The sequence below is a fragment of the Pogonomyrmex barbatus genome, unplaced genomic scaffold, assembly GCF_055798465.1.
Source record: "Pogonomyrmex barbatus isolate J1 unplaced genomic scaffold, ASM5579846v1 scaffold13, whole genome shotgun sequence".
Taxonomy (NCBI): Eukaryota; Metazoa; Arthropoda; class Insecta; order Hymenoptera; family Formicidae; genus Pogonomyrmex; species Pogonomyrmex barbatus.
Window position 1 is genome coordinate 845,230 of NW_028297109.1, and position 72,089 is coordinate 917,318.

At 38.3% G+C, this 72,089-nt stretch overlaps 5 protein-coding genes, 2 long non-coding RNA genes and 3 pseudogenes across 10 annotated transcripts; 7 read left to right on the top strand and 3 right to left on the bottom strand.

Annotated features, from left to right (window-relative positions):
- Positions 1-17,967: 17,967 nt before the first annotated feature.
- Positions 17,968-18,896, top strand: LOC148937516 (uncharacterized). The gene has a single exon (XM_089072096.1). The coding sequence runs from the start codon at positions 18,278-18,280 to the stop codon at positions 18,839-18,841; it is 564 nt and encodes a 187-aa protein (XP_088928222.1). The 5' UTR covers positions 17,968-18,277; the 3' UTR covers positions 18,842-18,896.
- Positions 18,897-19,619: 723 nt separating this feature from the next.
- On the top strand, positions 19,620-21,205 carry LOC148937517 (uncharacterized). Its single transcript, XM_089072092.1, has one exon. The coding sequence runs from the start codon at positions 19,635-19,637 to the stop codon at positions 20,910-20,912; it is 1,278 nt and encodes a 425-aa protein (XP_088928218.1). The 5' UTR covers positions 19,620-19,634; the 3' UTR covers positions 20,913-21,205.
- Positions 21,206-30,395: 9,190 nt separating this feature from the next.
- Positions 30,396-31,381, top strand: LOC148937518 (uncharacterized; annotated as a pseudogene).
- A 7-nt stretch (positions 31,382-31,388) lies between these two features.
- LOC148937519 (uncharacterized) lies at positions 31,389-35,024 on the bottom strand (annotated as a pseudogene). The gene is made up of 5 exons (XR_016138256.1): positions 35,021-35,024; positions 34,774-34,825; positions 33,771-34,115; positions 32,076-33,691; positions 31,389-31,992 (listed from the first exon to the last, which is right to left on the bottom strand). The product of XR_016138256.1 is annotated as an uncharacterized LOC148937519 (transcript).
- LOC105431884 (uncharacterized) lies at positions 31,966-32,682 on the top strand (annotated as a pseudogene).
- A 53-nt stretch (positions 35,025-35,077) lies between the features above and the next one.
- On the top strand, positions 35,078-36,460 carry mRpL54 (mitochondrial ribosomal protein L54). 2 transcript variants are annotated; one of them, XM_011646359.2, is made up of 2 exons: positions 35,078-35,438; positions 35,997-36,460. In XM_011646359.2, exons 1-2 carry the CDS (start codon positions 35,336-35,338, stop codon positions 36,305-36,307), a joined length of 414 nt encoding a protein of 137 aa, XP_011644661.1. In that variant the 5' UTR covers positions 35,078-35,335; the 3' UTR covers positions 36,308-36,460. The 2 variants fall into 2 exon arrangements, with proteins under 2 accessions (XP_011644661.1, XP_011644662.1); XM_011646360.3 differs by lacking the exon at positions 35,078-35,438 and adding an exon at positions 35,565-35,765.
- A 1,480-nt stretch (positions 36,461-37,940) lies between these two features.
- Positions 37,941-40,522, top strand: LOC105431877 (chitinase-3-like protein 1). The gene is made up of 4 exons (XM_089072093.1): positions 37,941-38,546; positions 38,638-39,305; positions 39,421-39,713; positions 39,939-40,522. The coding sequence occupies exons 1-4, from the start codon at positions 38,483-38,485 to the stop codon at positions 40,351-40,353; spliced, it is 1,440 nt and encodes a 479-aa protein (XP_088928219.1). The 5' UTR covers positions 37,941-38,482; the 3' UTR covers positions 40,354-40,522.
- A 2,045-nt stretch (positions 40,523-42,567) lies between these two features.
- On the bottom strand, positions 42,568-44,415 carry LOC105431876 (Phosphatidylinositol glycan anchor biosynthesis class K). 2 transcript variants are annotated; one of them, XM_089072094.1, is made up of 5 exons: positions 44,326-44,415; positions 43,894-44,037; positions 43,223-43,828; positions 43,019-43,129; positions 42,568-42,942 (listed from the first exon to the last, which is right to left on the bottom strand). In XM_089072094.1, the coding sequence occupies exons 2-5, from the start codon at positions 43,957-43,959 to the stop codon at positions 42,706-42,708; spliced, it is 1,020 nt and encodes a 339-aa protein (XP_088928220.1). In that variant the 5' UTR covers positions 43,960-44,037; positions 44,326-44,415; the 3' UTR covers positions 42,568-42,705. The 2 variants fall into 2 exon arrangements, with proteins under 2 accessions (XP_088928220.1, XP_088928221.1); XM_089072095.1 differs by having other exon boundaries at positions 44,263-44,401.
- Positions 44,326-44,688, bottom strand: LOC148937520 (uncharacterized). The gene is made up of 2 exons (XR_016138215.1): positions 44,552-44,688; positions 44,326-44,464 (listed from the first exon to the last, which is right to left on the bottom strand). It is a non-coding gene; the product is annotated as an uncharacterized LOC148937520 (long non-coding RNA).
- LOC148937521 (uncharacterized) lies at positions 44,686-45,739 on the top strand. The gene is made up of 3 exons (XR_016138216.1): positions 44,686-44,891; positions 45,059-45,403; positions 45,474-45,739. It is a non-coding gene; the product is annotated as an uncharacterized LOC148937521 (long non-coding RNA).
- Positions 45,740-72,089: the final 26,350 nt, after the last annotated feature.

The following is a 72,089-nucleotide window of genomic DNA, read 5'->3' on the forward strand; positions in this document are numbered from 1 at the left end:
AAAAACAGAAGGTTAAATATATACTTTTCTTATTAACAACTGGAAGAGGGAAAAGACGAAAGGTTAAGTATTGACTTTTCTTACAAACAACTGAAAGGGAAAATAAGAAAATGAAAAGTTAAGTATTTACATTTCTTATAAACTGCAAGAAGGAAAAGATGGTCTTGGATGGGCCAAAAAGATGGTCAAATATTAAAAGAAACCAAAGTGTAAAATATATACTTTCTTAACAACAATTGGAAGGGAAAAAAATGGTTAGGTATTTTCGTTCTTTATAAATTAAAGCTTACCTGGTCGAGACGGATCCGTGCTGCCACTTTGTTTTCGGAGCGCTCCCGTATTCGTATCCAAAATGGAAAAGGGAATATAAGAAAGTGTGAGAATCTTTCGTCGATATTTCTAGTAATTTTCGTGCGATCTTAACAACTTTTTTTAAATTTCTTATCTCAGCACTATCGACTAGCATCGAGTGTAAACGTCCGTTTTTTCGCGTTTTCTTTGCACTTCCATTTCTTTCTTTTTCAATGAAAAGAGAGAAATGGAAACGACGGAGAGAAGGAGAAAATGGAAATTTACACCTGACGCCAACTGAAAACGCTTATGAAAGGAGATGATAAAGAAAGAGTCAATTGTATTAATTTTTTTTCCTTTTCAGAACTCACCGTCAAAGAGATGTTCCAAGTACGATGCCTCCTACGTAACGAAGAGAAGAGAAGAGTGACAACAAGAATCGTCGTCCTCGCGGGAGAAAATTCGGCGGGAGCCACGTACGTCGTTGTCGCGGGTCTATGCAACTCCTGCCAACAAAGGGAGGAGGAGAAGAACGGAGAAAGAACCGATGTCATGCCCGCCGTCGTCGGCCTCACAACGCTGCCAATTATCAAAAAGGACGGCAGATGCTACCATCATTAGCATCGGCCAGATGAGCTTGGATGAATCCGAGCTATTGGAGTCGGATTCCTCTAATCCGGTGAGGCCCGCGAAGGCAGAGTCCATGGAGACAGAGCCCGGTGAGGCAGAGCCCGATGAGGCAGAGCTCGGTGAGGCAGCGGCGAAAGAGGAGGAAGAAGAGGGAGTGCGGGAGAGGAGAGGGAGGAGGAGGAGAAGGAGCGAGGGAGTGGGAGAAGAACAGAGGGAGGATAACAGGTGGATGAGGGTTCAAGCGCCAAGAGGCACCGGATCTGAATCCTCTGTTGTTCCTCCTTGATACACTCCTACACGTCGACACGTATACCGATAGGGTGGATTTGGAGTCGGTAAATACCACTGGAACTGACGAGCCGCGGGGTCCCGATCTCTGTCGATGACACCTACGCATACATGCACGCGCACACGCACGCACGCACGCACTCACACTAACGCAAACACAGACACACGTACTTACATTCACAATGAAGTGCAAATATGACCGTGATATACATATACTTCCACGCGGTGCACCTCGAGTTATGCTAATACCGGCGGTAGCGTAACGCGAACATTAACACGTCTGTATACCGACGCAAACGCGGGAAGAGCTTCCAACACCAGTAGAAGTTGAAAAAATTCTATGTGTCGGAAGCAAAAATCTCCTTTCGCGTCAAGGTGCGAGGTCGTGTGTCGCTTCCACATCGTGTCGAAGATGAAAAGAAAAAAAAAGAAAAATAAACAATACATATAGGCCGAATACATGTTAACTATTAGGTGTACAAAAAAGTTCTGAGCTTTAGATTTCATACAACCGAAATAACAATTTAAATTTTATATATCTTCCCGCCCTTTTGCTGTTTTAAAGTGTTGACATTTGGCTTTCTAAAATGCCATACGGTTTGACATTTGAGCACATAACCTCAAAAATCAGTAGTGTTCACGATATATAAATAACAAAAGAGCATATTCGATTTTTCATCCACTTCGCGTTTCATCTGAAGAAAAATGCTGCTGAAGCCACTGCAATGATTTGTACTGCATATGGAGAGAACGCTGTAAGTCATACTACATGTAAAAGATGGTATCAAAAATTTCGCCAAGGAGATTTCAATCTTGAAGATGAACGTAGTCGCCCTCAAAAGATTGAAACGGACGAAAAGCAAGCACTGCTGGATATAAACTGCGTAAACTGAAAAAGAGCTTGCAGAACAGCTTGGCTTACGCAGCAAACCATTTCCGTATGTTTACGTACGATGGGAAAGGTTCAGAAGGAAGGCAGATTCCGCATGAATTGTCCGAAGACAACAAAAATCGTCGATATGACACTGCGCTCACTTTGCTTTCAAAGTTCCGGAAAAAAGATTTTCTGCACAAAATAATTACAGGCGATGAAAAGTGAATTCTTTATGATAACCTAAACATAAAAAATCATGGGTTGACCTTGGTCAACCTTCGACATCGACACCAAAGCCCAATATCCACGCCAAGAAGGTTTTGCTCTGATGAGATTGGAAAGGTGTATTACGAGTTGTTACAACCGGGTGAAACAATCACGGCAGACCGCTACCAACAACAATTGATCAATTTGAGCGATGCATTAGAAGAAAAGAGGCCATTTATTGGTCAAGGACGTCGTAAAATGATCTTGCTTCATGACAATGCTCGACTACATGTTACAAAAGCGACTCAGGACCATATCTTTGCGTTAGGCTGGGAACTTCTCTTGCACGCGGCATATAGCCCAGATATGGCGCCTTCCGATTACTACTTATTACTACGGTCGCTGCAGCATCATTTGGCTAATACACATTTCGTGAGATTTGAAGAGATACGAAAATGCATTGATGACTTTATCGCTTCGAAACCGGTGAGCTTCTATCGTCAAGGAATTCGCAAGCTACCCGAAAGATGATAAAAGGTCATTGATGCAAACGGGGAATATTTTGCTGATTAATATTTTTTTATTTGTTTTTGAATAAAGATTGAATTTTACAAAAAAAGCTCAGAACTTTTTTGTATATCTAATAAACTACAACGAGAAACATGGTATTTCCTCGACAAGCAGGATCTTAGTTACTAAAGTCTTTTAATATAAAATAAATTTGTAACAGCAGGGCCGTTACTTGTAGAATATATATATATATATATATATATATATATATATATATATATATATACATCTAGCTTATTTATCCTGCGCTACCTATCCTGCTTGCACGCACATCGCTCGCGCTATTTCACTCGCTTGCATGTACACCGCACACGCCATCTCGCTCACGCTATCTCTCTCACGATGTCCCACGCGATATCGATTCCTCACCGCCGAACCGACGGCGCACAGTGGGGAACGCCGGCTGGGTATATAAGCTCGGCCGGCCGAGACATCGAGACTAGATCCTATCTTGCGATCCGACTCCTGACACCGACCTGATCAATACCTACTATCTCTCGGGGCCAAGGTTTCGCTTGACTCTGCCGGGTTTCACCGGTTTTCTCTACCTTCGGGCTGAGGTTTCGCTCAGTCCAGTCGAATTTCGTCGACTCCTGTCACCACTCCGCGGGTTGAAGTTTCGTTCAGCTCCATCGGATTTCGCCGGTTTCCGTTGCTAAGGCAGGGCTCGATGTGACACTTGGCCCTGCCCGCAATACCTAGCCATCCAACCTGACATTAGCTTGTAAGTACATGTAAATACCACACGATAGAGATTAAGTCCGCTAGTCATAAGTCGGTAGCTCTAAGTTCTTTAGTTATAATCGCGCCGTAGTCACGTGTAAATAAATCGTTGTCGACCGCACCTGTCTTGGGCTTCTCGCCATCTTACGCCAATCGCTTTGCGTCTCCGCTTTGCTACCAGCGACACTGCGACATTTCCCGGCTCTGCACTGCTTTGTATCTATCTTTCTGTAAATAAACGATCTTTTCGCTGCAACCTGTGTTCGCGTAAGCTTGAATCTCCCCTACTCTCGAACCCGGACACCGACGAGCCGATCCGAGCGTCGAGCGAGATGACCGCGTTACAAATTTAATTAATAATATTATTAACTACGTGCTGCTTTCGCAATATATATTTCCAGAGGATAATAAAAGGGATTTTAATCGATATCAATAATATTGATCATCGAATTATTATAGAGCCACTACGTTGAAAGTCCGGTAAATCAAAGCGGCACATAGTTGGTAATATAATTAATTGAATTTATTTTATATTAAAAGACTTTAGCAATCAAGATCTTGCTTGCCGAAGAAATGCCAAATGTTTCTCGTTGTAGTTTGTAAGAATGATAAAGAAAGACCAGTTCCGAACTGTAGGTCTAAAAAATGTTTCGCGCTCTGTCAATCAGTATAGGCGACCCATTTTACCACCCCTCCGGAAAATTTCAAAAAAAATGTGCCCGCTCAAGAGTACGAAGCTGAAACAAAGGATTGTAGGGGAACGGAATCAAGTTCGCGGAACGAAGCAATCGAAACACGACAAATTCAGTCTCGCGCCCTGACCTCCCTCGACTTCCTACCGTTCGACCGGTATGGTGATCTTTACGAAAACTACTCCTTCGTCCAAGAGAGCGGAGCTTGAATAGAGGATCACAGCGGAACGAAGACGGGTCGACAGGGTTGACAAAACGTAACAACTTTAGTCCTACGGTCCGACTTCCCCCGACGCACTCCTTCGAAGATAGAAAAAAGATGGCAATTGAAAACAAAATTTTTTTTCTGGTCGTGTCTCGTCGTATCTCTCGTCTTTCTACGTTCGTGCGCGCGGAAAAAAATTTTTATCTCCACGGGAATAAGCCGAAACCGCGAAATCGAAAGTCACTCCCTCGATTCCGAAACTATCCCCTTCGCGCGGGTCGACCGCGCGGTCCATTTTCCCGTCTATAACTCAATTCTGAAAAAAACAATTAAACCTGATCGAGGCGGATCCGCCACGCCGCCATTTTGTTTTCGGAGCGCTCCAGTGTTTGTATCTCAAAGAGACGAGAGAATATTTGAAAACGCGCGAATCTTTTTTCATAAAAACCGTAATTTTCGTTTCATTTTGACAATTTTTTTTTAAATTTCTTGTCTCGATGAGCGTCGTCAACTGGCGTCGACTGAAAATGTCAATTTCTTTGCGCTTATCTTCTTACTTCCGTTTCTCTCTTTTCCGTTGAAAAAAGAGCAATGGAAACGAAGGAAAGAGAAACGAGATTTTAAATTTGTTTTAGAAGCCGACCGACGACGCTCGACGAGACGAGAGGATAAAAGAAAGGAAATTACACAACGTAATGTAATTTTTTTTCAAAATAGCAAAAATCACGATGTCGTCGATTTTTATCAAACGCCTCCTGCACGACTGCAGCCGACTCGAGAAGGAGTGGAGGGTAGCGAACCGAGTCGCCGCCCCGGCGAGAGGCGGGCTAGAAGAAGGTGTCGCTGCACGTGCGCTGCTCTCGTTACGATTGTAAGGGTTATCCTGACATATTTATCAGAAGGCAATCGTAGGTAACAATTAATATTTATTCTAATACACTTAAGTACAAAGGTAAGTATGTAAAAAACTCAAATAACGTTGCGCGTACTACTTTTTGAAGAGATCGAGATGAGCGACTCAACTCGCATTGCGCACTCTAACTATCGGACAGTAGCGCCCTCAGATCTGGTGTCAATGCTTGTCTAGGACCGCTATATCACTCTCCTCCGCAGTGACGTGGCCTATATGATAGGTCATGGCACGAAAGTTATCCATTTTTGCACTGCCTTGGCTGCTTGGATAACTGCTGTATCTCCCTCAGCGGCGTCTTCCAAGTTTTTCATGGTCTTCTGGTTGAGCAAAAAAGCTGGCTTCAAGCACTTAGTTGAAAAGTTGATTTTCTTGCCGTTGATATAGATCGTATATAGATTATCAGACCTTCTGTGCAAGATCTGATACAGTCTTTTGTAGGGTTACTGTAAGGTTTTTTAACGGTGTTGTCTCGTAAGAACACATGAGTACACGTACCTAATTCTTTATGTGCAAACGGAATGCGTTTGCTATGATGTGTGTAGGTTCAACTCGTATTCGTCTCATCCGTTCTCTGAACCATTTTGCGAATACAGTGATATCTGTGGATGTGTCTCCGTTGTCGAAAAATTCACTTTGCAATCTCAACGTAGTTCCGAAAACTATTTCCACGACTGAACATTTCAAATCTTCTTTGTAGCACGTTTCTTAAACCCAGAAGTAGAAGTTAGATAGATAGGTGTTCTGTCCAGCTGCTTCCAGTGCCGTGAGTCATTAAGGCAAGAGTGTGCGATGCCAGCGTCCTACTAATCCGTTAGAAGCGACATAGTAAAGTGACACACGAATCCGTTTGCAGCCAATGAGTCTGGAGAACGATGAACAACTCAGACTCAAACTCTGCCCTGTTCTGAAGTAATGCTATTCGGTGCTCCGAAGCTTGCCACCCAATTGAGGTAGAAAGCTGCTACGGTTTCTGCTATGATGTCTGTAACTATAGTTCGGGCTACCGTGAAAATCTATCTACTACTGTGAGACACCTGTATTCCTGTGAAAGCGGGCCAATGAGATCAATATGCACGTGTTGAAAACGTCGTGTATTAGAATATGTTCATGTATATTTCTGGTGTGTCTTGATATCTTCGCCCTTTGGCATTGTAGGCACGTTCGCAACCAATGGCGAATGTCTTTGCTAATACTTGGCCAGATGTATTTGGCGACTGGTAGCTCGGCCATTCGGGTGTGCTAACCAGGGATGCCATTTCATGCACGCTGCAGCACGTAGAGAGAATAGGCTGGCACACACACTAGCGCGAGTGCTCGTCCGTGTACGCTCCGCGCTTCGGCCAGCTTCGAGCGGTAGAGAAGGAGTACCGACAACTGCTGTCTTCTTCTTTCTCGAGAAACGCTGTACCGCTGATTGAAGCTGGCGTCTCACGACATGACACGAATTAATCATGCGAGGCGCGATGCCATTGTCGATTATTTTTACACTTTTATACATTTATTTTATTAAGTTAATAACATTATTACAATATATATTTTACAATATATATTTTTTTACATAAATAAAAATAAAAATTTGTAAATACAAAAATCCACTCTTTGCCAATATATACGCTTTTTATTTGCTAAAAGTAATTATTATATTAAAAAAAATTTATTGTGGTCTTATAAAGATATTTATATATAATTATTAAAAACTTAGCGTTTGTATATTGTATTCCTTGTACTTTTATTGTATTTATTTTCTATAAATATAAAACGTATATTGTTGCTTGACGGAAACCGCGAGAAGGTGGTGGTCTCTTTCGTCAGGAGGGAAATGTAAAAAATTATTTATTTAAATTATTAATAAAAAATAATTTAAATAATTTAATTTAATTTTATTGTAATATTAAAAATTAATTTTTTAATATTGTAAAATTGATTTTTTACATTTCCTTGTGTGTGTGTGTGTGTGTGTGTGTGTGTGTGTGTGTGTGTGTGTGTGTGTGTGTGTGTAAATGTGTATATGGAAAGTTATACCTTTTAATCTCGAATATATTCTTCAATATTAAAAAGTCAAGATGTATAGGACACGATACACGATGTGATTGAAAGATGGTACGCGAAGTCACCGAAAGACAAATGAAATCGTCGCGCATCGTGAGATAAACAATGGAAAATCGAGTTCGTTGTTTCTTTCTTATTCACGACACAGCGAGCAGCATACTCGACGACGCAATGACATGTTAGTTACAATTTATAATTATTTAAGAAATATAAATCACATTTTCAATCTAATTTAATATGCTTCATTATCGTATGCGTGTCGTGTGCCTGCGTGTGCTTGTGCCTGTGTGTACCTGTGTGTACGTGTGCCTGCATGTGCATATGCTGCGTGTGTCTGTGTGTAGGTGTGCCTGCGTGTACGTGTGCTGCGTGAACGTGTGCCTGCGTGCGTACGTGTGTACGTGTGTACGCGTGATTAAAATTTTATCATTATCTGATATCAGTAGTATAATCAATAGTGTAATAATGTTACTATTATATATAATATAACTAATTCCCAAACAAATATAATTTTATTTACCAATAAATAATTTACATTATCCTCAAAATAATTAATTTTTACATTTAGAATTAAAGTTATAATTAAAGTTATAAACTAAGTTTTTCTTAAATTTAACAGTATTATTCCAATAAATTCCTTAAATGAAATTTTATCTAAATACATTTTCCAATATATTTACTATGTTACGACTCTCTCACTTATGTATTAATGAGAATGACGGGCAATTTGTACACATTATAAATCTATTATCAATTAATAAAATTATACTAAATTTAATTAAATTCTTCTTCAATTAATTATTAAAAATTAATATTCGAATAATCTACTAAACTGTAACTCATTTTAAACCTTGTCCAAACTACATTTTGATTTGAATTCAAATTTAATATCAAAAATTTTTTAATTATTAATCTAATAATATAATTTTAAAACAACAGTATATAAATTTATAAACAGGTTCATCCTATATGTTTATCCTACCGTGGATTATCAATTTATATAACAAGTTCCTCTAATTAATTATATTTAATATATAATATTTAATTTTATATTTTTTTATTGTGAATATATATATATATATATATATATATATATATTCACAATTATAAAGAATATATTAATATTATTAAATTTATTTAATAAATATAATTGATAATAGTAAAACTAATAGTTGATATGAAAAAGAATATATCAATATATATATCAATATCGCAAAAATAAATTTAAGTGGATTATGTCAGCACTCTTATCTTTTCATTATTGTTATTTGTTGTTAAATATTTAATGCTTCTTTGATAAATTATTACTAAAAAGAATAATTAATACTTTTTTTAATAAAAATTTATCAAAGAAGCATTAAACATTTAAAAACTAATAACAATAATGAAAAGATAAGAGTATTAACATAATTTGAATTTCTTTTTGCGATTCATATCAGTTATTAGTTTTATTATTCTCTATTATTTATTAATATCATAAAAGCTATATAGCCTTTTTATATTCAGCAATTCCCTTTTATATAATAATATATCTAATATTTATTTTATATATTTATTGGTATATATATATATATATATATATATATATATATATAATATAAATATATATAATATATATATATATATTGTTTATTTATATATTTATATATTTATTTATATATTTATTCAGTTTTTAATAGCTATATAATAGCTATATATCTAAATATCTTTATAAGACCACACTAAATTTTTTTTAATATAATAATTATTTTTTGCAAATAAAAAGCGTATATATTGGCAAAGAGTGAATTTTTGTATTTACAAATTTTAATTTTTATTTATGTATGAAAAAAATATATGTTGTAAAATATATATTGTAATAATGTTATTAACTTAATAAAATAAAAATGTATAAAAGTGTAAAAATAATCAACATCGGCCCTCGCATGATTAATTCGTGTCATGTCATGAGATGCCAGCTTCAAATCAGCGGTACAGCGTTTCTCGAGAAAGAAGAAGACAACAGTTGTTAGTACTCCTTCTCTCCGCTCGAAGCTGGCCGAAGCGCGGAGCGTACACGGACGAGCGCTCGCGCTAGTGTGTGTGCCAGCCTATCCTCTCTACGTGCTGCAGCGTGGCTGCAATCGTACATGAAATGGCATCCCTGGTGAACCCATGAATTACGTCGAAAATCTTCCTTCATAATGAAAGAGGAAACATGGCCTAATTACATTTTCACATTCATGAGCAATCACAGTATATGGATTGAAGAAATTTCTGCGTGAATTCTTGCAACTTTAATGGTTGTTCCATAATGAGGTTGTTCCTTGTAGTAACCTTGCTAACTCTTCATCCTAACTCTTCGTTTTTGTTCTTCAACTAGTTACTCGGTTGTCACAATCACTGGGGGATATTAACAGTTTGTATTCTCGAAAGTGCGTCAGCTACTGTGTTCTGATGCTCTATGATATATATGATGTCGATAATGAACTGACCTATGAAATCTAGATATCTAGATTGACGAGGTGATGCTTTGTCACGACACTGGCAAAAAGTGTATGTTAGCGATTTGTGATTGATTTTAATTATTAATTTTCTTCCTTTGACCAGATATTTGAAATATTTGATGCTTTCATGCATGGCTAATAATTCTCTATCGAACATGCTGTATTTCTTTTGCCCAATTTCCTGAAAAAAAATCCGATAGGCTGCTCTTAGGCTGCCATAGGATGCTGATGGAATTGTTTTAGTTCATACCAATCGCTGTATCCGATGTGTCCGTAATTAACGATAAGGGTGCTGTATCAAGTGGGTGGGTCAATAAAATTTCGTTAGCTAGTTCCTTTTTACAGCGTTCAAAAGTGTTTTTTGTTTTTTAGCCATCTTTTTCCACTTCAGCAATCTTTTATCATTTTTTTTTTGATACCTCTTATGTATTCGTACAAAAGCTTGCTGCTGTATCTGCGTTTTTGATGTATCTGCGATAATAATTTAGTATGCCTAGGAATCTATGCAACTGTGCTATTGTCGTAGGCTTAGGATATTGTAAGATATATGATTTGTACTTTACTTGTAAGAGGCTTGATTCCATGTTGAGTAATAGTATATCCAAGAAATTCAACTTCGGTAGCTCCGAAAACATTGGCAGCGTTGAACGTAATACCTGCTTTCTGAAATCTCTTGAAGATCTGCAGGAGATGTTCTTCATGCTGTTCGTGAGTCTCGGAAGCAACACGTCGATGTATATTTTACAAAAATCTAATCCCTGGAGGACTGCGTTCATGGCATTCATGTTGAAACATCTGAGCAGCATTGCATAAACCAAACGATGAGAAATTCAAATAGGCCAAAAGATGTGGTTATGGTAATCTTAGACACATCCTCTTCGGCGACAGATATTTGGTTATACGCTCGGTGTAAATTTATGGTAGAAAAAATTTTTTACCGAAGCTTTAGGTAAAATCTTAGATATGAAGTATGAGATACCTATCCCGTACCGAAACTGTTACAGCTGTTAAATGCCCTATAATCACCGCATGGGCGTTATATTCCTGATTGTTTTTTAGGTATCATGCATAATGGAAATGCCCATGAGCTATAAGAGGGACAGCAAATTCCAGTACCGATCATATAGTCGAATTTCGCTTTAACTATCCGCAGTTTCTCACCTGACAAACGTCGAGGTCGGTTGAAAACTGATGGGCCTTTATTTAAAATGTGGTAAACTACTTCATGCGTAGTTGGCTGACGTGCTGCTGTGGTGAGCTCAGGAAACTTGTTGAAGAGATTTCGGTATTTGCAATCGCTGCTCACCATTGAGACAGACTGTAGTATGGATTTTCTATGAGCTGCGCCGTTGTTGACAGGTTGGTTTGGCGATCTAGTAATCTACGATTCCGCAGGTCGATCAACAATCCGAAATAATTAAGGAAATCGGCACCTATGATAGGCTGCGTTACATCTGCCACGCAAAAATATCATTTGAAATTGCGCCTGAGTCCCAAATGAAGTGTCAGCAACCTTTCTCCGTATTTCTTAATTTTTGTTCCGTTCGCAGCTTAAAAGAAATGGGACAAACAAATTTTGCGGAGCGATTTCTGGGAATAAGCGAAATATCCGCTCTGGTGTCGATTAAAAAACGCATTTCAGTTATCTTTTCCGTGATACGAAAAAATTCTACTTTGAATAGGAATGCCGCCTGCTTTGGCTCCTTGTAGACAACAACATTAGTTTTCCTCAATGGCTCAAGGCTTCTGAGGCTGTTGTGTGCAAGGAGAAGTAAACTTTCTTGCTTTCTGTCCAAAACGATGATGATAGTAACACATTTCTAGTTTCTTCTTTTCTTCGATAGTAGCTATCGGATCGTGACGCTGCTGTTGGAAGTTCGTTTATCTGCGTGTGGACAATGCTCGACCACATGTTGCAAAAGCGACTCAGGACCATATCTTTGCGTTAGGCTGGGAACTTCTCTCGTACGCGGCGTATAGCCCAGACATGGCCTTCCGATTACTACCTATTCCGGTCGCTGCAGCATCATTTGTTGATACACATTTCGTGAGATTTGAAGAGATACGAAAATGCATTGATGACTTTATCGCTTCGAAGCCGGTGAGCTTCTATCGTCAAGGAATTTGCAAGCTACCCGAAAGATGGCAAAAGGTCGTTGATGCAAACGGGGAATATTTCGCTGATTAATATTTTTTTGTTTGTTTTTGAATAAAGATTGAATTTTACAAAAAAAAGCTCAGAACTTTTTTTTATACCTAATATATACAGGGTGCTTTCCAACAAGGAGAGTTTGGTGTTACACAGTGTGACACAGAGAGATACTGTAAGACACAGTTATAGAGTTTAATTGGAACACATAAGTTAAGTTACGAAACACGCTCACTAGAGAGCGTAAAAGATTGTAACGTAGAAAGAGATCATCACGCATAAACATGAGCGCATTTTTTTTGTTATTATCCATTACTGCCAGTGCATTTTTTGAAGAATTATTGATACATATTGAAATAAATTTAAGTAAATTATGTGTGTTGATTATTTCATTCCTAGCTACAAAGCGCTTTATTTTATATTTGTGAAATAACTATGATCTTTTCGATTTGACATTACATGGAATTTCATTCATTTCAGGTGAGTATAATTTCTTTTCTCTTTCAAGGAAAACTTTTTTTCCTTTGAAACAAGTATGACATCTAATGTAGAAATAATTCCTTTACAATGCTGACAAAAGAATATATCTGCAATAAAAATTAATCCAATAGAATACTAATAATGGGTCTTCAACAAATACGTAATGTTTTTAAGCTTATATAGTTCTTTAAATAAAAAAAAAACTGAATATTGATTACCTAAGAATTTCGGGTTCGGTACTATGTTATTCGAATGCGACAAAGACATTTTTTTGCAGATAAAAAATGCATTCCGTTTCTCGCATGATACGCGTGATGTCATTTATCTTTATCACAATACATTAAACAAGGATAAATGATGCATTGTGCGCATGCAAGAAACGGAATGTATCCAAAATAATGACCGGATATCCACAATAATGACCGGAATGTATATTAGTATTATACTTAAAAAAATAATTTTGCTTGATATGTTGGCACTATTGACATCCGATATGGCCAAACTTAGGATTGAGCTATGTTTTGCAGTGTCGTTCTGTGTCTCTCTGTGTCATATATGGAAAGCACCAGTGTAGACAACTGTGTTACACAGTGTCGCCTGTGTACGTTGTTGGAAAGCACCCATAATGAGGAGCATAAATGAGGTCCTTTTTTCTGTATGTAGCTAGAAGTAGATGAGTGCGCCACCCGTGGATTGTCGTTATACCTATTTTCCGAAGATCAGCGTCAAAGACTGAACGCACCTCAGTTTCTGTATATACATTGATCGCACGTAAAAGACTTTAATATAATTATTTATGCAATTATTATTTACATACAATATAAGAATTATATTTTAATTAAAATATAATAATTATATTGCGACACACCATTTACCTTACCACATTAGAGTGCAGTGACCATTTGTTTTCACTGAAGATGGCTCAAACTTGAGCCGAAACGTTTGAAGATTCTTTGAATAAAAAAATTATAATTAAGTGCGCACTTCTTACCGCGCCTTTCTCATTGCCCCCTTTGTTTTTAAAATGTTAAGTTTAGGGGCCTGTCGTCCGATTTCGATAAAATTGGGTTCATTCGACGCGTTTTTGAAACGAAAGAATCTGGTAAAAGAAAGTCTCGCTCTACCAAACCGAGATATTAGTCGTTAAAGTTTGTGTTACCCCTGTTCTACAATATGTCATCTGTCGATGTCGTGGTCGTGGGCCATAAGAATAGACTAATTACAAACGAATATGGGGAGAATACTTGATTGTGATTGGCTCATTTTTACGGCCTACGACTCACGACACCGACACACAACGCATTGTAAAACAAACCTTATTCAAGGTTAGGAAACTTGACATACCGACGAAACGTATCGATATGGGCATGTGCTGTGACCACATGCGCATGCGTTTCAGTCGCTCCGTGCAATATTAGAGCGGTTTTTTAAATTTTTGTGAAATTGCATAATTATAAATTTTTTTTTTTAAACAAGATCTATAATTGTTCGATTTCACATGGATTTATCACTTTCCACATAAAGTGAATTTCCACAAAGGTTTTCCGAAATCCATTCTCCCCTCTCCCCCATGTTATGTGGTAAAACGAAGTCTATAATTGTTTGATTTCACATGGATTTACGACTTTTCACATAAAGTGAGTTTCCATAAGGATTTTGCGAAATTCTCTCTATCGTAAAACCGCGATGATTTGAAAGAAAATTTATATTCGTTCCAGTCTGCTATAAACGCGTTTGAAGAGAAATTCGGACAAATATCCAAGCATGTTTATTATTGTGCCATACCTTGGTATTTTCCCGAATTTTCCTCCAAACGCGTTCTATATGTTGCGTATGAGCGCCTGTAAATATAATAAATATATTAGAACATAAAATATAATGCATTATTAATAATTATTTGCAGTAAAATATGTGAAGTTAATATACAGAAACAATTCTATGTAAGTTGATTATTATAATATGAACAATTTATTTTATATATTAATAATTTTAATATTTCTTACCACTTAGTTAGGGGTTATGGATGTATGCGGACATGCGAAAGCTAATGTGTGGACAAAGCGGTGAATATTTTATGGATATAGAGGAATAGTAAGGCTTAGTAGGCATAAAGAGGAGAGGGTGAGTAGAAGCTGAGTGAATGAAGGTAGAGAGGAATAAAAAAATATAAGCGAGAAATAAGAGGTTTTAGTACAGGCACAAGGAAGAGAGGTTATGGCGGAAAAAGAGGCGGGTAAAATAGGAAGCGTAAGTAGGATAGGAAATTAAAGGAAGGAAAACAGTTAAAAATAGTATTAGAGGAAAAGGGAAGAAGTAAAACATTGAGGTTTAGAATAGGATGTGAGAGAGAAGGCAAGAATTAGATCGAGATGTGGGAAAAAAGAATTACGCGAACAGTTAGAGAGAGAGGTTACAAAATAGAAGATGAGAGAAAGATGTTTAGGGAATATCTAGAGCAAATAAAAATAAAAGAGGATGTATGGACAAAGAAAATTAGGAACCTAGAGGATAGATTAGAAGCGTTAGAAGATAAAATCGAAAGAGCAGCGAAAGAATAAGAAGGATCTGAGGTAAGTGAAAGGGAGGTTAGCGAATGAAGCGAGGTAAGATAGACAGGCAGAAAATGATAATAATAAGTAATAATAAGTAGGATAGGAGATAGGAAATGAACTGTAGGTAATCGAGAAAAAAGGAGAAGGTATTAAGATATTGTACACTACAAGATTGTAAGATTATTATTAGAGGGTAAGATTGATTGATTGATTGTAAGATTATAAGAGCGTAGGATTGTAAAATAGGAGAATAGAAGTTCAGATTCAAAAGACCTAAGAGATGGAGCTAGAAAAAGATAAAGGAAGACAAAGGAGAGAAGAAGAAAGGAACAGGATAAAAACAGAGAAGATGAAATCTTTTCAATGAGGCAAGATAGAACAGGAAAGGTAACCGAGAGATAAGGAAAGAAAGGAAAGAAGAAAGTTTAAGTAGCAAACAAGAAGTAGGAGAAGGAAAAGGAAGACAGAATGGAAGTGGGAAAACGAAAGAATAAATGGAGAGAAATAATATAAAGTAATGATAGGAAAGAAGATAAAATATGAAAAGACACAGTAAATTGGCGAAATAGGAAAGAAAAAGAAAAAAATGCAAGGAAAAAGAGAAAAAGGAAGATCTGAAGGAAAAGGAGATGGAGGAGAAAAGGAAACAAGGAAGACACTGGTTGGTAAAATAGGAAAGGCATAGAGAAGAGAGATATAGAAGAAAGGAAGAACAGAGGAGGAATTAAATAGGAGAAACAAAAGGAGAAAGGAGAAAGGGAAAGTAAAGGAGGAGTAGGAAACGAAGATATAAAGGAGAGAGAAGAATTCTGGTACAAGGAAATTAACTAGAAGTCAAGGAGAGGAGGTAGAACAAGAAAAGAAAATAAAGAAAAGAGAAGGAACGCTGCATGGAGAACTGTGAGGAAAGAGAGGAAAGGCAGGAAGAAGTTTAGAATGGAGTACATAAGAGCGGAAAAACAAGGAGAGGAAAAAGGCAAGCGAGGAGAAGATAGAGAAAATAGAAAAGGGCATGACAGAAGGTTATAGAGTAATAAGCAGAATAGAGAGGAGCAGAATATGTAAGAACAGATCGATTGAGTTAGGTAATGTAATTAGCTATGGTAGGATAGCATAGGAAAAATTGTACGTATTAATTATTAAAGTCAGTTTCGTTTTTGAGAAGTATGTACATAGTAGTGCCGCGAAGGATGGATGAATGGGTTAGACTGATTGTAAACCAAGTCCCCTTCTTTGGCTTGTATGCTAGAAGTGTAATAAATTTCTATTCTATTCTATTTCTTACCATTTTCTATTTCTTACCAGGATCGACGAAGTTTTAGGAGTGGAGTAGTGATACTAGGCCGGTTCTAACCCAAGAGCTCTGAGCGGGGTGCGGGTCTGCGGGGTAAAGGAGAGGGTAACTCGGGGACGCGGGAGTAAAGGAGAGGGGGTAACTGGTAGGCATAGGCGGGGAAAGGGGAATGCTTTGTCGATGATCCTTTGGAATGTATTTTTGAGGGGGGGAAGGGGGAATCTTTTTTGTCTAGGAAGAGCTGCTAGAAAATATATTTTTTTGTAGAAATTGATGTAGGAAAAAAAATGAAAAAAAAGCGCCGATATTCCGGCTGCTATCTAAACAAATTGCTATTTGGAAGATTTATAATGATGTCCCGATTTAGAAAAAAATATTGACGACTGTACGTGTCACAGCATGTTAAGAGAAGCGCCAATAATCCGGCTGCTATAAACAAATGTATATGTTGCAACGAATTAATTTCGAACAATCTCGAAAAATCCGTTATTTAATGAAAATAATGTACCTAAACAAATTGCGATTCGGAAGATTTATAATGATGTCCCGACTTAGAAAAAATAGCATTGACGACTGTATGTGTCGTAGCATGATAAGAAAAGTGTCGATACTTCGGCTGCAATAAACAAATGTACGTGTCACAACGTGTTAGTTTCGAACAATCTCAAAAATCCGTTGTTTAATGAAAATAATGTACCTAAACAAATTCGAAAGATTTATAATGATATCCCGATTTAGAAAAAATAGCATTGACAATTGTACGTGTCACAGCATGGTAAGAGAAGCGCCAATAATTCGGCTGCTAAACAAATGTACATGTTGTAACGAGTTAATTTCGAACAATCTCGAAAAATTAATTATTCAATAAAAATAAGTCGGTAAATGGACACTTCTTCTCTCTTAATTTTTTCCTAATAATAAGTATTGAAACATGTTCATTCCTGTTTGGTCAAGTCCAAGTTTTCACGTAAGAGCCAAATAAATTTTGACAGTGACACGGAACGAAAACTATAAAACTGAATGATTTTTTACGATTTATCGATGTTACACCGATAAATAATATTCCATCATAAATACCAAGTTTCTTTCTTTTTATGTTGAAAAAAAACTATTTCCGGATTGATATTATTCCAACTGTTACTTTCAAGTTATGCTGTCTTTAAAAAAAAAGTCATCAAATCTTTTCTATCGAATCTTCTTATCGGAGAAAAAATTGAGGGTAAAAAAAATGGGAAAACTTGGGCTGCTATAAAAATCCAAATTGTGACTCGAAAAACCTATGACCATGCTTCGAGTTTGACAAAGGGACAGCGAAATTACAGATGATATATAGTAGATCATTGGGTATGCGAGATCACAGTAGATTTTCCGAAGTCTCGAAGTGAATATCGACTGCAATACTGTGTGTAAGAAAAATAGTTGACGATGAATAATGTGTTAAATATAAAAAATGTGTTTAATATAAACATGGAAAACCTTAGGAATATAGTGGACGAAGAGTTTGGAGATGAACTAGAAATGGAGATTAATAATATTGACAATATTAACATTGACATTGAAGACGAAGATGAACATGCGTTGTCTGACGACAGTGACTGCATAAGTGATATGAGTGATGAACTTATGGATTATTCAGAAAAAATTGTTACGCGTTCGGAATTTCTTGCGTTGAATAATAATAAAAAGTATTGTTCAATACAATTTTATTATTCGACAGGTGGTGCTCTAATTATATGTGCCGAACGCATGGTTCGTCTGGCGGACACTGACATTGGAGTATTGTATGCCGTTAGGAAGCATGAGATAAATACTCTTGATGCGTTAAACGGTCGATTTTGCTCCAATTGCCAACAGTCCGTCTGTGTGATAATGCCATGCAATATGTGCCCAATTTGCACCGCATAAAAAAAAGACGATATTATGGACAAATCACGTGCAAGTGCAAGTGCTTCGTGGGACGCAGTATAAAAAAATGGAACATCTCGAGCGAGTGGAACGAGCTGCTAGAACAATGCAGCCAGGTCGCTACTTTGGTGGAGTGTTTCGCGTGGCTGCAACAATGCGACGAGTGTATCGAACAACTCGAAGAACTTAGTCGTGTTAAGCGTCCTCGACTCACCGTTGCAAATAGACAATCTGTAGTGGCGAGGATCGCACGACTCGCGGGTGCAAAGGTACAATTAGAAAGACGTTTCGTGCACGTTAGCGAGTACGCGAGCACCAGTAGAGACAATGGATCTCTCGTTTGGCGCGAGATTGATACGGCGTTTGAAAGCCGTATATTGACTGGTGCGGTGATCAACGTGAACTATATCGAGCCGCGACGATTTTTGGAAGATGCCAGTGGTGTAGTGCTCGAACGAGTGCGAGACATTATAGAAAGACACAATAATGTAAAAGTAAACACCGCGTTCAACGGCGAGTTTGACGGGCGATAAACGCGCCAATAAAAGTATAAACACTAAAAATAGTAAACTCTTTCGAGTGTCAAATGTGGACGAGTGGTACGAGCAGCACGTCATCGAACCTACGTTGACATCACTCGAAGAATTTCAAGAACGCGACAGTGGATGGGCGCTATCACATATATTAAATTTAACAATTAATGTTAATAAATATAATCCAATGCACGCGGGGTGTTACATCGAGTTACCGCGGGAAATTATGTTAAAGAGAGCGGTAATTAACGTGCAGTCAACGGACAATGCGTGTTTCGCATGGTCAGTGGTCGCGGCCTTGCATCCGGTCGAAAGGCATACAAATCGGGAATCATCGTATCCACATTATACGACGGTGTTAAATCTCCAAGACATTACGTTTCCGATGACGTTGAATCAAATTAAAAAGTTCGAACATCTCAACGAAATCTCTATCAACGTCTATGGTATCAAGGAAAAGGAGATTCTCCCAATACATCTGACAACAAAGAAAATGAAGAAACATGCAAATTTGTTGTATATGCAGGATCCGCGCGACGATAATGGACACTTCGCGTACATCGAAAACTTATCCCGTCTTGTGAGCTCGCAACTAAATAAAAAAGAATACAAGAAATACTTTTGTGATCGGTACGTATGCACATTTTTTAACAAAATATGTAAAATATGTAAAATATTTTATAATTGTTAATTTAAATAAAAATACTAAAAAATCATGTTTTCCGTTTGCAGATGTTTACATTATTTTAATTCATCCGAGAAATTGGAATCGCATACGGTGGATTGCGAACGGATGAATGATTGCGCCATCCGACTGCCGAATGAAGACGACAAGTGGCTCGACTTCAAGAACTACTGCAACAAAGAACGACTTCCATTCATCGTTTCATCTACGCAGATCTTGAGTGCACTGCGAAGGATGGAGCCACAAAGAGAAAACACGTCGTACACATATCAACAGCAGCACAAGGTATTTAGCATAGGATATTATGTGCGATGCTCGTACAACGATGCGTTATCGGCGTATCAATTTCGTCGCGGCGAAGACTGCGTTGCATGGTTCGTTCAACAACTCGAAAATTTGGCGCATCAAATAAAAATTTTGTTATCCGCGAATGTCCCTATGGAAACATTATCGAGAGATCAGTGGGAGACATACCGTAGCGCGACGCATTGTCACATTTGTGAGAAATCATTTGCGTCGGACGACACGCGGGTACGTGATCATTGCCACCTTACCGGTCGTTTCCGCGGACCCGCACATTCGAATTGCAATCTAAACTATAAAAAATCATATTGCATTCCTGTAGTCTTTCACAATTTATCCGGTTATGACGCGCACTTTGTTATCACAGAAATAGCTACGGCGTATGAAGGCAAAATTGACGTGCTGCCGATAACAAAAGAAAAATACATTTCATTCATTAAACATGTCAAAGATAGATCAGATTCGCAAAATTGTGTACAATTACGATTCATCGATTCGTACAAATTTTTGAGTACCAGTCTCGATAAATTGACATCTTTTTTAAGTAGAGAGAAATTGAAAATTTTACATTCCGAATTTTCCACGTTATCGAACGAGGATTTTGATTTGTTGACGCGTAAAGGTGTCTTTCCTTATGAATACGTGGATCGCGCGGACAAGGACACGCGCCTACCATCGCGCGAATCATTTTATAGCTCGTTGACCGGTAACACAGTGTCGGAGAATGATTACGCGCACGCCGTGAACATCTGGCAGCGGTTCTCTATTGAAACCTTAGGCGAATATAGCGATCTATATTTGAAGACTGATGTCTTGTTATTGGCCGACGTTTTTGAAAATTTCCGTGAAAGTTGTATCAAAAGTTACAGTCTCGATCCCGCTCATTACTACACATTGCCAGGTTTCACGTGGGACGCCATGCTGAAACATACGCGTGTAAAATTTGAGTTGCTCATCGACATCGATATGGTTATGTTTATCGAGCGCGGTATACGCGGCGGCCTCAGTCAATGTTCCAACAGATACACGCAGGCCAATAACAAGTACATTCGTACGACCCGTCGAAACCGTCGTCGTATTTGATGTACTACGACGTGAACAATTTATACGGATGGGCGATGTGTCAACCGCTGCCCTATGCCAAATTTCGATGGGTTGAAGACATCGCTTTGATGCAAGCGCGATCGCTCCGGATTCGTCGACGGGTTATATTCTCGAGGTCGATCTCGAGTATCCGCATCATCTGCACGACCGACACACCGATTTACCTTTTTGTCCGACGCACGATAAACCACCCGGCACGCGGCAGAATAAACTTCTCGCGACGCTATATGACAAAAAGCGATATGTCATCCACTATCGTAACCTGCAGCAATGTACGCGTCACGGTCTTCGTATCGCAAAAATACACCGCGTACTACAATTCGCTCAATCCACCTGGCTACGCGATTACATCGAATTTAATACACAGCTTAGAATGTGCGCGAAAAACGATTTCGAAAAAAATTTATACAAATTAATGAACAACGCGATATTCGGTAAAACGATGGAAAATATCCGGAATCACGTGGATGTAAAATAACGAAATGGGACGATAAGGTGCGGAGGCAATGATCGCGAAACTAAATTTCCACAGCCGCAGCGTCTTTGCGGAAAATTTAATCGCCGTCGAACTGCGTAAACTCGAGGTAAAATTCAACAAGCCGATTTATGTGGGTATGTGTATACTCGATATATCAAAAATCTGCTTGTACGAATTTCATCACGAATATATGTTACCGCTGTATCGCGACAAATGTAAAATCATGTACACCGACACAGACAGTCTTGTATATCACATTGAATGTGATGATGTGTACGAGACGATGAAACGCGATATCGCTAGATTCGATACGAGCGATTATCCGGCGAACAACGCATATGGTATGTCTCTCGTGAATAAAAAAGTACCCGGCCTAATGAAGGACGAAAATAACGGCGATTATGACGGAATTTGTCGGACTCAGAGCGAAAATGTATGCGATGAGAGTGGATGGTAAAAAGGACACCAAAAAGGCGAAAGGTATAAAAAAATAACGTCGTAGCGCGAACAATAACATTCGATGATTATACACGGTGTTTGAATGAAGAGATCGAAATGACTCGTCGCCAGTCATGTATAAGATCCAAATTACACCAAGTATATACGGTATCCGAGTCAAAAATTGCTCTGAGTTCATACGATGACAAACGATACATCATACCGGATTCGACGGAAACGTTACCATTGGCGAATACCTTTGTAATATACATGTATTTTTTTATATATAGTTTTATACATATTATAGTTTTATACATACATTTTGTACATATATGTACGTATTTCTTATAGTTTATATATACATATGTACATATGTACGTATGTACATACGTACATATGTATATATAATAATATATGTATATATATGTATATATGTATATATAATATAATATATGTACATATGTACGTATGTACATATGTACAGTATGTAATGTACGTACATATATATGTACGTATGCATATACATATATACGTATGTATGTATTTATGTATGTATGTACATATGTACGTATGTATTTATGTACGTGTGTACGTATGTATATACATACTTGTAGTTTATGCACATATGTACGTATGCATATACATATGTATGTATTTCTTATAATTTATATGTACTTGTAGTTTATATTGTTGTAGCCTACAACCAATAATAAAAGTAGTCCGCATGGCAACAAAATTAGGTTGCACGAACCTCGAAAAGTCTTTCGAAAGATTACACAAATGTGTGATCGCCGAAATCGCGACCAGTCTTTCGAAAGACCGCAGAAATGCATCGCGAGAACATTGCGAAAAAGCTGATCAGCAAATTCCTAAATTTGATGATCAAATCGAGCATAATATTGATTGATCAATATCACGCAACCGATCGACGCAATCGATCAGAATGCTGACCAGGCATCGATCAGACTATATAACCGGTTACACAAGGCGTAATAGATAGAGTCGGGAATCAATCAAACACAACGTGTCGTTCGGAATTGTCATTATAATTATCGCGCAAGATATTACACGAGCACAGCGAAGTTCACGCGAGCCATACTAATCAACGTCTCAGGTGACATACTCGGTCGACGGCCGCCAGAGTAACGCGATACGCGCCCGCCGACGTTTAACCGTGTGTGAAAGAAATAATATAAGCAATAATTAAATCCAAGAAATTGTGCAGTTGTTAAATAAATCAAGTATCATAAAAAGTGTGTTAGTGATTTCAAGAAGATTTCCTTCCATTCGTTTGATCCTGCTCGGAGTCCCAACTCCTTAGGCTTAACGAACCCGACTATTCTCTAAAAATTAACGTTGTAGCCCATCCGGGGTACAACAATATGTACTTGTAATTTATATGTACTTATAGTTTATATGTACGTATTTCCCATAGTTTTATACATTTTATATATTATCTTCATCGTAGTTAGTCCATCTGTATAGTTTCTTTACGAAAATGTAATGAAAGAAAAAATAAGACTTATTGTATATATTTATATATAAATATTTTTTTTATTTGTTTTTATAATAAAATGAATGAATTTTTAAATTTTTTATATAAATATTTTTATATTTGTTTACAATAAATGAATTAAATCACATTATTTTTGTGTATCTAAGAATTGTGTGACCCATCAAATCTTAGCCACTTGACGTAAACTTATCTCCTTTCCTACGCAGTACTTTCTCCACGAGATACACGTCCGGATGAGTCGCGCGATGCAACTCGTGCTCGTAGAACGCTCCAGCAACGAATTCTCCGCGATAGTCTCCGCGATAGTAGATAAGTTACGGAATTAGTACGCTGCACTTTAATGATCTTAAACACATTGGTGGTCCAATTTGGCGTGTAACCTTTTTCGAAAACTGTCTTGTACTTGCTCACGCGTACCGATTCGCCTACTTTGAATTTTGCTGGACCTGCGATCTTTATCGCGCTGTACACCGTGCCCAAGAGTTTTTAGCGATCGCGGGAGTTACGTCAATGGGTCGCATGCCAATAGTGCGATATTTGCGCGCGTTGTAATCTAACACGAGACGTGGCAGCATGTCGACCCACTTGTAAGTAGCATTAAATGTAAACATCTTCCACATGTCGTTTTTAAATGTGCGATTGAACCGTTCGACGATCGATGCCTTCAATATCGAATACGTGGAATAATGATTAACGCTATGTTTTTTCAAGAGTTTCTGCACATCGGCGTTGTAAAACTCCTTCTCCATATCCAAATTTGCATATTTCTCGGGCATCTTCCGCTCTCTCGAATTATCTTGGCGATAGCGTTAGCCGTCTCGCTTCCGATCTTGCTCTTAAGCGGTACGGCCCAGGCATATTTGCTCAACGCATCGATAACGGTGAGTATGTAATGATGACCTCTGTTGAAATTCGAATATGGGCGCATCTCGACGATATCAGCTTGTCACAGGGATCGTATCCCCGAATTATGACACGTCTTCGTGGAAAATTTCTTCTGGCTGGAACGTGCAATTCCTCGACGAGTCGTCGCCTTACGGAGTTAATATTTTTTTCACGTTCATCGGATTTTGACGATCTCATGTTTCGACGATGTTTGATATTAATGCGTGTAAATAAGATTTATTACAATTAAAGTTTTCTTCCTCACTGACGTCAGTCGACTGGCTCGTTTCGTCGACACGCGATTTAATGTATAATAATGCCGGCTTCGCGAAGTTCCTCGATGATCGACAGCATCTCGTTGTCGTGAGCGTTGTGACCAGCTCGGTGCGAAGCCGAGTAATCGAAGTCGATCCACCAGTTCATTGGGATCGTCCCAATGCACGTAATCGATCTTGTTAACTTCATGGTGGATGGTATATTATTCATGCCTGCACCCTTTTTACTTCTTCTTCTTTTATATGTAGATACGAGCGGAGCGATGATATTTGATAATGTACTTGTATCCCTTGTTGCCCATGATGGGATTATGGGCGCTGTGACCACGTCTATGAGCATTCGTTGTTAATAGTATACGTTTTTTTACGTTTTATACGTTTGTTTGTCATCTTCGGTAAATATAGCTTCATCGAGAAGTCTCTTGAAGATTAATTCGTATAATCCTGATGTACCATTGTATCTCACATTGTCTATGATTATGGAGTCATTTTTGTCAACGTCAAACTTTTTGTCACCGAGCATTGTACCACTTTTGTCGAAATAGATACCGTACACATTATCGATCGCTTTATCTATATCGTCACCGAGAAGAAGACCCACATACTTTCGTCCCAATGGTCCTAGCTGACCATGCGTCTCACGACTTCCATGCGTTTGCAGATTCCGTTTGATGGTTGTTTCGAGTGACGGCTCACTAACGTCTTTTGTTTCAAAAATATTTTCATTTCGCACAAATAGCGGTATTTTCGATAGTTCTTTTGATAGTTCTATCGATGTAGAATCGAACGTGAATGAATCTGACGCGGTATTCAATTGTTTTGTACGCTTTTTAGATTGCGGCGATAATTTCAACCATCCAACATCCATCCAATACGAATCCCTGTTAATAATAGTAGTAGTAGTAGTAGTAGTAATAGTAGTAGTAGTAGTAGTAGTAGTAGTAGTAGTAGTAGTAGTAGTAGTAGTATCGTCATCGTCATCGCTGTCTTTACGTTTCTTTTTCTTCTTAATACTGATATCCTTTGCAACATTGGCTACTTTTTTAATTGGATGTGTTTCCTCGACAATCTGTTTTAGAGATTCGACAATGGATTTGAAGCGTCTTTCCAACGCTACATCTTCATCTATTTTACCAGTTTTCAAAGCGCGATATTTTTTGCGAATCGAATCGCTCGTTTTCGCAATCTGTTTTGCTATTTTCTCGCGATCTTTGATGTTATTCATGTTGTCTAATTGACATATCAACATCGACTAACCACATTATGGTACCGCGAACGTGTTAAATTCTTTTCTGTACCGCCCGTTGACAAGCAGACTGTCTTTGTCTATCACTAGGAATCCATACTCGAGCCGCCAACAATCGCGGCATAACGCACAGAATTCATAATACGACATGTCAGTATTCACATGATCATTGTAAACATGTTTCAAGTTGGTACCATCCTGTTTAAATAAGATCAGCAAGTTCGCATTGTCGCGTATCAGATGTTTAGGTATCTTCGCATACGTCTGACAGAGATAGAAGCAGTCGACGTTCGAGTGGCGACTCATCGAGAAATATTCTCTCATCACATCTTGCTTATCACATGCAATGTCGTCGAAGACGAAGATCGAATTGGGACGTGCCTCGCTCGGTGGAATGACGTCACTGTTGTTGGAAAACGTAAAATAGCCGATTTCGTCGATCGATGCCAACAAAGTTTCGAGATATCGATATTTTGGTTGTTGCAATGACTTCGAATACACGTACACGTTCTCGAAACGTACACCGTGCGGACTCTCGAGCAAACTTATGAGAACGTTGGTTTTACCGCAATTCGATGGATCGCAAATAATCGCGCGTATAGTACTCGGTAGTATTTCACCATGCTTGCGCTTCGTCGCGATGTCTCCCATCATTTGCGCTTTCTCGTCGTAGTTCACGACGTGTATCGTCTGCGGGTGCCGCGCGAATTTCATGTTCACACTGCGTTATCTAGGCTTTGATTGAACGCCTATTTATAGGCGCGCGAAACCGCGATTCGCTCAGTAGCAAAAATGTATCTCGCGCTATCGCTTCTACTTGATATTTGGGATTTGCGCACTGAACAGTTGCAATATATACCGAAGATCATATTGTTACGCATATGTGGCGACTATATCGACCACGTGTGGGACAAACTTCCGGAGCATATAAAGGCGGATTTGGAGGTTCAAATCTATCGTTGCTGCGTCGAGCATTATAATCAATCGTGGCAACGCACGCATATACCAGGTGTATGCATAAGTTTTTTCCGGTTTTTTAGTAAAAAAAGACACGTAATTTTCAAGGGAAATTAATTTTTTTTTATTCAAAATATTGGCCATCGACTTCTACACATTTCGCCCATCTTTCAGGTAATTTATGAATACCATGCCAGAAAAACTGCTTGTCTTTTGCGGCAAACCATTCGTCGAGCCATTTTCTAACTTCCTCGAAATTGCTGAAGTGCTGCTCTGCGAGCGCGTGCCCCACTGATGCGAAGAGGTGATAGTCAGATGGCGCCAGGTCTGGGCAGTACGGGCGGCTGCGGAAGGATGTCCCATCCAAGCGATTTCAAGATGTCATTCACTGGTTTTGCTGTGTGAGACGGCGCATTGTCGTGTAACAAAATCACTTTGCCATGTCTTCTGGCCCATTCCGGTCGTCTTTCAATTAATGCGTGGTTTAAATTAATCATTTGTTGGCGATAGCGTTGTGTATTAACGGTTTCGCCGGGCTTCAAAAGTTCATAATACACAATACCGCTCTGGTCTCACCAGACACAGAGCATGGTCTTCTTGCCGAAGCGATTTGGCCTTGGTGTTGATGGACCGACTTCGCCAGGTGAAAGCCATGATTTTTTCCGCTTCGGGTTTTCAAAATAAATCCATTTTTCGTCACCCGTTACAATTCGATACAAAAATGATTTCCTTTCGTGGCGTTGAAGCAGCATTTCACAAGTGACTTTGCGATTTTCCATTTGACGTTCATTCAAATCATGTGGGACCCATTTACCGAGTTTATTGATCTTTCCCATTGCTCGTAAACGTCTGCTGATTGTTTCTTGTGATACATGTAATGCTTCTGCTAATTGCCGTTAAGTTTGAGTTGGGTCATCATCCAATAACTAAGTGATTAGCTAAAGGTGAAACGGGCATAAATCCACTAGACGCGGCGTGCTGTGAACACGACATTGCGTATTCTCAGAGCAACGATCTCATCGACAGACACGCGGCGGATAAAATACTCGCCGATAAAGCCCTAGGACGCGTCATTGCGAGAGATTCGAATTTGGGCGAAAAAGCTGTCGCTACAGCTGTTTGGGCAGCGATGAAAGCCAAGACCAAGATCGGCATGGGTATGAAAGCGAAAAAGCCAACAAAAAAAAACGAATACTTCCAACGGCGAAACGAGGCGGCATATTACCGATTCTGCCAATGTTGGGCGCGCTCGATTCCATGATTGGCGGAGGGGCCAACGTGGCGAAAGCGGTAAACGACAAGAAAGCCATACAACGTCAGCTCGAGGAACTACAACGTCACAATCGTGCAATGGAAACGCGCGGACAGGGATTGTATCTCGCTCCGTACACGGACGGGGACTATATTTCGTACAAAGGCGGACGAGGTGTAACAGCGAAAAAAGAAAAAAAGAAAAAAAAATGTCAAAGAGACAATAAAAATACCTACGGGTATAACTACCAACGTACAATTGGACCAGCTGGCGAAGAGTATGGGCGTACCATACTTCAGAGGCATTTTCATGCGTGACGCATTACCGATTAGCGGCGCGCGTCGAAAAGAGAGCGGTATCGTAAATCTGGATGACACGATGAGTTCCGGCACTCATTAGGTAGCGTACGCAAAGAGAAACGATCGTGTTATATATTTCGACAGTTTCGGTGATCTTCGACCGCTGAAGGAATTGGTACGATATTTCGGAGACAATGTTATGATAGAGTACAATCGAACGTCCTATCAGACGTACGATCAGAGCGTCTGCGGACAGCTGTGTTTGTGGTTTCTCCAAACGACGCGCATGAATTTATAAAGTCTGTGCGAATTTACAAAATGCCGCGACGTTTCAGTATTCGTTGAACGCTTTTCCATCATGTCGCTGACGCTTACATTAAGCGGGAAGAGCAGCATTCTCGCGGCAAACTACTTTCCAGCCATAGATTTGAACGACGATGACTACGAGCTTGGTCTAACAATTTTGGAGACTTATCACACGATATCGAATGTAAACGTTTCGAACAACAAATTTTATTTTGACAAAGACGACGCAGAAATTACGATTCCTGAGGGGTCGTACGAACTGCAAGCCATAAATGAATTTTTGAAACGTGAGATTTTAACATCCGCGAAAACATCCGCGACGCGACACATCCGATGATAACGCCGGTGACACCGCGCGCGGCGATGATGACATTGGTGAATACCCGATAGTGCTCCGCGCAAATTACAACACGATGAGGTGTGAGATTAAATGTGATTACAGAATAAACTTTAACAAGCCCAATAACATTGGATTGCTGCTTGGTTTCTCGTCAAAGCGTATATTGCAACCGCGAAAGTGGTATAAATCGGACATGTCAATCAACATAATGAATATAAACATTATCCGTGTAGAGTGCAACGTGACCGCGGGCGCGTATAGCAACGACAAAAGTGTGCACACGATACATGAATTTTCGCCGAGCGTGCCACCAGGATATAAGATATCGGAAAGGCCGATGCAAATCATTTACTTGCCAGTCATCGTACGGAGCATTACGGAGCTAACGATACGCATTATTGATCAGAACGGACGATTGCTCGATTTCAGAGGAGAAGAGATCACTATCAGATTGCACGTACGACGGCGACAGCGATAACGCGAGCGCGACATTTGGGATGCTCGTGTTGAACGAAACGAAGCACGCGCAGAGAGATAACGTATTTTTTATAAAGAAAACACCAATCGACAATACTCGCTCATCCGGTTGCATCAAAAAGAGAAAGAAACTCAACGCATCGAACGTTAAATTTTTACAAGCTTTAGGATTCGCGGTGCGCAATTTGTGAGATGACATCCTAAACATCAAAGACGAACCAATCTTCGACGATCGCATCTTCAAAATTGAAACTCATACGTATAACTCATTCGCCAATATAACGGGTACAGTGATGAGATAAGAATACCGATACAGCAACAGGATCTGTACACATTGCCGTACGAAAGCTTTCTATATATCGAGGGAAAATTAACGAAGAAAATGTTGTCGACGGATCTGATGTGATGTTGGGAAATAATTGTGTGGCGTTCATGTCCGATGAGATTCGATACGAGCTCGATGGCGTGGAGATTGATCGTAACAGAAACGTGGGCATAACTAGAGCGCTCAAATACTACGTAACGACGTCATCCGAGAGAAGCGTGATTCTGAGAAATGCTGGCTGGGATGTGCGTACCAACGCGGATGGATATTTTAACTTTTGCGTTTCTCTCTACGTACTGTTAGGATTCTGCGAGGATTACAGACGCGTGGTAATCAACGCTCGTCACGAGTTAATCTTAATACGATTTACGCGCAACGACAACAATTGCCTGATGGGAAATTCGGCATTGGATCCCGTGATCGACTTATTCAAGATACAATGGCGAATGCCGCACGTGTTATTGAACGAGATAACAAAACTATCGATGCTGCGCACTTTGGAGAGCGGACGATACTTGAGCATGGCTTTTCGCTCGTGGGATCTGTACGAATTTCCGCTGTTAGCGTACAACCAAGCATTCGTGGGCCATCAAGACCGCTACTCAGCTGGAGAAGCCGCGATATGTCATCTTCGCTTTGCAAACAGGCCGAAAGAACATCATGGCCGAGGATACGAGCCGATTCGACGACTGCAACTTGACCAACGTGAAACTCTATCTGAACTCAGAATGTTATCCGTACGATGATATGAATCTGGATTTCGAAAAAAACAGATGGTCTGTGTTGTACGAAACGTACACGCGTTTCTGCAAAAACTACTACGGATACGAGTATCTCGAGCCAAGTCTTACCCTCACGTCTTTTCTACGTTACGGTCCATTCGTAATCATCGATTGTTCTCGACAAAACGAATCAGTCAAGAGCGCAACCGTGGATGTGAGATTGGAATTTGAGACTAAGGAGAACGTACCGATGAATACCACCGCGTACTGTCTCATTACACGATCGCGTGGTTCAGTACAATCCGTTGACCAATGTTGTACGCAAGATCACCTAAGAGCATCGCTGGTATATGAGAGACAATAAAATCTATACATCGAAATCGATCGCAGTTTTCTTCTCGACAGTCATGTCTGTGCCAACATTCGTAGATCCGCAAGGTTTCCTCGTTGAAGGACAGTTTGTCGTAAAAGAGTTTGCTGCTCTTAAAAAACGGACCGTTCTCTCTCATTACATTTTCGCAAGCCCTATACCGTGGCATTTCCTGGCAAGTGCCGACAAATCTCGCGCACGCTAGGTGATACGTCATCATCATAGAGTGCAATGGAACGACGGAACGATTCCGTATAGCGAAGCTAAAAGTTTGATTATGAAAGCTGTGCATGGTACGAAAGAAGATAACGATGATGACGTCGACGATGATGCTGTCATATATGTTAAGGGACACGAAAAACGAAAATGGTTGCGGAATTTGCTTCTGGACAATGAGCGAGAGCGCGTGTACATCGAGACCCTGGATGCGGATTACGAAGACATAGATTCTTTAAATAATCTAGATGCTGATAATTCTATACGATGTGGATATCATTATACCAATTGCGCGTTACAAAATGTATTTAAATTGTTTAATTGGTGGGCAGATAATCTTAAATAAACATATATAACATATAATATATTTTCTTTTATTTCTTTTCCCCGCTATTACATTGATGATTATTTAATATTCCAACGATCCTATACATTTTTTTCAATGTAACGTTCGATCGATTCATCGATGACAAAGAAATTGCGTTATGATTGAAGCGTGAAACTTTTTATTCACATTTTCTTTTTTTCTCTTTACATATTTTTTATAGCTGATTAGGTTTTTTTTCTTGAAATAAAAATTTTATAATTAATTGATAATGACGCAATCTTTTTTTTCTTTCAGTTTATAATCACTATAACAGTAAACTCGTTCTCGATGTGCTATCTGCAATTGTACGATTCTTTGTCTTTTTCTTGGTCATTATAACATGCCTATTCACGAAATACTCATAATAGAGTATTGTCGTTCAACGAGGTCATTGGAGTTTTTGTCCACTCCATCTTTCAAATGAGAGGAAGGGGGAATTAACACTCTGCCGTGTCAAAATTTACGCGGGTGCGATCAGTCCTCCGTCATTCGTTTGTACAAACGAACCATACGCAACGTACTCCGCTTCTCCATCATTCGTTTGTACGAACGATCTACACGCAATGTACTCCGCCAAAGGAAGCAGTGCACTATACGATGGTGAAACGAAGAAGGAACGTAACGCGTAAGTTCGACATTTTCTTTTTTTCTTTTTGCAACATTATGTACTTACGCAATATTATGTACTTAATTGCTGTTACACAGCATTTCGATGGAGCCTCGCGCGGTGCGCTTGATGAGCAGACGTTACAACCTGACGGCTATGGGCTTCAAGTTTCTGGAAATTGGAATCAATGTTGGTCCACCGAGCTACGTAAAGATCGCCCTAGGAGATCATCGAGGATAAGAGCTGATATTGTCTCTCGAAACATGGAAAGGACTCCATGAGCAGCAACGGAATATCTACAAATTGCTACGAAACAATTACAAAGACAATTTTATAAGCGTCGGACCGTTAACAGTCCGAGTTTGTATGATGAACAACGTTACACTCGTACGTCTTGAATCTTCAAACGTACGCATTATGATGATCGAATCGACGCTACGCCGTATGTTTAATCTCGCTGAATGTATTGATATAACGTTCAATCAACTAGACAGACTCGTTGAAACGATCGATGAAAAGTATACGCGATTCTCCAACATTGCGTCTATTATAACAAATCCCGAGGAGGTACCATACGTGATACGCGATAGCGATATCTTCGATAGGCATCAACTCGTCGATTGCGAATTGTTAGCTTTAGTTTTTAGTATGTATGAAAAAAAGACGATGTAACAAAAATGTAAAAACGTTGAATAAAAACGTTTTCACGTTTAAAAATATGATTTCAATCAAAACAAATTTCCCTATTTCCCATCTTAAAATAAAATAAAATAATATTTCAGTTATAATAAGATATTATTTATTGGTATAATCAACAAAAAACATCAAAAAAAAAAGGATAATATCTTTTTTTCTTATTGAATTCATTTCATTTTCTATAGTTCACTTTTTGTAGTTTCCCATTTCCACGTCGCCATCAAAATTTATTGTTTTCTACGTGAGAACTTGAGCAAATAGAAATGAGCACATTCAGTATTTATTACTAAAAAAACAAGAAAAAAATTAAGGAAAAGTGTCCATTTACCGACTAATACATTATTTTCATTGAATAACGGATTTTTCGAGATTATTCGAAATGAACATGTTGCGACACGTACATTTATTGCAGCCGGAATAACGGTGCTTTTTTTTCCTTTTTTTCCTACGTCAATTTCTACAAAAAAATATCTTTTCTAGCAGCTCTTCCTAGACAAAAAAAAGACCCCCTCTCCCCTTCCCCCTCAAAAATACATTCCAAAGGATCATCGACAAAGCATTCCCCCTTCCCCGTGCCTACCAGTTACCCCCTCTCCTTTACCCCCGCGTCGCCGAGTTACCCCGCACACCCGCACGAACCCCGCTCGGAGCTCCTGGGTTAGAACCGGCCTAGTATCACTACTGGGTGGTTAACTGTCAGATGTTAGAAGCCTTCATTGTTTACACAATTGTATGACTTCCAACAATCTGACACGATGGTAGTTCCTACCCTCTTTAATATATGCGAGAAGTGTTTCCTTCGTCCGATCTTTTACTGGAACGACAAAAATCTTCTTAGATTCTCGCTCATATCTTCCGAATATCCAACTGCCCTTAATGAGACACTTACGATTATATTTTTATCGGCCAATTTTTGTCTCATCGATCTCTACAGTGTATCCTGGGTCATCAAGTTTTTCACTGTTTTTAGCCCAGAATACACAGACCTATAAATAAAAATAACATTAATATTTTGTTATACATATTACTATATATATCATATATATTATATTAAAATATAATTACCTCTCAGCAAAAATTAAACCAAGGGATAAGGGTGGGCGCCGATACACCAGTTTCATCTTGTGTGTTATCTTGACGTGGATGTCGTAACATTAAAAAACATGCTACATGCAATTTTACAAATTGTACCCACGTCAAGATGATTTTATCAAACCACGAATCTGCTTTGGCACTTTTCTTGAAGTCGCATTGCTTAAGAACACGCTTTTTATGTTTGTTTTTAACAATATAACATTTTCTGCACCGGTACATTAATGTTTTTTTATTAATATTACATCATTACCACACTTATTACATTGAATTGTATTTATTAAAATACCGTATTTAATTAAAAAAAATCGACGAGTGCTTTATTATCATAAGTTAAGAATCGGCAGGAGTGATGGACTAACTCCGACTTGATCTAAAATGATTATCTACTCCTTATTTACAGTGCAGATATGTATCTGTACTCAATTATATTTTGTTTTATAAAAACGATGTTTCATCATGAAATTCATTGTTAAGATAATTTCTTTTACAATTACAAAGCTACCTACAGAGCCAATTTTGCAATTTAACTTTTAAATAATTGAAATAAATATGACTATTCCTTATTTAGTGTAGATATATATTTGAGTATATCCATATATCATCTCGTAGAAACAATATTTTGTCATGAGTCTTTTTCTACGTATTTTTTATAAAATTATGACTTGCTACAGAGCCGGATGCAATTTGGCTCTTAAAAAAAATTTACAATAGAAGAAAATATTTGCACCTTATTGTTCTATAGTGCAAATCTATTTACGCATAAATGAATTATTTATTTTCACATTTTCTTATAAAAATCGCTCTGTAGCTTTCAGGCAAATATTCTGATTATATCATAATTATATAGCTTTTCTCGCAATATTTTGGCTGTAATATGGATGAAAAGAAATTCATTTCCGATAGAGTCTCCATAGTCTCTCCTGCCGACTCTTAAATGCTCAAATTCTATTAGACTTAGCGGCATCGTGCTTACTATGCGATTTCTATAATTACGAGTTTCATTTGTTGCATATTCGTTATTGTTGCTGCGTAAAGCGCGATATATCATAAATTATCAAATCTTTGCCTTATTGAATATATGAGTTTACAATATACTAAAAATAGATACCGAAAAGATTAACGAGACCTACGCAAGGTAGAACATATCACGGATAATTACTTATTATGTTATATATTTATTTCATGTTTCGTATGTATTTCCATAATTTCATATTTCGTACCCATTTTGATCGCATGTTGCCACGGAGCATGCGCACGTGTATGGCACACTACATCGCTACTGTGTTGGTACATCAGTCGATATAATAGGTTTCCTAACCTTATAATAACGCAAATTTTAACGACTAATATCTCGGTTCACGGGGCAAAGCGACACTTTTTTTGCCAGATTCTTTTGTTTCATGCAAAAACGCGTCGAAGCCTAATTTTATCGAAATCGGATGGCAGGCCCCTTAACTTAACATTTACCATTTTTAATTTCATATGCGTTCAATGTATGCATTAATCCAGTATACTGCGGATGATTGAATTTACTTATGTTACATATGATGAATCTCTTTGGTTTTTGCCGGCTAACCCGCGTTTCAATAAATTCCATAATACCGATTCAATATACGATACAAACGAAAAATTATGCAGGTAAGAAAATAGAGAATGTCATTGCAATATTTACGTGACGTAGCATGTTTCATCAATACTGAAAACGGCAGTCGTTTATCATTTCAAGATTATGCGTTTATCACTTCATAGGTTATGCGTATTTGATATTCAAATAGTCGTGTTTTATTTGTAATTTAGATATGTATTAGGAAATGAAAAATTTCTCGCTATATTATTAGCTATTGACGTACGAAATAAATATGTGACCCAAAATTCCGATTTGCTATCAAAAACTTTCTAACAAAGTGATAACGATTATTAACAAGAATGAAAACTTGATGAGAATTTATCGCATAATTGATGATTGTAATTTATGATTGTGGTTATAGCTGTGTGTGTGTGTGTGTGTGTGTGTGTGTGTGTGTGTGTACGCGTGTATGTGGCGTGTGCGCGCAGGTGCATGCGTGTGTGTGTGTGTGTGTATTTGTGCAATTACTGTTGCATTAAGCGTTGATTAAATCGAAATAAAAATTTATATTTTGCGATTTATCTTTGATTGATCTTTTGTAATTTTTTTTTTCTATACTTTCTTTGTAGTTACACGACCCGGAGCGAAGAAATTGGGAGTAAAGAAAATGTCAGTTACGGTAGAAAAGAAATTATTACCCGTGGAAACAGATGTCAACAGGCTCCTAACTCATGTCTGTGGTACAAACATCTACAAGAAAGGAGAAGAAGACATCAAGTTAAAGTCAGATTCCGAATATCCTAGTTGGTTGTGGAACATTAGAACTGGTGCTCCACCACCTTTGGAAGAAATGGATCCAAATACAAAACAGTATTGGAGGAGATTGCGATTACTCGGAATAAGAAAATACAAGAAGGAAAGATCAACTAGAAAGTTTTAATTTTTTTTAATAAAATACAAAGAGCACGTCTACACTTCTTGATAAAACTTAATGTACAGCATTTGCTGAAAATTTTTAATTTTGCTTTGTAGAGTGTTATAAGATTTGATGAAAATGGATAAAATACAAATGAGATGAAATAAAAGATAAAAATGTTTAGCTATCATTATTTTGAGAAATTAACTATTTTCTTGACTAATTAAATGTAGCAAGTATATTGCATCTTGTTATTTATCTTGTTTATCACTATAGTTGATAAGGACAATAAGATTATTAAAATGATTTATTTAAAGAATAAGCAAACTGATAAATATATTTCTTAAACACAAACTAATGGTAATCAGTGTTATGCTACATTGTTAAAATTAGGTTCATAAATTAGTGTTCTGTACTTTGATCTATCTAGCTATAAGCTATAAGCGAGTACGATATCAATCATGTGATTCATCTTATTTGTTTTGATAAAAATCTTGAAGATATAAAATCATATAAGAAATCACGCTGAATCTTCCCTTTAAACGAGTGTACACAACTCCGATATTTAGTTATTGCATCTCGTCTGCGTTAATTCATTATAATCAATAAAATTGCGTTCAAATTTGATTCTGACAATTGGTAAAATTCAAGGTAATGAATCTTTACAGAATTTTTAATACATTTGAAAATTTAATACATTTGAAATGTGCATAACGATATTGTGGATTTTCATATGAGGTGATAGAACGATTGAGGATTTTGATAAAAAGAGAACGGCAATTCAAAATGATTTGCACTTATTTATAGTTTACAGTTGAATTCTAAACCTGAGCTATCTATTATTGATGGTTATATATTTTAAATCAAATTACATGTGTAGCGTTCAATTAATTAGCGTTTTCTTAAATGTTGCTTGGTAAATTATTATTACAACTAAAGAGTTAATTATGGCATATTTATTTCATATATCTTATTTCCCTTGCTTCATTATTGTTTTATCACTTATGATTATATTATGCAGTATCGCGATCTATTCATTCGTTGAATAATTTGAAGAATTATCATTAGGCATACGAAATTGAATGCAAATTTATATAATGATATCCGATAATTTTGTATTTGTGCATGTTACGTGGCAGGAGATTTGCATGATGACATGAAGCAACGAGATATTTTGATAGCAAAATATGTTAAAAATGCGATACAAAAGAGCAATAAGATACCCCCCTTCCCTCCTCTCTCTCTCTCTCTCTCTCTTAATTTGACTAGTATATTTTAGCCAATTATGAGAAATCAAAAAGCGCTATACAATAAATACATTATCATTAACGCAATACAAGATGTACTATGACAAATAGTTGACCATATGCAAGACAAGCATGTATAGAGATGTCAACTACTAGAATATATGTATCATTGGACATGACATGACTAAGATGAAAAATTTCCAAGATATAAGTACATGTATAAATGTCAATTCAATTCGATAATAATATATTATAATTTTACAGTATTAATATTAATGCTAATATTTTTTATATTCATTACACTTTGCGTATCAAATTCAAGTATATTGTAGCAAATGGCAATCGCTCTTTGAATATGTGTAAGATATTCACTCAACTTTTACTTGACGAAAGACAGGTGTTTGGATCAGATCTGCGAATTGATTGTAGAATCAAGTGTTAAAGAAACTTATATAATGACGTCGCTCGCACACTTGCGTGTTTTCAAAAGTCTTTTCAAAGACCCTAATAATTGGATTATTAATATACACTTGTGTGCTCACGAATGATTTGTATTTGCATTTATCATGATCAAACAGACAAAAATTGCACTGTTTTTGATAAAGTATATATATCACATATGCGAATCAAATGTAGGTATTGTCTTGTCAAGTACATCAAAGGAATCGACCTTGGTTGACGAGGTAAGGCAATGATCGATGATTTATCTCGGGACACTGGCTGACAATTTTTCGGAGATTTAATTACAATTTTGTATTATAAACTGAGATTTTATATATATATCACGAGAGGATTGGACAATATGAATGCACACGAATGTGTATACATACTTCCGTAACAATAAAAATTTAAAATTTTCCAAATTTCAATATATTAGAAAACATAAAATATTTCTAAAACAGTCAACAAATTTAGCGTTGTCGATGTAAACTTTAACTCGATCGATTTGTAGATGAATCGTTGGATACTCGTTTTCGCGGCTTTAGCTACTTTGACTTCGGCTACCAATTCTGAAAGTAAGTATCGATTGATTAGTAAAAGAACAGGGAAGAAGGGGTTCTCTAGCAGTGAGATCTACAATATCACTAATGTTTTTTCATCTTGCAGAGAAGATCGTATGCTACTTTGGTAGTTGGGCCGTTTACCGACCTCCCGGTGGCAAATTTGACATTTCTTACATTCAACCGCATCTCTGCACTCATTTGATCTATACCTTTATCGGCATTAATACTGAAGGCGACGTCAAAGTTTTGGACGCGTGGCAAGATCTCCCCGACAATTGGGGCAAGGATGGTTTTGGTAGATTCAACAAGCTTCGCGAACAGAGTCCCGAGACTAAAACGCTCATTGCTATAGGCGGGTGGAACGAGGGATCCGCTAAATACTCCTCTGTTGTTTCCAATCCGGATACTCGTACGAAATTCGCCAAAAATGTCGTTGATTTTGTGAAGAGACATAAATTCGATGGTTTGGATGTCGATTGGGAGTATCCCAATCAGCGTGGTGGGAAACCAGAAGATGTGCAAAATTATATAAGTCTGCTCAAGGAACTCAGGAGTGAATTCGATAAGCATGGACTCATTCTCAGTGCTGCTGTTGCTGCCGCCGAGACTTCTGCCTCTCTATCCTACGATATTCCTGCAATGTCTAAATATTTGCACTTTATTAACGTTATGGCGTATGATCTCCATGGAGCTTGGGAAAAAGTAACTGGACACAACGCTCCGCTTTACCCACGCAAAGGCGAGTCTGGAAACGATCTTAAACTCAATGTTGTGAGTGTCTCTCTCATATTCTTTTCATATTGCCCATCGCGTTCCCTCTCGAACACGACATTGTCAAATATCGAAAATATTTCATTTCCTTCGAAAAACGCTTTTATTTTCGTAGGATGCAGCTGTACGTTATTGGTTGGATAATGGTTGTCCGCCTGAGAAACTGATCCTTGGAGTGCCATTCTATGGTAGAGCGTTTACCCTCGCCGACAAAAATCAAAATGGTCTCAGAGCTCCTACCACTGGACCTGGTACCGCTGGTCCATACACTCGCGAGGGTGGAATGCTCGGATACAACGAAATTTGCGAGTTCTTTAAACAGGGTGGTTGGACCATTGTCCGTCAAGAAGAGCATCGCGCTCCATACGCTTATAAGGGCGATCAGTGGGTTGGCTACGATGATGTAACGTAAGTCTCTTTCTCTCTCTTTTTTTGCGTTTCTTCTTTCATATTTTTGTAATTCTTAATGTGATATGTTCTCTTAACGTTATCATTTTATTTCAATCCATTCTTCTTAAATATTAGTTTAGAAAAAGATTTTTCGGTCCATTATATACGAGAATACTCTATTAGTTACTAATAATAATTATATAGTTTTATACATATTATATACTAATTAATAATTCCGCGCAGTTCTCTTACTGAAAAGGTTGCCTACATCAATTCCTTGAATCTCGGTGGCGCCATGTTGTGGAGTATCGAGACTGACGACTTTTTCGGCAATTGCGGTGAAAAATATCCTCTATTGAAAACATTGAATGCTGGATTAAGAGGAGGAGTTCCGGTAGAACCCGAGCCCAAGCCGACCAAGGAACCTCCGCAGACACAAGAACCACAAACGACGCAACCACCAGCAACTCCTGCTCCCAGTGATATTTGCAAAAAGGAAGGTTACGTCCGCGATGAACAGGACTGCGGCATATTCTATCTGTGCCAAAATGTCAATGGCTCTTATAAAGCACAAAGATTTGATTGTCCAAATGGACTAGCCTTTGATCCCGAAATCAATGCCTGCAATTACAAAAATCTCGTTGTCGGATGCAATTAATAACAGACTGCATCTGTATATTTCTACAATGTTTCAATTATACAGCGTCCATTGTATTAGGCAATGGCAACAAATGTATCTTTACTCTTTGCAGCTTATGTAAATATAATCCAATAAACTTATTTCTCCACATTTCTCTCTTTGTAATAATAAACAATAATATGTGGTACATTTGTTCGTGTATATTTACAATAAAATCTACAAAAGCGCTATGTCATATACATCAAAATAATCATCATGGTGATATAAAATAATCACCATAGTAAACAAAATTGTATAATTGCATAATATAAAATCATTGATGTCTAATGAATCAATTTACTTTAACATTCCAAATTTTTTTATATTTAATATAGCAGATATATATGGCGACATATATGGCGACTACAATTTTTTAAATTGAAATAAATATAATTATAAATATAAATATAATTTCTTTATAAAGTTTTATATCAAAAGTATTTATGGTATTTTTCAAGAGAGAATTGGATTTTTAGTAATAGCAGTCTACAATAGTGTAGATATTACAACAATGTTTATGTATATGGAATTTTATACACTAGCACACACACACACACACACACACACACACACACACACACACACACACACAATTATATATATATTTTTTTATTTATTCCAAAACAAAAATTTAGCAATACGCTTTTGCAATTCCTCGCACGCACAATTTTTCTCACGTATCAAAAGACGATTAACATTGTACATATTGTGAAAAATTGTACGTTTCCGTGAGCATATTGAATATTAATCCTGGCTGGCAATAATATGTTATTGGTACACCATAATTGTATTCACAACGATAAAACTTACCACAGTTAAATAGATCTCTCAGGTAGCCCTTCTTTATACAATTTAGTAAGAGCAGAACTATTGGAATCGTTGGAAAAGCATATAAAGCAGGATCTATTGGAACTAGCTGGTCTATGGATAACATTTTCTTAGAATTCAAATCATGCACTTCTATGAATTTTTTGTCTATCGCGTGCATGTGTATCACAGGAAATATTAAAAGCCATAAATAAAATATTCGCATCAACATCTGCATCTGCAATAATTTCAAGAATAATTAACTTCCATTCATCAATCACAATTGGATAGATCAATAGTAATCAATCATAAAATCATTTCACACTAAATAAGAAAATATTTGACATTAGATTAGACAATGATTAAAAAGTATTTACCTCTTGTATTTATCAAGTACAGAAAATATTTACTATTTATTATGTGCAAAAATATATAGAATTGCCCGTCGCGTACGGAAGACAAGCAAGTAGTCAGAGATGTATTTTTTATTAATATGCAGTAGAATGTGTGTACAAATATTCGTGCAAGATCATGATGTTTGACAAACTGAACTTTTCAACTTGGAAAACTTATTTATATGCAAATATGTAATCAATTTGATGAGTCGCGAAAAAATAAAACATCTTATTTTCTGCTGTTAGGCAATGTGCGTAATTCATGTGCATTACGTCATTCATAAGTGATATATAGAATTATTTTTATTATTATCTCCGATAGACAACAAATCGGGTTTTCCATTTGTCACTTTAATGATAGTATAACTGACATAATTTTGCGAAATATTATTCTGCGAAGTATTATGGTTATTATACTAACTGTGGCATATTCTGCTCAGATATAATTCTGCGAAGTATTATTTTTTTTTATCAAAGTCATTTAACTGATTCAGTTTAAGGCAAAGATATCTATGGTCATATTGTTTTCGAATATTCAGCTCTACTATTTTATTTTAAATGATATTTCTTGTCTCATTTTTATATCAAGATTATCGAATATATTACATATAATACTACTAAGATATAATAATACTACAAATATAAAGCTTTCAATTTAGCAAGCGAAAAATTTTGATGTCTAATTTCTCGAATTTTCCGAAGTAGACACATATATAATATATATATATATATATATATATATATATATATTATATATGTGTCTACTTCGGAAAATTCGAGAAAGAGAAAAACAGATAGCAATTTATTTAATTTGAGAAAGATGTCGATACTTGAAAACTGTTATTTTTTTTATATTGCGATCATATGCTTTATGAGCATATTTGGCATTTATTCTTTGCATCATTTAATTTTAGAATAAAATGAATAAAATTGGTAGAAAAAAAAACATATCGATACCAAAGATATATGGCAAGTCTTTTTCTTTTTTGACGAATAGACAAAACTGACACAAAATCAAATATAATTTATCATCTTAAGTTATATATATTATCTTCAAATAATGGAATAATGATATCAAACATATTGAGTGAGAAATAATTCGTTTTTTTCATTTGTTCTTTTCATACACTCATCTATATTGAGATACTTGGGGAAATTGGGCAACATAATTGTACTTATTTTCAAATTCCTGAGTTTTCGTACGATTAGGCTTAATAGGTAAAATATTCATTATGTTCATTGTAAGTTCTACAGGCCTAAGTGAACCAAAGAAATCTGTTACTGGTACTTTATCTGGATCTCTCCTGAATAAATCTCTTCTTACACCCACTGTAGATAGGCAGTAATCTCTTGGGCATACTTTCAACTAAAAAAAATAAATCAATCTTGAATATGAAAAAGAAAAAAATTACAACTTAAATTTAGTGCCGAATAATACTTACAAATTCACCCAATGTTTTGGTACTGGATGGTTCTACTTTTTCCAAAAAATTTAATGCATAATAGGTATATCGGTCTATAATATAAACACCAATAGCAGGATCTACATGATGCTACAAATATGGCACATAATTCTAATAAATTATTGGTATAAATAATATCAGCAGATATTAAAGCTAATAGGAATTTACAGATTTTATACTTACAGAAAGTGAATCTTCTCCTACTAAACTAGAAGCAACTGCCAATATGTTTGGAGAATAAAATTTTTCATACATTGAACTCGCTTGGCAGGTATCAACTACAAATAAAATTTCATGGTATCTTCGTTTTTGCCACATTTGTTCCAATGCATCTCCCAATTCTTGGCTAGTGATTTCTTCGGAATCTTGAAACTTTAAAAATCCATTACCACCATGGCCAGTTAAATAAATTAAAATGTTTGAACCTTCATCTGTTAATAATTTTTTTGACCGTGGGGTTTCTTGAGCTAATCGACCAGTCAGCAGTCTTACAAAATTTTCTACTGTTACTTCATAACCTCTATAGTCGACTTCTACATCGTCGCCATAAACATTAATATGCTGCTTAATGTTATTGAAAACGGTTGCTGGTCTAGGATTTCTAGGATTGCACGCCATATCATCGGCAATCATAAGAATGATTTGCGAATCTGGTATTCCTAAACGTTTGACACTTCGATAAATGGATAGTACATTTGCAACGTGTCGATAATTAAACCAGAAACGCGATGTATCAACCAAAACTGCCCAATTATTGGAATGTTCAGTTTTCGAAAAGTTATCTGATATCTATAAATTTATAAAAATAAAAAATCAATATAGGTAAATAATTTATTCAAATCGAAAGCACATACCTCCCACATATGGCATGATACTAAAAGAGAGATCAGTATCATCGTATTATATGTCAAATATCGCATTTTCAAAATTTCTCTTTAAAATTAGGTTAATTTTCAATTATGTAAACTAAAGTTGCTGTGTGAAACAGTGATCATCATCTACAAAACATTCGACTCTTTCAAATCTTTTGTTCTCAATCTTATTCGATTTTATCCTATGATGATTTTATCACTTTTGTCACAACACAAAAAATATTCAAAAGTATTGTATTCAAAAAAAAGTAAGGGAGCTTTCCAGCAAGAGACACGCGACACAAGATAGGTTTGTTCTTTTTGACTAAACTGGCTGCACTAATTCATAGTTTATCTTTCTTTCTTTCTTACTGGAAGAAGAAAGATGAACTGTGAACTAGTGCAGCCAATTCAGCTGGAAAGCTCAGCCCTGACCAGTGTTCAACACAGTGTTTTCCAACAACGCCATAACATTACACAAGTATACACAGCTTAAAAGCTTCCACAGTTGCATCCACAGTTGCATCCACAGTATAAGTAGATACAAGCTGCGTTCCGATATTCACTGCCAGTACTAAAAATATATAATTTAAGTCACGTATATTATAGATTTTCAATACTGGCAGTGCTATGAGTCCGTTCCAAAATACAGTAAACTTACAGTAAACTTTCAACACAGTATAAAAATACTGTGCTTTCGATGAGTCCGTGCAAGCATATAACGTCATAGATTATGTCGTCACTTCCTGCTTTCGTTATTGTGGCTAGCGAGGGCTGCGTTCCGATGTTCAATGTCAATACTGAAAATATATAGTTCACGGCACATATATTATAGATTTTCAGTACTTGCAGTGAATATCGGAACGCAATCGAGGTAAGGCATTCGCAGTATAAAGATGGCAGCCATGGAAGAAATAACTTTGATAGACGCAGAAAGTAATGAAACTTTTAAAGTTATGTTAAGTAACAGTGATGTAATTAGAACACGAAACGGTAACAAAGTAAATAATATTATTATAATATATTATTATTATTATAAAAAATAGATAATCTAACAAAGAATTGAATAACCAACAATTACTTTCATAAACTTGTACAACTAATAATTTGTGTAGATAATAGATACCTGGAATGGAAAAAATAATAATTGTTAATAATAATGTTTCAGATTTAACTTTTGCTACACAATTATTACAGCACGCAAGATGCTTAACTGAACAAATAAACTGTATTTCACCACAAGGTATGAACAGAAAGCGTCCCACTCCGACCTTTTTCGTGGGACCGTCGAAACCCCCCACTAGCGTTACAATTCCATTTTAGCATGTTGAAACTAGCGAATTCCATTTTCTGACACTGCCGATAAAATCTCATTCCGATGTGTGTCCGTGCTAGTTCTATAATCCAAAAGGAGCAAGAATATACTTATATAATTCAATATTTATTTACTGATCTGTCTATGAAACAGAAAATGAAAATAATTTACAAGACAAAGAAAATCTTTCGGAAAAAGGTAATAATATGTTTTATGATATAGATATTAAATTATTGTACATAAATATATCGTACATTTTTAATTTCAGTCATCAAAAAGACAAAAACAAATGTATTACTAAATGATTTCATATTATTTAGTAAAAAAGAACGAATCAAATGCAGAAAAATTCGGACAAAACAATATGAAGGAAAACTACTCATCTTTAAAAAAATTGAAAATTTATTAGAAAGATTAGTAGAAAAAGAAATTGTCAGACAATTAGAAATCATATTAAAAGAAAAATTGTTTTCTTTAGGCTTGGTTCTTAATATGGCAGTAGTAATACTATACCGATTCTAACTCAGAAGCGTTGAGGGGGGTGCGGATGTGCGGGGGGGAACTGTGCGCAACCGAGGAGCTCCGGGGAGGGGGAAGAGGGGACGGCGCGTGTTGGGCGACCTAGTGCCATTGAACGTAAACAGCGTGCGATTGAATCGACGATTGATGCCTTCAGCACCGTGATAAATAATTATGAAAAGATAAATAACGAAGATGATATAAAAAATTGGACGCATGGATATGACGTCAGAGGGGGGGGGGGCGCGCCCGCCGCCACCGCCGCCGAGTAAAAAATAAATATCTCTCTCTCGTATATCTATTATCTCTTCCGTTGCGGCTCTCTCTTTCTTATGGAGAATGTTATTTTTCTAATTATTTTATGGTGGAGGAAGAAAGAAATGAAAGAAATACATGTTTTTTGCATATTATATATGTTTATATTTTTAAACAAATTGAATACATTTTTAAGTGTGAAATTTTTTTATTCACATGTTTTTTTCTTATACACTAAAAACTAAAGCTAACAGCTCGCAATCGACGAGTTGACGTCTATCGAAGATATCGCGTATCGCGTTCGGCACTTCCTCGGGATCTGTTACAACAGACGCGATGTTGGAGAATTGCATATACTTGGTATCGATCGTATCGACGAATCTGACGAGTCGATCGAACGTCACATCGATACATTCGTTCAGAGCAAACATTCGACGTAACGTCGATTCGATCATCGTTACGCGTACGTTCAAAGATTCAAGACGTACGAGTGTAACGTCGTTCATCAGACAAATTCTGACGGTTAACGGTCCGACGCTTATAAAATTATCTTTGTAATCGTTTAGCAGCAATTTATAGATATTTCATCGCTGCTCGTAGAGTCCCTTCCACGAGAAGGGACCTTCCCTTTCGAGAGACAGTATCAATTCCTGTCCCCGATGATCTCCTAGAGCGATCTCCACATAGCTCGGTGGACCAACGTTGATTCCAATTTCCAAATATTTGTAACCCATGGCCGTCAGAGTGTAACGTCTGCTCAGTAAGCGCACCGCTCGACGCTCCACCGAAATACTGTGAAAATTAAATATATAATACTGCACAATATTGGAAAAAAGAGAAAAAAATAAAAAAATGCAGTTGAAACTTACGCGTTACATTCCTTCTTTTGTTTTTCGCCATTGTACGGTGCGCTGTTTCCTTTGACGGAATACATTGCGTGTTGTTCGAATGATGGAGGAGTGGAGTACCTTTTTTATCGTGCAGATCGTTCGATGGAGGACTGATCGCGTAAATTTTTGACATGGCAAACTGTTAACCTCTCTCCCCTTCCCCCTTTTTTCTAGGAATTTCATTGTTGCAATCAAACACGTAGCGACATGTTCGCAAAGGAGCGCGTTCAAATTTTGACGTTCAAATTTTTTTCTAGGAAGAGCCCGCGAAAAGATAGCTCTTCGTAGAAATCGACGTACGTGTCGCGGCGTGTTAAGAGAAGCGCCGATACTCCGGTTACTATAAATAAATCAGGGAGACTTATGATGGCTTTTTTCGCGGAAATCGGCATACATGTCGCGGCATAAACAAATCGGAGAGACCTATGATGATGCTCCGACAAAGGGACAAAGAAATTGTCGATGATATATAATGGGTCATGGGATGTGCAGGATCACAGTAGATGGAAGTCTAATGTGTGTGAAAAAAATAGTTGACGGTGAAAATGGATAATGTGTTAAATATAGAAAATGTGTTTAATATGGATGAGGAAGACTTTGTGAATATAGTGGACGAAGTGTTTGAAAATGAAGAAGAAATTGATAATATTGACAATATTAACATTGATATTGAAGACGAAGAGCACGCATTGTCTGACGATAGCAATTACGTAAGTGATCAAAGTGATGACCTTACGGATTATGCAGAAAAAATTGTTACCCGTTCGGAACTCCTTGCATTGAATAATAATAAAAAGTATTGTTCAATACAATTTTATTATTCAATGGGTGGTGCACTAACTCTGTGCCGAATGCATGGTTTGTCTGGCGGACACTAACATTGGAGTATTGTATGCCGTTAGGAAGCACGAGATAGATACTCTCAATGCGCTAAATAGCCGATTTTGCTCCAATTGCCAACAGTCCATCTGTATGATAATGCCATGCAACATGTGCCCAATTTGCACAAATTGAAAAAAAGACAACATTGTGAAGGCATATGTAAGTGCTCCGTGGAAGAGTGTGCTGTGATATAAAAACAATATGGAAAACAATTGGAAGAATTAACAAGTTCTCCGTTATGGGATTCAATCTCTCATCTATCAGTGAACGTGGCGGTGTATTTTATAAAGAGACACTATATCTCAACTCCCCATTTCCCGATTCCTCGTCCAAGAGTTAAGGGACGCTACAATTCGCTACTATATCGAGCCGCGATAATTTTTAGAAGACACGCTGGTAGTGTAGTGCTCGAGCGAGTGCGAGACATTGTACAAAGACACGATAGTGTGAAAGTGAACACTGTATTTAACGGTGAGTTTGTGACGGGCGATAAACGCGCGAACAAAAGTATAAACACTAAAAATAGTGAACTCTTTCGAGTGTCACATTTGGACGAGTGGTACGAGCAGTACGTTATCGAACCTACGTTGGCGTCGCTCGAAGAATTCCAAGAACGCGACAGTGGATGGGCGTTGTCGCGAATTCTAAATTTGACTGTAAACGTGAACAAATATAATCCAATGCACGCGGGATGTTACATCGAATTACCGCGAGAAATTATGTTAAAGCGAGCGGTGATCAATGTACGATCCAAGGACAATGCGTGTGGTGATCGCGGCTCTGCATCCAGCTGAAAGGAATACAAATCGAGAATTGTCGTACCCGCATTATACGGTGTTAAATTTGCAAGACATTACGTTTCATAACGTTGAACCAAATTAAGAAGTTCGAACAACGACATCTCAATCAACGTCTACGGTATCAAGAAAAAGGAGATTCTCCCGAAACGGCTGACATCAAGGAAGATGGAGAAGCACGCAAATCTATTGTACATGCAAGATCCGCGCGACGACAACGCGGGGCACTTTGCGTACATCAAAGATCTGTCCCGTCTTGTGAGCTCGCAACTGAATAAATACGGACATAAGAAATACTTTTGCGACCGGTATGTATTTTAACAAATTTTATTATTTCTCTTATAAAATTCTCTTATAAAATTGTTTATTAAAAAATCATATTTTCCGTTTGTCTACATTACTTCAGTTCGTCTGAAAGATTGCAGTCACATACAATGGACTGCGAAAAGATGAACGATTGCGCCATCCGACTGCCGAGCGAGGACGACAAATGGCTCGAATTCAAGAACCACATGAATAAGGAACGACTTCCATTCATCGTTTACGCGGACTTGGAGTGCGTACTACGGCGAACGGAACCGGCAGAGAGGGAAGACGCATCGTACACCTACCAGCAGCACGAGGTATTTAGCATCGGATACTACATGCGATACTCGTACGACGACGCATTATCGGTATATCGATTTCGTCGCGACGAAAACTGCGTTGCATGGTTCGTTCGGCAACTCGAAGTTTTGGTGCATCAAGTAAAAATTCTGTTATCCGCGAATGTCCCCATGGAAACGTTGTCGAGAGAGCAGTGGGAGGCATATCGTAGCGCGACGCGTTGTCACATTTGCGAGAAATCATTTGCGTCGGACGACACGCGGGTACGCGATCATTGCCATCTTACCGATCGTTACCGTGGTCCCGCGCACTCAAATTGTAATCTAAATTATAAAGATTCATATTGCATTTCCATAGTATTTCACAACTTATCCGGTTATGACGCGCACTTTATCATCACGAAAATAGCTATAGCGTTCGAAGGCAGGATCGACGTGCTGCCGATAACAAAAGAAAAATATATTTCGTTTACAAAACACATTCAAGATACTACCGAGAGATCAGATTCGCGAAATTGCGTACGCTTGCGATTCATACATTCGTACAAGTTTTTAAATATCAGCCTTGATAAATTAGCATCTTTTTTAACGAAAGAAAAATTAAAAATTTTACGTTCCGAATTTTCCACGGTCTCAAACGAAGATTTTGATTTGTTGACGCGCAAAGATGTCTTTCCGTACGAATACGTGGATCGCGCGGACAAGCTGCAGGACACGCACCTATCACCGCGCGAATCGTTCTATAGCTCGTTGATCGGTGACACGGTGTCGGAGAACGATTACGCGCATGCCGCGACCATCTGGCAGCGATTCTTCATCCGAACGCTCGGCGAATACAGCGATCTATATCTCAAGACCGATGTCTTGTTATTGGCCGACGTTTTCGAAAATTTCCGCGAAAGTTGTGTCGCGAGTTATGGACTCGATCCCGCGCATTACTACACATTGCCAGGTTTCACGTGGGACGCCATGTTGAAACATACACGAGTAAAATTTGAGTTGCTCACCGACATCGATATGATTATGTTTATCGAACGCAATATATGCGGCGGTCTCAGTCAATGTTTCGGCAGATACGCGCAGGCCAATAATAAGTACATGCGTTCATACGACCCGTCGAAACCATCGTCATACCTTATGTACTTTGACGTAAATAATTTGTACGGATGGGCGATGTATCAACCGTTGCCCTATGCCGAATTTCGATGGATGGAAGACATTGAGAACTTTGACGCGAGCGCGATCGCTCCGGATTCGTCTACGAGTTATATTCTCGAGGTCGATCTCGAGTATCCGCATCATTTGCACGATCGACTGACCTACCTTTCTGTCCGACGCGCGATGAACCACCACGCGGCAGGATAAACTTCTCGCGACGTTATACGATAAGAAGCGGTACGTTATCCATTATCGCAACCTGCAGCAGTGTACGCGCCATGGTCTTCGTATCGCAAAGGTATATCGCGTACTAGAATTTGCTCAATCTGCCTGGCTCCGCGATTACATCGAATTCAATACATACTTTAGAACGTACGCGAAAAACGATTTTGAGAAAAATTTGTACAAATTAATGAACAACGCGGTATTCGGTAAAACAATGGAAAATGTGCGCAATCACGTCGACTTAAACTTTTGACCAAATGGGACGGACGGTATGACGCGGAGGCAATGATCGCAAAACCAAATTTCCACAGCCGCAGCGTTTTTGCGGAAAACTTAATCGCCGTCGAACTGCGTAAACTCGAGGTAAAATTCAACAAGCCGATTTACGTGGGTATGTGTATACTCGACATATCGAAAATCTGTTTGTACGAATTTCATCACGAATACATGTCACCGCTGTATCGCGAGAAATGTAAGATCATGTACACCGACACGGACAGTCTCGTATACCACATCGAGTGCGATGATGTGTACGAGGCGATGAAACGCGATATCGCTAGATTCGATACGAGCGATTATCCGATGGACAACGCGTACGGGATGCCTCTCGCGAATAAAAAAGTACCCGGTCTAATGAAGGATGAGAATAACGGTGCGATAATGACGGAATTCGTCGGACTCAGAGCGAAGATGTACACGGTGACGGCAGAAAAGATATTAAAAAGGCGAAAGGTGTAAAGAATAACGTCGTAACGCGAACAATAACGTTCGACGATTATACGCGATGCTTGAACGAAGAAATTGAAATGACTCGTCGCCAGTCGTGTATAAGATCCAAGCTACACCAAGTATGTACGGTGTCCGAGTCGAAAATCGCTCTGAGTACGACGACAAACGATACATCGTACCGGATTCGACGGAGACGTTACCGTGGGGACATTGGCGGATTTCATTGAAATATATATATATGTTTATACAATGTACATATATTTTTATATTTTTTATATAGTTTATATGTATGCATATATGCATGTATGTATGTACGTACCTATGTATCATATCTATGTATGTATGAACGTATGTATTCTTGTAGTTTTATACGATACTGTATTATACGATACTGTTTTATATGTAATATAGATATATGTATTTTTTGTAATTTTTATATGTAGTTTTTACAATAAAATTTAGTTGTTCAAATTTATTTTATATATATAATTTATAATAGCAACCAAGATCCTGCTTTCTGAGGAATTAGCTTTAATTCTCTTTTTGATTTATTTAATGTATACTCGGCTTAATACATATATTGTTTATAATACATGTTTTATATGTGTTCTCGTAAATTGCATACATGTATAGTTTAAAAAATGTAATGGAAGAAAAAAATAATAAAAACTCTTTTTATACATGTATACAGTGTATATTTATTTTTTTTTAATACATTATAAAAATAAGAAAAATGAATTAAATCACACTGCTTTTGTTTATTCATGAATTATGCGATCTATCGAATCCCAGCCACTTGACGTAAACCTTGTCTCCCTTCCTGCGTAGTATTTTCTCCACGAGATACACATTCAGATGATTCGCGCGATGCAATTCGTGCTCGTAGAACGCGTCCGCGACCGATTTTCCGCGATAGTCCTCGAGCAGATAAGTTACGGGATTAGTACGCTGCACTTTAACGATCTTAAACACCTCGGTGGTCCAATTTGGCGTGTAATCTTTTTCGAAAATTGTCTTGTACTTGCTCACGCGTATCGATTCGCCTACTTTAAATTTTGCTGGACCTGCGATCTTTATCACGCTGTATACCGTATCCAAGAATCTTTTGGCGATCGCGGGAGTTACGTCAATGGGTCGCATGCCGATAGTGCGATGCTTGCGCGCGTTGTAATCTGACACGAGACGCGGTATTGCGTCGACCCACTTGTAAGTGCCGTTGAGCGTAAACATCTTCCACATGTCGTTCTTAAGCGTACGGTTGAATCGCTCGATGATCGATGCCTTCAACACTGTATACGTAGAATAATGATTAACGTTGTGTTTTTTCAAGAGTTTTTGCACATCGGCATTGTAAAATTCCTTTCCCATATCCGTTTGCAAGTTTCTCGGGCATCTTCCGCTCTCTCGAATTATCTTAGCGATAGCGTTAGCCGTCTCGCTTCCGACCTTGCTCTTGAGCGGTACGGCCCAGGCGTACTTGCTCAACGCATCGATGACGGTGAGTATGTAGTGATGACCTCTGTTGAAACTCGAGTACGGACGCATCTCGACGATGTCAGCCTACCACAGATCGTCGTATCCCCGAATTATGACACGTCTTCGTGGAAAATTTTTCCTCGCCGGAGCGTGCAATTCCTCAACGAGTCGTCGCCTCTCGGAGCTAACATTTTTTTCACGTCCATCGGATCGCATGTTTCAACGATGTTTAATAGTAAATAAGATATACAATTTAAAATTGTTTTTTTCTTCACTGACGTTAATCGACTGACTCGTTTCGTCGATACGCGATTAATTTATAATAATGTCGGCTTCGCGAAGTTCCTCGATGATCGACAGCATCTCGTTGTCGTGAGCGTTGTTACCAGCTCGGTGCGAAGCGTCGAGCAATCGGAGTCGATCCACCAGTTCGTTGGGATCGTCCCAATGCACGTAATCGATCTTGTTGTCGTTTAACTTCATGGCGGTTGGTATATTGCTCACGCCTGCACCCTTTTTTACGCCCGCTACTTCCATACGAGCGTACGTAGATACGAGCGGAGCGATGATGTTAATATACTTGGATGATGATGTTAATATACTCCCCTATTGCCCTTGATGGGATTATGGGCACTGTGACCATGTCTATGAGCATTTGTTGTTAACAATATACTTTTATACGTTTGTTTGTCATCCTTGGTAAAAACCGCGTCATCGGGAAGTCTCTTGAAGATCAATTCGTACAATCTTGGTGTACCATTGTATCTCACATTGTCTATGATTATGGAGTCATTTTTGTCAACGTCAAATTTCTTGTCACTAAGCATCGCACCACTGTTTTTATCGAAATAAACACCGTATACGCGATCAAATGTATCGTTTTTTCCATTATCATCGAGGAGAGGACTTACGTACTTTTGCCCTAATGGTCCCAGCTGATTATGCAACGCTTCTCGACCTTGTTGCGTTTGCAGACTCTGTTTGATGGTTGTTTCGAATGACGGTTCGAATGACACTGGCGTCTTTTGTTTCGAAAACATCTTCCTTTTGCAAGAACAGCGGTGGTTCTTTCGATGGGTCTTTCGATGGTTGTATCGGTGTAGACTCGAACTCGAGTGACTCTGACGCGGCTTTCAATTCTTTCGTTGTACGTCGTTTTTTAGACTGCGGCGTTAATTTCAACCATCCAACATCCGTCCAATATGAATCCTTGTCAGTAGTAGTAGTAATATCGTTATCGTTGTCGTCATCGCTGTCTTCACGTTTTTATTTTTTCTTAATACCGAGATCCTTTGCTTCTCTTTCAATCGATTGAGATTCCTCGGTTTTTTCAACAATCTGTTTTAGAGGTTCGACGATAGGCTTGAAGCGTTTCTCCAACGCTGTACTCTGTAGCTATTTTACCAATTTTTAAAGCGCGATATTTTTTGCGAATCGAATCGCTCGTTTTCGCAATCTGTTTCGCTATTTTCTCGCGATCTTTGATGTTATCTATGTTGCCTGCTTGACGTATCGACATCGATTAACCACATTACGGTACCGCGAACGTATTAAATTCCTTTCTGTATCGCCCATTGATAAGCGGATTGTCCTTATCTATCACTAGAAATCCATATTCGCGCTGCCAACAATCGCGGCATAACAGAATTCATCGTATGACATGTCGGTATTTACGTGATCGTTGTAAACATGTTTCAAGTTGGTATCATCCTGTTTGAACAGAATCAGCAGGTTCGCATTGTCGCGTATCAGATGTTTAGGTATCCTCGCGTACGTCTGACAGAGATAGAAGCAATCGACGTTCGAGTGGCAGCCCATTGAAAAGTATTCTCTCACAGCATCTTGCTTATCGCATGCAACGTCGTCGAAGACGAAGATCGAATTGGGATGTGCCTCGCTCGGTGGAATGACGTCACTGTTGTTGGAGAACGTAAAGTAGCCGATTTTCTTCTATCGATTAATAAATTTTCCAAGTATCGATATTTTATCGGTTGTTGCAGCGATTTCGAGTATACGTACACGTTCTCGAAACGTACACCGTGCGGACTCTCGAGCAAGCTTATGAGAACGTTGGTTTTACTAATTCGATGACCCGCAAATGATGGCGCGTATAGTACTCGGCAAGCAATAACATTGCACCGTGCTTGCGCTCCGTCGCGATGTCTCCCATCATTCGCGCTCTCTCGTCACAGTTCGCGACGCGTATCGTCAGCGACTGCCGTACAAATTTCATGTTTGCACTGCATTATCTAGACTTCGATCGAACGCCTATTTATAGGCGCGCGAAACCACGAATCGCTCAGTAGCAAAAATGTATTTCGCGCTGTCGCATCCCTTCGATATTCGGGATTTGAGCGCTGAGCAATTGCAATATATACCGAAGGTCATACTGTTACACTGCGTGTGCGGTAATTATATCGATCACGTGTGGGACAAGCTTCCGGAGTATATAAAGGCGGATTTGGAGGTTCAAACCTATCGTCGCTGCGTCAAGCATTATAATCAATCGTGGGATCGAGATCATATAGACGGTCCTGTACCGAAGATAAAGGATTGTGGCCTATGCCAGCAACAGCGTCAAACGAAGGTTACATTGGAGGTCTGCTCAATCAAGCGATAAACGCGCTTCCTTTCGAACTACATATCCCGGGCTATCAGTTTTGCGGTCCGGGTACTCGGCTGAAAAAGCGATTAGCTAGAGGTGAAACGGGCATAAATCCATTGGACGTGGCGTGCCGTGAACACGACATTGCGTATTCTCAGAGCAACGATCTCACCGACACGCGGACAAGGTACTCGCCGATAAAGCCTTAGGACGCGTCATCGCGAGAGATTCGGCTCTGAGCGAAAAACCTGCAGCTGCAGCCGTTTGGGCAGCGATGAAAGCCAAGACCAAGATCGGCATGAGTATGAAGGCGAAGAAAAAAGCCGGCAAAAAAAAGAAACGAATACTTCCAACGGTGAAACGAGGTGGTGTGTTACCGATTTTGTCAATTTTGAGCGCTCTCAGGTCCTTAATCGGCGGAGCGGCCAGCGTGGTGAAAGCGGTAAACAACAGGAAAGTCGCGCAACGTCCACTCGAGGAACTGCAACGTCGCGCGATGGAAACGCGCGGACAGGGACTGTATCTCGCTCCGTACAAATACAGACGAGGACTGTATCTCGCCCCGTACAAAGGCGGACGAGGCGTAACAGCGAAAAAAAGAAAAAAAGAAAAAAAAACGCCAAAGAGACAATAAAAATATCTACGGGTGTAACCACCAACGTACAATTGGACCAGCTGGCGAAGCGTATGCGCGTACCGTACTTTAGAGGTATTTTCATGCGTGACGCATTACCGATTAGCGGCGCGCGTCGAAATGAAAATGGTATCGTAAATCTGGACGACACGACAGGGCCTGGTACTCATTGGGTAGCGTACGCAAAGAGAAACAATCGCGTTGTGTACTTTGACAGTTTTGATAGTCTTCGACCGCCCAAGGAACTGATACTTCGGAGACGATGCTACGATAGAGTACAATCGAACGTCCTATCAGACGTACGATCAGAGCGTTTGCGGACAGCTGTGCTTGTGGTTTCTTTTCCAAAACGGCAGACGCGCGTGAATTTATAAAGTCCGACAAAATGTCGCGACGTCTCAGTATTCGTTGAACGCTTTTTCCATCATGTCGCTGACGCTTACGCTGAGCGGGAAGAGCAGCGTTCTCGCGACAAACTACTTTCCAGCCATAGATTTGAACGACGATGACTACGAGCTTGGTCTAACAATTTTGGAGACTTATCACACGATACCGAATGTAAACGTTTCGAACAACAAATTTTATTTTGACAAAGACGACGCAGAAATTATGATTCCTGAGGGGTCGTACGAACTGCAAGCCATAAATGAATTTTTGAAACGTGAGATTTTACGGAAACGTCCGCGACGCGACGCGCCCGAGGGTAACGCTGGTGACACCGCGCACGGCGATGATGAGATTGGAGAATACCCGATAGTACTCCGCGCAAATTACAACACGATGAGGTGTGAGATTAAATGTGATTACAGAATAAACTTTAACAAGTCCAATAACATTGGATCGCTGCTTGGTTTCTCGTCAAAGCGTATATTGCAACCGCGAAAGTGGTATAAATCGGACATGTCAATCAACATAATGAATATAAACATTATCCGTGTAGAGTGCAACGTGACCGCGGGCGCATACAGCAACGACAAAAGTGTGCACACGATACACGAATTTTCGTCGATCGTGGCGCCAGGATATAAGATATCGGAAATGCCGATGCAGATCATTTACCTGCCAGTCATCGTACGGAGCATTACGGAGCTAACGATACGCGTTGTTGACCAAAACGGACGATTGCTCGATTTCAGAGGAGAAGAGATCACCGTCAGATTGCACGTACGACGGCAACAGCGGTAACGCGAGCGTGACATTTGAGATGCTCGTGTTGAACGAAGCGAAGCATACGCAGAGAGATAACGCATCTTTTACAAAGAAAACATCGATCGATAATATTCGCTCATCCGCCTGCGTCAAGAAGAGGAAGAAATTTAACGTCGAACGTTAAATTTTTACAAGCTTTAGGATTCGCGGTGCGCAACTTGTGAAATGACTGATATCCTAAACATCGAAGACGAGCCAATCTTTGACGATCGCATCGTTAAGATTGAGACTCATGCAACCCGTTCGCCAATATGACGTTCGGGTACAGCGATGAGATAAGAATACCTATACAGCAACAGGATCTGTACACATTGCCGTACGAAAGCTTTCTATATATCGAGGGAAAACTAACGAAGAACAGAGTTGTCGAGGAATCTGATGTGGTGTTGGGAAATAAATTTTGTCGCATTCCTGTTCGATGAGATTCGATACGAGCTTGATGGTGTGGAGATTGATCGTAACAGAAATGTGGGCGTAACCAGCACGCTAAAACATTACGTAACGACATCATCCGACAGAAGCGTGATTCTGAGGAATGCCGGCTGGGATGCGCATACTAGCGCGGATGGATATTTTAACTTTTGCGTACCTTTCTACGCACTGTTGGATTTTGCGAGGATTACAGACGCGTGATAATCAACTCGTCACGAGTTGATCTTGATACGATCTCGTAACGACAACAATTGCCTGATGGGAAATTCGGCGTTGGATCCCGTGATCGACTTATTCAAGATATAATGGCGAATGCCGCACGTGTTATTGAGCGAGATAAAAAACTATCGATGTTACGCACTTTGGAGAGCGGACGATACTTGAGCATGGCTTTTCGCTCGTGGAATCTGTACGAGTTTCCGTTGTTACAGTATACAACCAAGCATTCGTGGGCCATTAAGACCGCTACTCAGTTCGCGATACGTCATCTTTGCTCTGCAAACAGGTCGCAAAAATGTCATGGCTGAGGACACGAGCCGATTCGACGACTGCAACTTAACCAACGTTAAAAAAACTCTATCTGAACTCGGAATGTTATCCGTACGTCGATATGAATCTTGATTTCGACAAAAACAGATGGTCCGTGTTGTATAAAACATACGCGCGTTTCTGCAAGGGTTACTACGGATACGAGTATCTCGAGCCGAGTCTCATCGTCACGTCTTTTCTACATAACGGTCCATTCTTAATCATCGATTGTTCTCGACAAAACGAATCGGTCAAGAGCGCAACCGTGGACGTGAGATTGGAATTTGAGACTAAGGAGAACGTACCGATGAATACCACCGCGTACTGTCTCTTTATACACGATCGCGTGGTTCACTACAATCTGTTGACCAATGTTGTACGCAAGATCACCTAAGAGCATCGCTGGCACATGAGAGAGAGAGAGAGAGAGAGAGAGAGAGAGAGAGAGAGAGAGAGAGAGAGAGAGAGACAATAAAATCTACGATACATCGAAATCGACCGCAGTCTCGAAAAATTGCTCGTCATGGTCGTGCCAACGTTCATAGACCTGCAAGGTTTTTTCTCGTTGGATGACAGTTTGTTTTAAAGGAGTTTGCTGCTCTCAGAAAACGGAGAAAACCGTTCTCTCTCACTATATTTTTGCAAGCCCTATACCATGGCATTTCCTCGCAAGTGCCGACAAATCTCGCGCACGCTGGGTTATCACCGTATCCGTCATCACCATAGACTGCGATGGGACGACGGAACGATTCCATACAGCAAAGCTAAAAGTTTGATTACAAAGGCTGTGCATGGAACGGAAGACGACAACGATGACGACGACGACGACGACGACGATGACAGTAATGCTGTCGTATATGTCAAGGGACACGAAAAACGACAATGGCTGTGGAATTTGCTTCTGGACGATGAGCGCGTGTATATCGAGACTCTGGATGCTGATTACGAAGACGTAGATTCTCTAAACAATCTGGACGCTGATAATACTATGCGATGCGGATATCACTATACTAATTGCGCATTACAAAATGTATTCAAATTATTTAATTGATAGTCAGATAATCATGAATAAAATAAATATGATATACGAATTATGTTTTTTTTATTCTTTTTTCTCGCCATCCAAAACACAAATTGCTAAAACATATTTTTATACTCTTCTGCAAAAAAAATCTTCTTTTTACAACACATATAAACACATGTAATTCAAAAAAGTCAAAAATCATTACGGATACGAAAAGAGTCTGGAGGAAGGGAGAGAACCGCAACAGAAGAGATAATACGAGAGAGATATTTATTTTTTTACTCGGCGGCGGTGGCGACGGCGGCGGCGGTGGCGAGCGCGGCGGTGGCGGCGGCGGCGGCGGTGGCGGCCCCTCCCCCCTCTGATGTCATATCCACGCGTCCAATTTTTTATATCATCTTCGTTATTTATCTTTTCATAATTATTTATCACGGTGCTGAAGGCATCAATCGTCGATTCAATCGCACGCTGTTTACGTTCAATGGCACTGGGTCGCCCAACACGCGCCGTCCCCCTCTCCCCTCCCCGGAGCTCCTCGGTTGCGCACAGTTCCCCCCCCGCACACCCGCACTCCCCCCCTCAACGCTTCTGAGTTAGAATCGGTGTAGTATTACTACTTATGACTATAGTGAAAGGGCCTTACATTGCTTTTTTTTATTTTTTTTTAGAAATTCATGATTTCTTAGAGTGACTTTTACGAACCTCCAATTAATACCTTAAGTTAATCGGCCGATTATTTCATTGGAATTGACCAATCATTGTTGTTAAATTTGTGGAAAAATTGCGATTAGTCAATTCCAATGGAATAATCGGCTGATTAAATTAACCGTGGTTGATGAAAGTCAATCTTAAAATATTTAATATTAATTAATATATATTTAAGATACATACAATAATGCACATTGTGACACATTGATAATGTAATACAATCAAATAGTACAAATATTTTCTTCTTTTTTTTAATTTAATTTGAGATACTTACTTATTTTGTTTTTATATTACAAATTATAATAATATATTAAAAGTATTAAAAGTTATAACCGTTAATATAAGTATATTAATAAATAATAAAATATTAATGTAATAGGCCTGTTATTTTTTGTACTTCTTGTATTTATCTTTCTTTTTTTTTCTTCAATCTGGAAAAATAAAGAGGAAGGATAAATTATGTAAGAAGTTTAATTTAAAGAAAAACAGATCTAATGATAAATATTAACAATTGACAATAAATATTAAGGCTCCTGACTACTCAGCTAAAAATTCCGCGTTGACAATAGCGACGTACCGTCACGGTGAAAATAGAAGCTCATTCATCCTTGTTCATCTCATCCTTATCCTTGTTCATCTTTATATAAGTGACATGGAGGCAACGAAATTTTACTTTATTACATTATTTTGTGCTTAATCGTGAAAACGTGAGTTGTTTCGTGTTCAAAGTCGTAAAAACGAAACATTACAAAAATTATTTTTCGATTTTATATGTGAAAGTATATTTTTCACCTCTTTCAACAGCTGTCAAATTGTGCGTTTTCTACTGGAATAGGCTTCATTTCACATGCCTTTTACGACTATTTATTGACTGTCAGGAGGGAAAAAGGTTGTAGCATTCCGTTTTTACAAGTGTCTTAAAGTCATATCAAGTGTTATTTTATTGCAACGTCTCTTTATTTGTAGAAAAAGTGTCAAACTTTTATGTGTCGTTTCTCGCTTATAACATCACGATTCCAATATGGCCGCGGTGATTAGTCAGGAGCCTTAGGGTGCATTCCTTTATTTACTCCGAGTACTCATGCTATGACGTAATGGAAGTGTACTGCGGCTATTTCATTCCGTTTTAGTTTCGTGCGCTATTTAACTGCTTCAAGATTATAAATCGGAACGCAGTTGCAGTATATTTTAAGCTCCAACTAAAAATGGCTGGTATATGTAATATTTAAAAAAATATAATTTTATTATATATATTAAATATAGTATATAAAATAATTAATAATAATAAAAAAATAATAAATAATAAAATTAAAAAAAAATTAATAATAATATTAATGTTAATAATAACAATAATAAAAAAATAATTAATAATAATAAATAATTTCATAATATTATATAATATCATAATATCATATCAATAATTTCATTATATTATTTTATTTCATATTATACGCTCTATTTTCTTCAGCATCACTCAAGGTTATTTCAGTCTCCATGGAAGCAGCCATCTTTGTGCTCTACCTCGTTTGCAGTAGCCGCAACAGGAAGTACATCAAAATCAATGATGTCATAGAATTCAAGGCAGTACTTTCGGAGTGCATTACTCTCTACATCGGATCTATTCGTAGTACTTGGAGTGAATAAAGGAACACACCCTTAATATACCTTTAGTTTGCAATGTATATATGAGATACAAGTATAGTTTGCAATGTTAAGTTTGCAATGTTAAAATTTATTAAAACCAATTCACATGTACAAATACAATATATAATGCATGTGTAACAAATATAATTAATAATTAATAATTTTGCGATAAAAAATACATAATTGCATTTCTTTTATTGATATCTTCTCTTTGTGTGTCTTCAAACGATTCTACTTGTGCACAATTATGTTCATTAACAATCACAGGGATGTCTACTATATCATTTTATAACAGATATATATTATGCAAAATACAATAAGCGATTATATATTTAGATATTAAATCAGTCCTACAATGGAAGAGTATCCAAAATATTTCTAAAGCGATTTTTTAATAGATCTATTACATGTTCAATTATCATTCGAGCAGACGATAGATGTTTATTAAAATTTATCTGACGTCCGATAAATGACCATTGTCTTTGAATGATACTGTTATATATTTTGTGAAGCGATAAGCTGCATCACTCAATATATGGCTGTCGTGTGGAAAATGGTTATCCGTACACATCATTTCGAAATTTAACAGTCAGAAAGTATGTCGTGCATAGAGCCTATTTGTCTCGCATAGCAATATGTAAATTATAGTCGTTTGTCGCGAGCGTCAAAAGCGCAATCGCGCCCACCGCTGACGAAGCGGATTGCGGCAAGCGATAGTTTATCCGACTATTTTTATTTTGTCAAGCGATAGTGATTGCTAAACTGCATTGCTAATCGTGCACTTATTTTGTAACCGCTCCACGTGAAGTAATTGCTAACCGGGTTGCGCGGCCCTTACACGGAAAGCCACCGCGCGACTCAAATATATCGCGAACGCTGACGAATATTTCGATTACGCTACAAGGACCGGCCGTCTGGAACAGAATAAACACGGGAAACTGGTACTAGGAGCGAGACTCGTTGAGATTTTATCTTGCCGTCATGTCTGTCGTGGTCCGAATTAATAAGGACAAAACTGTATCATTTAATAAAATTTATTGACAAGTGAATAACGTGTCAAGTGCTTCCGTAACGCCGACTCCCTGATCGACCCCCCGAAACGACCCACACAATACGTTCATTACAAACTACCTGTTGATATATATATATATATATATATAAAATTTATTTATCAATTGGTAAAGGAAATTAAATAATTATTAAACTATATTAATTAGAAAATACTAAAAATAATATCACCAATTTTTCTACCTGTAATTGAATGGAGTGAAACTTTTTTCTATTTATATAAGAATCACTATTATCTCTTGGAGCAATAATTTTAATGTGAATTCCATTGATTGCACCAATTGCATTAGGAAAATCATAATTTTGTTGAATTGTTTCCATACTTTTTTCGGATTTTTCTAAAGTTGGCCAGCGACTAAATATTGCCACTTTATCATACAAAGCATTCACTCCCCAAGTAGCAAGATGACATCATTATGATGTCACCTTGCTGCTTAGGTCTTTGAACACTTCGCCATGCTGTAGCTGTATCAACATCAAATCTGTCAGAAATGAAATGAAATCAAAAATTTTAAAAAAAGTTACGTGTTGAATATTTCTAATGTATAAAATTTTTTTTTGTATTGGATCTATGCATAATTTCGTAGCGAAAATCGGGTAAATTTCAAACGCAAAATATCTAGCAAAAAATGCGATTTTAATCAACTAAATATGTTCCATTCTGTTCAATGATTTTCTGCTATCTCTCCACGAGCTTCATTATCCTTCTTTCATAGAAGTCCTGAGATTTTTGGGCAAAGAAGTCATCCAAGTGATTTTTAAGGACATCTAGGGAACTGAAGATTTTGTTATTTAAATTGCTCTGTAGCGCCCGGAACAAGTGCTAGTCTAAAAGTGCAAGGTCCGGACTATACGGTGAATGCACCAAAATATCCCATCCAAGCCGCAATAATTTTTGCTGGGTCATCAGAGAAACGTGTGGTCTAGCATTGTCCTGGTGGAACGCCCTTTCTATTCGCCAATTCGGGCCGTTTCTGATCGATTGCTCGCTTTAATTTGGCCAGTTGTGAGCAGTACTTGGTCGAATCAATCGTTTTGTTGGGTGCCAGCAGTTCATAATAGATGATTCCTTTCCAATTCCAGCAGATATTGAGCATGATCTTCTTCGGGTAATCCAGCCTTTGCGACCGTCTGAGCAGCCTCCCAGCGCTTCGACCATGATCTTTCGACTGACATTGTTGTAGACAATCCACTTTTCATCGCCAGTGATCATCCGCTTTAAAAATGGTTCGTTTTGATGGCGTTTAAGCAGCGAATCGCAAGCTGAAATTCGGTCCATTAAATTCTTTTCGCTCAGTTCGTGCGGCATCCAAACATCAAGCTTATTTACCATCCCAAGCTTCCGTAAATGTCTCGAAATAGTTGATTGATCAATGTTGAGATTATGTTTAATCTCTGTAGTCGTCAAATGCCGGTTGGAGTCAATTAAAGCCTTGATTTGATCGACATCAATAGTGACTGGCCAACCAGAGCGAGGAACATATTGAAGATCAAAATCTCCACAATGAAATTTCGCAAATCATTTCCGACATACACTTTCTCTCCGTATACGACGCATATCTTTTTGTGAGTTTGCGACGCGTTTTTGCCTTTTCGGAAGTAAAAAAGCAAAATATATCAAAAATACACGTTTTTTCTTTCCATGTTCAAAATATAATTAAATTTCGTATACGTCACGGATCTCAATGAATACTTTTTTAAAATGTCAAAAATTTAAAATGGCACAAATTTCAGCTTTCACTTAATGTACGACACTTCATATGACACATGTGCCAATCTCGCCTGTGTCTCCGGTGAATCCAGGCGACTGACGCGTTCACCTGCCCCGTCCCGGCATCTTAGTACAACGGTCGGATGCTGACCGCCAACGCAAGGCGATATGACTCGTGTCGCTACTACCAGCGGCGCTACGAAAACGCCGGCGCATGATCGGGGAGATTCCCCGCCGATCATCAAAAAGAGCTCAGCGGTTCACTCCGCCATCCGAGGAAGCGCCAGGACACCAGGCCACGATCATTAGGGCACACAAGACCGCGTGGGAACGCGCAATCACAACAATGCCGACCGTTGCCTGATGACCTTGGTGGTTGCCCCGAAAATCCGCTCAGGACCACGCCGACTAGCCGATCAGGGTCATCGCGGCCGCGACGCAGACCACTGCGCAAACGCCTCTGTCGCCTATCATGGTCCGCGTCGACGATGATACAATCGTCGAAATGCCGTTCTTGATGGTCACAATAGACCGAAAATACCGAATGACCAGTCCGATTAGTCGATGGGTCATTTGGTTTGACCCTCGGGGCAGGCCAAGCCATCGACGCGACCAATCCTCGCGCCGTGGGGTGATGTAACGACACGCATGTCGTTACTAGTTCAGGGGCCGACCAACCTGGTGCTCTTAGAGCGCCACTACCCGTGTAATCTCCACCGTGGGGAATCTCTTCCACCGAGGAAAATCATTGAGGTGAGAATAGGCCAGAGCGATATATAAATCAGCTCGCCGGACGAATCGGCATCAATTCTCGTCTCGAGCGAGACAATTTAGGGTGCTCCCGAGCCTTGATCAAGACTTCTTTTTCAGCCTTCCTATCCTGACGAGATCATGGAGAAGGATGCTACCAATGTCAGTAGCGTGTTTGAACGCCCGCCTTCGCTTTGGGCTTGTATATAGTGTAAATAGCTAACTTGTAAGTTTCTTGCGCCATATATCGACCGCTATTCCGTCTCTGCGAGCGCTCGCTGTTTCCATAAATACCGCTACTCCGCTTCTGTGAACACTGTATCTTGCGCTACCTGTAGACTATTCTGCAGTACACCGTTCTGTAGATACCGCTACTCCGCTTCTGCGAGCCTGATATTTCTCGATATCTCTGTACATATCACTTTCCCGCTTCTGCAAGCTTTGTATCTCTTTATCGTTACTGACCGCTACTCTGCTTCTGCGAGCTTTTGTGTATCCACCTATCATTGTAAATACCATTACCATGCGGAACACTACACTGCGCCAAATCATACAAGCGCGTGCGTGCGGGCGCGCACACACACACACACACACATACTCGCTGTATACGATTATTCACTCAATAAACCTTACATTTTTATTAATTGTTGTGTTATTTGTAAGCTCGGATCTCCCCCTTCTCCCAAATCCACGGATGACTTAATCCGCGATGTCTGGAAAGATGCACTGTTAAAAGCATTTATAACAAATTAGGTCGAAAGTTAATGCAATTGATAAAATATTGTCTTACAGAGTAATTATATGTGTTATCCAAGGATTACATGAGGAATTGAGCACAGATCAAATACTAGAAACTCTTAGAGATATAAGTTTATAATTATCAGAAGGACTTTATCTTCCATTTAGGGAAATGGGAAATTTCCCTAAATTTTTACTAATTATAAAATCATTTTATATATATATAAATTATGACAATATTTTATATTGTCTATTTTATCAATCAAAATTCATTATTTATCCAATGGCAACTAATGGGCTTACTATGTTAATTATTATAGGAAAAATAAGCATAACGATACTCATATTTAGGAAAAAGAAACGGAGCAAGCCTACGAAACATGTAACCTTAGAATTAAATACAGAAAATGAATATCATCTTCCTAGATCTATCCTCAGACGCAGTAATAGTACACGTTTCTAGCATAAAAGAGCTGTAATAAGAAAAGAGTAGCTATAATAAAAAAACGTTCCTCCATTTTTTTTTCAACGGAGGAGGAGTGTTGTAGCCCGAATAACTATCACGACAAGTCTTGCATTTCGGCATAGCAACGAGTCCGCGCTACGCCGGAAATGCAAGTTCGCGAATTCCTGAACAGCGTGTGAATGAAGGTTGCTCGTTGCATTTTATTATATATCCGAATGAGGATTTTAGAGCGAAGTGCTATTCGAAACCGCGGATATTATAATGTCCGGGAGACTTCACAAATTCTTCTCTTTCGGAGAGAGATAACGGCTGCTAATCAGCAAACGAAAATGCCTCGAACGATCTAGAAAGACCTTCTCTTTTATTACCGGATACGCAAGACTCCGAAAAAATACACAGAATTCCTTTCGAGACACGTCATCCGGAAAAAACAATTTTTTATGAAGAACAGTTTTGCCAGCGCCGAAAGATTTATAACATACTAATAAAATTTGAAATATTAACAAAATTGAAATTCCTGACGCATGAGAAACGCATTGAGATTGTTCGAGGCCGACACCCCCGAAACTGAAGACTAAGAAAACATCAATCAAGAGAAAGCGATCGGTAGTCGTTGATAAACATGCCAATGAATAATTAAGGGTGTGGAATGACGAATGAAATTTTTATAAACTAATTCCGTCATTCGCCAGGAAAACTGGAGACATAAAAACAACCACAATCCACAGAACGCCGCTCCCCTCCTTTCCCTCGCAATTTTTCCGAACTATCATTCGAAAACTAACATAGAGATCCATCACACCCTTAGATTCTTCCCATCCTTTCAGAACCCTATATAAACCGCGATTTAGAGCAGATCGCTCTCTTCACTCTTTTCATCTTCCTGAGGACAGTATCTTTTGGAGCGATCGGCGAATACCCTTTCTCAACCTTTTTGATAGTATTAATGCGCGATCTAAAATCTCTCGTTATGAATCTCCAGCACGGGATCCCGCCAACCAACCAGTTTCTTAGTTACGACCAGAGCTGCCACATTCGGGAAGTTTGCAGCATGCCACACAAGCAAACAGCCTGTATGCTCACGCCGAGTCGCATCACTTCGACTAGCGTCGGGCAGTGGAAGAGGACAGCTGTACTGCTGACTCTTTCTTCTACCTGTCTCTGCCTTTCTTTTTGCTTCCTGTATTTTTTTTTCTCATGCGATAGCTAAAGCGAAACATTAATAAAACTTGTTTCTCTATCATTTTCAAATAAAGCTACATTGGCTGGAAAATGCATAATTTTTGCAAAAATATATCGTTAACTGGTAATCTTTTTCTAATTTCTTCGGCAGCAATGATATAAAATTGCAAACAGTTTTGTCAAATACTTTGTATAACATCAATATATCCTTCTTCGTCTAGCTTATGAAGATATTCCTCGCATTCTGATCCTAAATTAATATCATTAATAGATTTATGATTGTTTTGCTCAGAAAATAGTATATTTGTAAGTAAGTGTTTTAATAATTCAGGTTTCAAAAAATTTTCATTAATTTGCATGAGGAAATGAACAGATTTTGAGTGTAGTAAATGTATTCTTGTTTCATAAGCTTGAAAGAAGGCATTAAATGTATTAAAGAAATTACAACATATTTTAGAAATAGAAAATAAGTTTTAATATCTACGTTATTCATAATTTATACTTAGAGATCTGAGCAGCGCCAAGTGTTTTTACATAAAAATTTTTTTTATTCAAATAAAATTTTATCATTTTGTCGCGAGCGCCGAGAACGCAATCACGCTCACCGCTGACAAAGCGGATTGCGGCAAGCGATACTTTATCCGATGAATTATTATTTTACCAAGCGATAGCGATTACCAACGCTACCGTGCTAATCGCGCAAATATTGTGTAATCGTTCCACGTGAAGCAACTGCTAACCGGGTTGCGCGGCCTTTACGCGGAAAACCGCCGCGCGACCCAGAAATATACCGCGAACGCTGACGAACATGTTGATGACACGGCAAGGACCGACCGCCTGGAACAGGATAAAAACGGGAGAACGATACCAGGAGAGGACTCGTCGAGATCCGCCGTGCCGTCACGTCTGTCACGGTCCGAATTAAAAAGGACAATCTGTATCAAGTGTTAATAAAATTTATTGGTATTAAACAAAGTGGTGAATGTCTCCTCCCCGCCGACTCCTTGACCGATCCACCGAAACGACCCGCACAACAATAATATAACTATATAACTGTATAACTATAATAATATAACTGTAATGTAACTATATAACTATATAACTAAATAAGAAAAATATTTCCCGTATTTAATACAGTTATTAACAAATTCTTTAACAAATAAATAAAATATATACAACAATTTAAACATTTTCATAAGAATAATGATTCATATTAAACATAATATAAGTTCACGCTCTATATATGCAATTAAATTATCTACAAGAATTATATATGCAATCGAGATTTTTAAATTGAGATTATATTTATACAATATACCATATGCCCGATTCCACCAACGCAGATTAATTTTAATCTTGGTTCAATTTATTTTTCATCTTTTCTAGTTCTAAGAATTAGAAAAAGATGAAGAATAAGTTAAACCGAGATTAAAGTAAATCTACGTTGGTGAAATTGGGCAATAATAACATTCATTAACTAGATCTATCATATTTTAAGCAGAGATGCCGTGATCACTTATTTGGTCATTTCAGTAGCAAGCTTCATCCCAATATCGAAGTTAAGCAGTATCGAGCAGGGTCCATTTGGACCCATCCATTTGGACCTCCAAATGGATGGGTGACCGGTTTTAGAAAAAAAACATGTTGTTGTAGTCAGATCTACAACTAATAATAAAGTAGTCCGCATGGCAACAAAAGTAGTCTGCATGAATTTCGGAAAAAGTCTTTCGAAAGACGGCACAAATGCGTGATCGCCAAAATTGTGATCAGTCTTTCGAAAGACCGCAGAAACGCATCGCGCGAGAATATATTAAAAGCCTATCAGCAAATTCCTCAATTTGCTGATCGAAATGGGCGTGATATTGATCAATCAATATCGTACGATCAATCGAACACAACTGATCAGAATGCTGATCGGGCATCGACCAGTCTACATAACCGGTTACACAAGGCGAAGTCGAAAGTATAAGTCATTTCGGAATCAAAATTATAAAAGTCGCGCGAGATATTACCGAATCCCATCGCGAAGTTCACGCGAGCCGTATTATTAGCATCTCAGGTGTCACACTCGATCGTCGGTCGCAGAGTAACGCGAGACGCGCCGAGCCGCCCGACGACGCTTAATCGTGTGTGAGAAATATAACAGTGTAATATCATGTGTTTGTGCTCTTGTTAAAATAAATCAATCAAATTAAAGGAAAGTGTGTGATTTCAAGAGGATCCTTATATTCTTTTGATCCTGCTCGGAGTTTCAACTCCTTAGGCTTGGCGAACCCGACTATCCCTAATAATAACGTTGTAACCCATCCGGTATACAACAATGTGATGATACGAGATAAAAAATGTTTCATCACTTTCTCTTATTTTTTTTTTATTTTTTCATTTTTTTCACTTATTTTCACTTCTTTATAAAGGTATTTTATGTCACATATATTATAGATTTTCAGTATTAGCAGTCAATATCGGAACGCAATCGTAATTTTATCATCATAAATATGCATAATTTGATTTGTTCATATATAATCATAAACAATTTTATCTATTTATATATAATTAGATCAGGTCAAAATCCGTACATAATTAGATCTACAAAATTATATATAATTATATATAATTAGATATAAACTTTTTTTCCTGGAGATCTAAATATATTCCATAGTATATCGCAGTACGTATTTCGAATGTTCGGGGAATATCTCGAATATACTTGTATGTTGTTGATATGTTGTTGTTGCTATCCTGTGGAACGTTCTCAGAATAGAAGAGTACTATTAGAGTTAATACACTCTTACACTCACACTCTACTAGAAATCCTACCCGATGACCGCCGAACGATTGTAATCCGCGATAACATACATGCACACTACTCGCCCACATTTCTCTTGCTTCTCAAAAACATGTATAACATTAACTATATTAAACATTTAATTTAATCTTTTTTTTATTTAAATTTCTCTTTATTTTTCTTTTTCTTATCTTTCTCTTCGTCTTATTCCCCCCATCCCACTGATCGCACGAGGTCTATTCCTAGTAATAGGAATTAAATTTTTTAACCAGAAAATGACCGATTGCACGTCTGTGGAATAGCCTCATTTTCGCATCGTTGACCTAGTGCCGAGATTTATCAGTGCGCTCGGACTCGAAGGATCACGCTTTCAAGAGAACAGCTGTTCACGTCCTTCCAAGCCCATTCGTATCGATGTTATGCGATATTAATTGTGTAATATACAAATAAGTTCCGAAACAGAAATAATTTCTTAATAAGAATATCATTGTATATTTCTGTGATATTCTCAATATTGTAAGAGAACCCTCATGATGAAACCTTTACTACTTGTCATATCACTATGTCTGAGCGCGCGAAATATCAACTTTGTGATTAGTAAACTTTAATCGCCAATAATTTAAAAACAGACTTTTACCCCCTCTCCATTGATTTTCGATAAATACAGCGAATTAGTGAAGGCACGCTGAAAAATTCGACATTGTCCAAATTTTAGCGAAATAACGCTAGAAAATGTTGCCAGTGAAGTGAAAGAGAAATTATAAAAGATATTGTAAGAATTAGACGACCGTAAGCGGTCATGAAAGAGATTCGGAATATAAACAGCTAACAGAGAAGGAGCCGTCGTGGTCGTGCAGACTAAGTGTCGGATTGGTAGACGAGGGATCCCGAGTTCAAATCCAGTCGGTCTCCGTTAATTTTTTCCGAATCTAATAGATATCTTTCAATCTCAGAAGTGGGATTCAGCCTATGTTACCTCAGAGAAGATTCAGCCTATGTTACCTGACAAGTCGATCGTTCAGGAGTGAACGGAAAAAGTCGGGGGTAGTACTCCAAAGTCGTTGTCGGTCGTTCAAGAGAAATGAACGGGAAAAAAGTCGTGGAGTAGTACTCCAAAGGAGTCGTGTCGGTCGTTCAAGAAAGTGATCGAAAGTCGGGAGCAGAAGCTCCAAGTTTCGGATAAAAATCCGATAGAGGAAGACTCGGTACATTCGGGACGAATGTAATACCAGAATGGCCGAACTGTAAGAATTAGACGACCGTAAGCGGTCATGAAAGAGATTCGGAATATAAACACTAACAGAGAGGAGCCGTCGTGGTCGTGCAGACTAAGTGTCGGATTGGTAGACGAGGGATCCCGAGTTCAAATCCAGTCGGTCTCCGTTAATTTTTTCCGAATCTAATAGATATCTTTCAATATATACATATTTATTATAGAATTTTAAAATTATGGAAGGGATATCTTTAGCAGCGTCAGAAATATATACGAAATAAATAAATAAATAATAAATAATAAATAATAAATGAATGTTGAAAGATATCTATTAGATTCGGAAAAAATTAACGGAGACCGACTGGATTTGAACTCGGGATCCCTCGTCTACCAATCCGACACTTAATCTGTACGACCACGACGGCTCCTCTTTGTTAGCTGTTTATATTCCGAATCTCTTTTATGACTGCTTACGGTCGTCTAATTCTTACATCTCGGCCATTCTGGCATTACATTCGTCCCGAATGTACCGAGTCTTCATCTATCGGAATTTTATTCGAAACTTGGAGCTTCTGCTCCCGAATTCGTTCACTTTTTGAACGATCGACATGACATTGGAGTATTTTACTCCCCGACTTTTTCCGTTCACTT

Excerpts from the sequence above, each read along its gene's own strand:
- mRpL54 (XM_011646359.2), top strand. The coding sequence starts at position 35,336 with ATGTTACATATGATGAATCTCTTTGGTTTTTGCCGGCTAACCCGCGTT. Across the intron at positions 35,439-35,996 it reads ACAAACGAAAAATTATGCAG|TTACACGACCCGGAGCGAAG; the intron begins GTAAGAAAATAG and ends CTTTCTTTGTAG.
- LOC148937517 (XM_089072092.1), top strand. The coding sequence starts at position 19,635 with ATGAATGATTGCGCCATCCGACTGCCGAATGAAGACGACAAGTGGCTC.
- LOC105431877 (XM_089072093.1), top strand. The coding sequence starts at position 38,483 with ATGAATCGTTGGATACTCGTTTTCGCGGCTTTAGCTACTTTGACTTCG. Across the intron at positions 39,306-39,420 it reads ACGATCTTAAACTCAATGTT|GATGCAGCTGTACGTTATTG; the intron begins GTGAGTGTCTCT and ends TTATTTTCGTAG. Across the intron at positions 39,714-39,938 it reads GTTGGCTACGATGATGTAAC|TTCTCTTACTGAAAAGGTTG; the intron begins GTAAGTCTCTTT and ends AATTCCGCGCAG.
- LOC105431876 (XM_089072094.1), bottom strand. The coding sequence starts at position 43,959 with ATGCGATATTTGACATATAATACGATGATACTGATCTCTCTTTTAGTA. Across the intron at positions 43,130-43,222 it reads TAGGAGAAGATTCACTTTCT|CATCATGTAGATCCTGCTAT; the intron begins GTAAGTATAAAA and ends CCATATTTGTAG. Across the intron at positions 42,943-43,018 it reads CCAAAACATTGGGTGAATTT|TTGAAAGTATGCCCAAGAGA; the intron begins GTAAGTATTATT and ends TATTTTTTTTAG.
- LOC148937516 (XM_089072096.1), top strand. The coding sequence starts at position 18,278 with ATGCAATATGTGCCCAATTTGCACCGCATAAAAAAAAGACGATATTAT.